The following is a 60897-nucleotide window of genomic DNA, read 5'->3' on the forward strand; positions in this document are numbered from 1 at the left end:
CTTCTGAAGATGAAATCAACTTCCACGATTTTAATATTATTCGCCAAGATGGGGATGATCATTATGGTGGCGTTCTTTTGGGGATCAAAAGGTACTACTCCTTCTACAGAATTCCCATTCCGACTGTTAATGGCCTAGAGATCGTCGCTTGCCAAATAAATGTAAAGAATAAAAGATCTTTGCATAAGCTTCCAGTGTACATTCCTCCAAATGCCTCTCTATTAATTCGTCGACATTTTTGGAGCGCAGTCTCCTCCTATCATCTCCAGTATTGATATTGGGTGATATGAACGCACATGGTATTGGATGGGGCGAAACGTATGACGATTATAGAGCGCCTATTTTCTATGATTTGTGTGACGATTTCAATTTGAATATTTTGAACACTGGTGAAGTAACTCGAATAGGACCAAATGGTCAACAAAGCCGTATTGATCTGTCTTTATGTTCAAATTCACTATCATTAGATAGCACGTGGAAGGTAATTCAAGATCCCCATGGTAGTGACCATATGCCGATAGTCACCACAATTAAGAGTGGCTATCAACAATCTGAGCCAGTTAATGTTCCTTTCGATCTCACGAAGAACATTGACTGGCAAAAAATTCTGCATCGGCGGTAAATATTGGTATTGAATCAACTGATACTCTTCCCCCTTTGGATGAATATCGATTCCTTACTGAGTTGATTCAAAAAGCGCACTAGAAGCTCAGAAACGACGCGTTCCCGTACATCTGTCATCGAAGACCAGCCACTCCTGGATGGGATGATGAATGTACTAAGTTGTATTGAGAAATCTGATGCCTTCAAGGCCTTCCGTAAACACGGAAGGTCAGAGCTTTTGAAGAGTATTTGAGGCTCGAACGAAAACTCAAAAATCTTCTCAAGGCAAAAAACGTAGCTACTGGCGACGTTTTGTCGAGGACTATCACGAGAAACCTCAATGACAACACTTTGGAAAACGGCTCGCAACATGCGGAACCGCATTTCCACCAATGAGAGTGAAGAATACTCCAATCGATGGATATTCAACTTCGCAAAAGAAGGTCTGCCAGATTCCGTACCAGCAGAAACCGCTATTTCGAGAATCAGTCATTGATCCCGGTTCTTTGGGTGGACCATTCACAATGCTGGAACTCTCATGTCTCTTCTCTCATCGAATAACTCTGCTCCGGGATGCGATAACATCAAATTCAATCTTCTTAAAAACCTCCCAGATATCGCAAAAGACGATTACTTGACCTGTACAACTGTTTCATGGGTACAACATTGTACCACCTGAATGGCGACAGGTCAAAGTAATAGCTATTCAAAAAGCCTGGGAAACCAGCGTCTAATCACAATTCATACCGACCGATTTGCCATGCTATCATGCATGAGAAAATTATTGGAGAAAATGATCCTTTCAAGAGTCGACCATTGGGTCGAAGAAAATGCATTGCTTTCAAATACTCAGTTTTATTTAGAAAAGGAAAGGAACAAACGATTGTCTAGCGTTGCTTTCTTCAGATATACAACTGGCCTTTTGCGCACAAGGAGCAATTGGCTTCAGTATTCTTGGACATTAAGGGCGCTTTTGATTCAGTTTCCATAGAAGTACTGTCAGACAATCTGCACAGTAATGGATTACCCGTTATTTTGAATAATTTCTTGTACAATTTGTTGTCAGAAAAACAAATGAACTTCACACTCGGCACTCTGACAACTTCCAGAACTAGTTACATGGGCCTTCCCCAAGGTTCATGTTTAAGTCCCTTGCTTTAATTTCTATCCAAAAGATATTGACAATTGTTTGGAAGGACAATGCACGCTCAGACAACTTGCAGATGATGCCGTGGTCTCTCTAAGAGGTCCATGTGCAGCTGTCTTGGTACAGGACCATTGCAAAAGGGCCTGGATAATCTGACTGTTTGGGCCAGACATTTGGGGATCGAGTTTTCACCCGCAAAACTCAGTTGGTTGTGTTTACTAAGAAGCGGTATCCTGCTCAACTGGAAACTCAAGCTGTTGAATGATGACATCAACCAATCTTTATCTTCTAAATACCTTGGGGTCGTGTTTGATTCCAAATGTACCTGGAAACTCCATTGAGTATTTGATACAAAAATGTTGCAGAAGGATCAATTTCTACGTTCCCATCTCCGGAACACAGGGTGCTCACCCGGAAGACCTCATCAAACTCTATAGAACGACTATTCTCTCTGTTTTAGAGTATGGCTCCTTCTTGCTTCCTCTCAGCAGCTGATCCCACCTGATCAAATTGGAACGAATTCAGTATCGTTGTTTGCGTATTGCCCTTGACTGCATGCATTCAACGCATAACATGAGCCTGGAGGTGCTTGCTGGAGTCACTCCTTTAAAGCACCGTTACTGTGAGTTTCATAGAATACTCATCAAATGTGGAACAAATAACTCACTTGTCTTAGAAAACTTCGATAATATGCTTGAACTGATTCGTCGGTCAAAATTCTTAAGAGTTTATCTCAACTATATTTCTACAGATCTTTGTCTTCCGTGTTATAATCTACCTCGAGTGCACTTCACCAATGACAGGTCCCCAATTGGATACGATCTGTTCATGAACCATGCTCTTCAAAGGATACCAGATCATCTTTGCCAAATATCTTTTCCCTCCATTTTTTTCTGAAAAATTTGAACATGTCGTTTGCAACAACAGATACTTCACTGATGGTTCTCGCATCAACGGATCCACTGGCTTCAGTGTTTTCAATGTAACTAACCACCTTCCGAAAACTTCAGGAACCGTAATCGGTTTATGTGCTGAGCTGGCAGCAATGCTTCGCTTTGGGATAATTTCCAATCAGCCCGTAGACCATTATTTCATCTTCTCGGATAGTCTTAGTTCTATCGAGGCACTCCGGTCGATGAAACCTATTAAGCACGCATCTTAGTTTCTTACAAACATAGAGAGCAGATGCGTGTTTTGAATCGAAAAGATCATTCAAAGATTACCTTTGTTTGGGTCCCATCTCAATTGCTCAATCTACGGCAATGAGAAGGCAGACTCGCTGGCAAAGGTGGGCGCACAGGAAGGTGGAGGTTTATGATAGACAACTCTCGAGTAACGAGAGTTTTTCCCATTAGTCCGTCAGAGTACTCTTCAAAGTTGGCAAAGGAATTGGACACACAATGAACTCGGACGGTGGCTATTTTTAGTTCCAAAAGTTTCTGGGCGAGCGTGGTTCCAGAGGTGAGGACTTAAGTCGAGGCTTCATTCGCGTGATGTCGAGGACTTATGTCCAATCACTATTCACTAAACGCACATCTGCAAATAGAATAAACCTTGTCGATAGCAACTTATGTAGGTGCGGAGCCGGTTATGATGACATCGATCACGTAGTTTAGTTCTGCTCGAAAATGACGCCTCCAGAGAGCGACTATTGGATACCCTAGTGGCCCGAGGTAAACAACCCTTCAGGGAAATTCGAGGTGTTTGGGGGATCGTGATGCGGTCTATATGCGGGCCATTTTATAGTTTCATTTGTGATTCTGACATCAAAAATCTAATTTTTTTCTTCTGTCAAAGTTTTTTTGGTACTGTCTCTGTCTCTATGTTCCGTAGATCCTCGTTACTCAGGCCATCCGGAAGACGCTCCCAGTAGAACCAATCCTCGAGCACGACGACACGCCACATCGTCCCTTACGCCAAATACCCGGATGAGCAGCCGAAATTCCTTGATTCCGAATCCTAAGCCTCGTCCATCCTTTAATATTGTAAACTAACCATGAGTCACCACAGGTACGCTGGGTCCTATCCCTCTCTTACTAACTGAAAAAATGACATTGATTGCATATATCACAAAGAAATATGGCTCCGTAAAGTGTTATACACGCCTGAGCCTACCAAATAAAAGAACTTGAAAAAAAAAAAAAAATTATTTGGAACTTTCTCCAGGAATTCTTTCCGAATTTCCTATAGGAATTCCTTCGGACATTCCTCCGGAAATTCCTTTAGCATCTCTTCCAGAAATACCTGCAGAATGTAGATCTTCGATAATTTCCTTTAAGAATTCTTTCGGGAATATCTTCTGAAATTCTTTTGAGAAATCTTCGGAAATTTCGTTTATAAATTCCTTATTTTTCAATCCATTGTTTAAGTGTTTTTTGATTGAAAATAAGTTTAACACTCAAAAACCTTTTTTTTCGAAAATTCCTTTAAAAATATCTTCAATTCAGAATTCATTCCGGGCTTATTCCTGTAGGAATTTTGAATGGTTCACTGAAAAAAAAATCATAAGAAAGTTCTATAGGAAAAATTAATAAAAGGGCTTTCCGGAGGGTTTTGTGAAGGAATCTTTGGATGAATGTCCAAATTAATTCCTGATGGCTTTTTCAAAGAGGTTTCAAAGAAATTCCTGGAGGGATCTCTGACTCATTTCTTGAAAGAATAACAAAAAAACCGAAAAAAAATTTCGAACAGAATTTTAAAATGATTTTCTGAAGGAATATCCTAAGTAATTCTGAATGAAACTTAAAAAGGAATTTTTAATGGATTTTCCAAACAAGTAGCTATTAGAATATAAATAAAAATTTCTATATTTCTCCAAGAATTTCTCAGAAAATCCGGACAGCAGTAAAACAAACTCAATTTTGACTCTAGAATCAAGGCTACATGCCAAGAAAAACTCCCAAAATATAGAAATTGCGGATATAAACGTGCTGATAATTATAATTACACTAAGAAAAAATCCCCAATTGAAATACCGTTTGTTATTCCATAAAAATGTCGATACCTCCTAAAAATTACATCCTGATGTAATGTATAAGTTCCGATTTTTTTGCTTAAAATTTCGAAAAACCACAAAAAATATTTCGAAAAATGAATAATTATCATTAGTAAGGATATCGCTTCAGAATCAGACGATTTTCACGTGCGGTTTATCTTGGGGTTTCATCTGAACACTAATGACACAGACCACATTGCTCCAAAAACTAAAAAAATGTTGCATTGGTGAAAACGAGAGCTCGGAATAATTTTTAATGTAATTTAGGGCTAAAAAATTTGAAATTGTTCTAATTCTCGTCCGATACCAATTATTCAAATTTTAATATCTATAATGCTTGTTAAATGAGTATAAAAACCAGATAGAATGGATTAAGTAGTAATATTGATGAACATTTTTAAGTAATAAGTAAGAAAAACACGTAGTGCAAAATCCTCGAAACATTGCGAAAGAATAATTATAGAACTTATAGAGTTTAGAACATTCTGGAAAACTCGATGCTGTATGAAATTAAATAGAATGTTAGGCTATATGTAACCATAAAACAGTAAATTATTTGAAATTTTTTTGAATCATTCAATAAACAAAAAGTATTTATAATTATCGGAACGGTCTATATTTGGATTTTCTGCATGAGTTCCTTTGAAAATTTCAAAGGATTTTTTTTTCGGAAATGCCTCAAATAATTCCCTAGGAAAGATATTTAGGAATTATTTCGGTAAGTCATCAAGAAACTCATTCTAGTAAACCTTTAAAAATTCCGTCAGAAATTCGATCGAGAATTACTCGTCCTTAAAAAACTTCCACAAATGAAACTAGGTTTTTCTTTGAAATTTCCCTCGGGAATTGCTTCAGAACTTGTTAGGACCCTAGGAAATTTCTTGAAGAATTCTTCTGGAAATTCCTTCAAAATTTCTTCTAAGATTAATTCTGACAAATCCATCAGGACTTTCTTCAGAAATTCTTTTTGAAACATTTTTAAAATATTCTACCCATGTAGATGGGTACACTTCCCCTCAATTGTAATGGCTTTTACGCGCCCTTCCTTAAAGAAGCCATCTCTCGGAAAGCTCAAAAAGGATTGCGAATCTATTTACTAGTCTGTTGGATTACACTGTTGAAAGGAGATTCTCTGTATCCCGCGGGCTTCGCGTAAGTGTCTCTGCTTACGGGTCTGCCACTTCCGATTTCGCCCTTCATACAGCAGTGCATTGAAAGCAGAATGGTGATTAAACTCGACTGTACTATTTAGTAGAACCGTATGCAGAGCAAGACTCATGTCAGGATGGTGGATAACTGCATAAATACATGGGTAATTGTACCAGTTTTGGCCATGTTCCTAATTTGCCCAATTTCTCCCATAACTTCGAAAATAAAACAGCTTTTCAGGGATTTTTCAAGGTTGCCCAAATTAGGCACTAAGGTGGCCAAAACCGGTACACTTGCCCTACATACTTTTAAAAATGCCTACATTTCAACAATTTCACTGGAACTTTTCCATGTATTCCATAAGATATTCCATTCCCTCGGAAATTTATCTAGTAACTCCTTCAAAATTTCCTCCGCCATTTCCTTCCAAAATTCTAGGACGAATGTAGATATCAGATATAATTTCCTCCAAAAGGAATTACCGATATTCTTAAATTTCTTAAATAATTTCTTTGAATATTCCTCCAAGAATTTCTTCGGAATTTTCTTCAGGGGTTCCGTCAGAAAATCCTCCAGAAATTACAAAGGAGATAGATCCAGAAATTTTCAATACCCTAAGAATTTTTTTTATATGTTTCTGCAGAACTTCCTCCAGGACTTCCTTTGTAAAATATTTCAAGAAAACAAAGAAAATTTATATGGGAATTGTTTATCAAAATAAAGTATTTCATTAGTCTATTGGATTACACTGTTGAAAGGAGCTTACCTCTATCCCGCGGGCTTCGCGTAAGTGTCTCTGCTCTGCCTTGGAAATTCATCTAGTAATTCCTTCGGAACTTTCTCCGCCATTTCCTTTCAAAATTCTAAGACGCATTTTAGGATATCTCGAATTGCTAGAGCCATTTCCAAAGGCACTCCTAAAGAAATTACCGACATTTTATAATTTCTTTGCTCATTCTTCCAAGAATTCCTTCAAAATTTTCTCAAGGGATTCCTTCAGAAAATCCTCCTGAAATACGGGGATAAATCCAGAAAGTCCTAAAGACTAAGAATTTTCTTCATGTATTTCTTCAGAACTTCCTCCAGGACTTACTTCGGAAATTATTTCAGGAAAACCAAGAAATTTCTTTGAAACTTTTTTAGCAATATAAATCGAAAACAGGTTTTTTTTTTCAAAACATTTATGGCAATTTAAGTACAAGGAGGAGTGAAGGAAATGTTCAATTTGGTGGGTCACATGCCCCATCGTGCTGTAGCTTAATGATACTCCATGCCCAGGGAAATTTGGAAAAAATCTACCAGACTGGGAATCCAAATCCAACATTCATAGTGTTGACTTGTAGCCACGAATATAAGCACTAGACCAATTAAGATATGTTAAATTCAAACCTTCAAAAAGATTATGAACCACCCAATGCGACCAGAATGCGGTTGTTCCACATGAAGTTACATATGAGATTAGAAGTTCATCGCTACGCTTGTTGATTTGTAGGTTTGTAGCCAATAAGATGACCTTAGATGACCTAACATTTAACATGACAATGCAGGTAAAAGTGACAGAGATAGTGAACAAATCTGCTAAAGTTATAATAGCTATTTAATTAATGCCTGATAGGTAGCCTTGATTTTGCAGATGCAAAAGAACTGCATATTGTGATTTTTGTGTTGGCCAATTATCGGCGTGAAATACGAAATTCGGCGGCGTGGTGGCAACCGGCGTATGGCGCGCCGCCGACACCTTAACCGGCGTCGGCGTATGCCAAAATGTGTCGGCGGCGTGGCGCGGCGGCGCACAGGTCTATTTGCGATTCAGTCTTAATTTCCACAACAAAAATTTGGAAAGGAAAAATGGGACAATATAAAAAAAATTCCGTCGCGCCACGCCACACAGAGGAACGAATCCCTAGAAAGGGGGTCAAAAGGTCATTTTTCAAAATGATGTATTTTATTTTAAAAATATTTTTCTCGCATTATTCAGGTACTAAAACAATAAAACATAGGGGCCCTCCTTGGCCGTGCGGTAAGACGCGCGGCTACAAAGCAAGACCATGCTGAGGGTGGCTGGGTTCGATTCCCGGTGCCGGTCTAGGCAATTTTCGGATTGAAAATTGTCTCGACTTCCCTGGGCATAAAAGTATCATCGTGTTAGCCTCATGATATACGAATGCAAAAATGGTAACCTGGCTTAGAAACCTCGCAGTTAATAACTGTGGAAGTGCTTAATGAACACTAAGCTGCGAGGCGGCTCTGTCCCAGTGTGGAAATGTAATGCCAACAACAAGAAGAAGAAGAAACATGGTAAATTACTTTGGTTGAGTCAATTTGACGATATTGTGCCAATTGGGGTACCTTCGAAGTTGGCATGAAAACTGTTTTTACTTCATTGATAATATATAATTTTGAAGTATGATATCTTTGCAATATCCTTCAAATTTGTTATTGAATCATTTCAAACTCAATACATCTTCAAAGATAACATAATCAACTATCAATTGCATACATTGTATCACAATTTCATGAAATGTTCACCCTTGGCTTGTGGAGTTAGGGTTTATTTCGATATTTACTCATTTCGTGGGGTTTTCATATGGTTCGAAAACAATTTACGCACCTTTACCCAGCGCTGAAAATCGCATGGCTACTAGTTTACATTATATATTTTCAAACTTAACCAAAATAAGGGCCCGCTAGGTCCCGTAGGTTTTCTGAGGCATTTGGAAATGCCGTGAAATGTATGAAAATGGTGCGTCAAAGTATGTATATGTACTGAATGCTACTATCGCAACAATCGTTATGGAAGTAGTTAAAAATGGTAATATTTCATCATGATTATACGCTAGGGTGGCTCAAATTAGTATGGGAAAAACTTTTTTCAATTTTTTTGATGGGCCGCCCTCTTATTCGATTCTAATTGATGCTAAACTCGTTGGATGTTTATATGCAAAAAATGTATGCAGAAACATCCAGAATAAGTGAATTGCAATTGGACGGCACAATTTACGATCAAGAACCATGATACTCATTCAGTTCTTGTAGAATTTAATACAGAATGTTATGCAGAAAACCGCGAGAAGATTAGAGTTTGCTTGGCTAAGTAATTAGCATTTCTCTGAAGTGGGGTTTGAGCAAATTTCGTTTCTTTTACCTTTGAAAAGAAATAAATTCACCCCTCCTACAACACTCCAGTAAAATACTAATATCTTTGCCTTATAAACTCCAATCTTCTCGTGGTTTTCAGCATAACATTCTGTATTTCATTCTATAAGAACTGAATGAGTATCATGGTTCTTGATCGTAAATTGTGCCGTCCAACTGCAAATCACTGTTTTTGGATGTTTCTGCATACATTTTTCCATATAAACATCTAACGAGTTTAGCACCGCCCAAATGTTGACCGATTTGGCTGAAATTTTGTCCAGAGCATCAGGGCATCAAATAGAACCGAATAAGAGGGCGGCCCATCAAAAAATTTGAAAAAGTGTTTTTGAGCCACCCTATTATACGCTGTATCCAAGATTGCCTACTACTCCAGAATCTGGTAAAAAAGTTCGAGGAATGGTGTTCTACACATTTCCTAACACTGAGTGTACACAAGTGTAATGTTATTACCTTCCACCACAAAAAAGACCCCAATACTCTACCAATACGTGATGCACGATACAAATCTGCAGCGTACCAGCAGTGTACGTGACCTGGGTATAATTCTGGATTCCAGTTTGTCCTTCAAGCAGCATTATGTAGATATCGTCGCAAGAGCCAACAGACAACTTGGTTTTATTTTTAAAATTGCTGACGAGTTTCATGATCCTCTTTGCCTTAAGGCTCTATATTGCTCACTTGTTCGATCAATATTAGAATTCGGCTCGGTAATCTGGTGTCCATACCATTCTTTCTGGGTTACAAGATTAGAGGCCGTTCAAAGAAGATTTGTTCGGTACGCCTTATGCAATCTTCCATGGAATGATCCAACAAACCTCCCCTCCCGGTCTAGAGACCCTCGAACAAAGGCGATCAATCACTCAGGCGGTGTTCGTTGCAAAAAATTTAACCGACGAGACCGACTGCCCTGAAATCCTGAATCAACTGAACTTCTATGCCCTGGAGCGGACACTCCGGTCCAGGAACATACTCCAGCTAGAAGGTCGATCAAACAATTATGGCATGCACGGCCCCATACGGTTTATCTCAGCACGTTTCAACGAGTTCTACGCACTGTTCGATTTCAACGGCATCTCGTCCACCATGTTCCGGAATAGAATTAGAAGAGAGTTATTAGTCCAACTTCGTAACAATCATCGTCAGTAATAAGTTTTTGTTGTTAGTAGAGAAATAATTGTTTCAGAATGCTATGTTTTATTTAGAATGTGTTGTTTGTATATTTGTGCACTGCATGTTAAATTCGTTCAAGAAAAGATATGAGGTTTTTACGCCAATTTGAGCATGGCCAACAATATCAACTCAAACTGGCTTTTTCGCTCATCAATTCATTAAGGCTTCAAGCCAGATGGAAAAAATACCAATAAATAAATAAATAAATAAATAAATAAATCATAGTAAGTATAATATATATTTGTTCTCATTTTAAACCGTATTTGTACTTTTGACCGTCTTTTTTGAATCCGTCCCACTGTGCGCCACCGCCACCGATGGTTTTTGGTATCACACCGCCGACACTTTTGCATCAGCGAACAGCAGCTTTTACAATAATCCAAGAAAAAAACTTCAAAAGAATTTCTCACAAATTTTCTGTAAAAACTTTGACATTACTTCATTCAATCCTGATAAAGTGCTGGCATTTCGAATGATTTTTGAACAATTCTCTCTGAGAAACTTTGCTTGGAAATTTTTCTACAAATTGTTAATGAAAAAAAACAAAACATCTCCAGTGTACCTAAATTCGGATAAAAATTCCTTAAAACTCCGATAAAATTTCCATGTGAATTCTGTCTGTAAATTCAAAGCAGTCTTGTGAGAAATACATATAATTTTCGGTGGAAAAAAATGTTCCTATTTTCATATATTTTTTACATTCTTATGGATTTCTTCGACAAGTTCTTCCGAATCTTCACCAGAAATTGTTCTTCATTTCCAAAAGAAGGTTTTCGAACATTTTAAGGAGTACACTTCAAAATGTTCTGTCTCCAGTTAGCCTGGGGGCAGCAGGGACCATGTCCAAGGGCTTGACGACCCCTCCCCAGCTGTCTGCGAGTCAGGGAGAACTGCCTAGGGCGTGGTGGGATTTAGCAGTGAGCTCTGCTAAAATCCCTCCCAAAAAACCACAAGTGCACGTAAGCAGACTCTATCAAAGCGACTGTGTGCCGCTTCAAAAGCACAAGCTCAGGGAGTCCAGACGATGGAAGTGATTACGGACGTATCGGACGTAATCATGTCCTTCCTGGACAATCGAGTAAACTATAGTAAGGACTTGAAGCAGGCCGACCCTCTGCGCTCTAGTCGTGGAGGCGAAGTCGGAGTGAAAGTCCTTGCTGGAAGCCAGTATGGAGGCGGAGCACAAGATCCGTCTTCTTACTGAGGAGAAAGAGTTGGCGGTTAGTCAAGCAGTGAAGGCCTCGAAGGAGGCTGAATCGAAGATTCGGCTCCTTACAGAGGGGAAGCAGCTGGCGGAGAGCCAGACTGCAGAGCTTCAACGGCGTATGGCAATCAGCAACTCCTAACTAAGTAACTCCTAAGCTAAGTAAGGTCACGCAAGTGGCGGACCTGAAAGCAGCTAATAAAGCCTCGGCACGGACCGTAGAGAAGGTCCGAGTGGATAAGACCGAGAGGAAAGTGGTACCTCCACCTAGGAAGATACCAGAGGATCGCCGGGAGGAAGACCTACCATAGACAGAGGTCGTGAATCCAAAAAAGGCGAAAAGAATCCGTCAGCAGGTCGCAAGGAGTGCCACCAAGGGTACGGAACCGGTTACCGCTAAGAAGGGTAGAGCCCGTGCGAAAAGGGCGCGCTTTCCAATGGCAGCGACAAGCGGAAGGACAGAGGCGAATCGATCATTGTCAAGGCTGACGATAAAAGCTATGCCGAAGTCCTAAAGACTATGAGAGGCACCGAGAAGCTCTCTAGTCTAGGAGGGGATGTCAACTGCATCCGAAGAACGCGCAAAGGCGAGATGACTCTCGTCTTGAAGCGGGATGCTACTCGGAAGTGTTCCGAGTATAAAAAGTTGACGGAAGAGGTACTGGGTGACGGGGTTCAGGTTAGAGCCCTGCGCCCAGTCCTGAACATCCAGTGCAAGGGCATGGATGAAATAACCGAAGCCGGAGACCTGGTAGACGCACTGAAGGAACAGTGCAATGTCGAGATCCAGGAATCTGCGATTCGGTTACGCAAAGGCTTTGCGTGAATGCAGGTTGCCTCATTCCAAGTACCTATGGCTGAGGCCAAGAAGGTGCTGGATAAGGTAAAACTGAAGGTGGGTTGGTCGGTGTGCTCGCTGAGCACAAGCCAACCCAATCAGGCCTATTACAGGTGCCTTGGCCACGGTCATAAGTCCTATGACTGTAAGGGACCTGACCGTAGTAAGCTGTGCCGTAGGTGCGGAGCCGAAAACCACCAGGCTCGCACCTGCCAGGCTGCACCGAGATGTCTGATCTGTCCTCCGGGGGCAGACAACATGCATCTCACCGGTGCTCAGGCCTGTCCGACCTCTAGAAGGGTCCAGACAAGCAAGTAACACAGCTAAACTTGAACCACTGCGAGGCGGCCCAGCTGCTGCTACAACAGTCGGTTATCGAGTGTAAAGCTGATGTTGCCTTGCTGTCCGACCCATACCGCATCCCTGCCGGGAACGGCAGCTGGATTGCGGACAAGTCCGGTATGATGGGAATCTGGACTTGTGGGCGATACCCTATCCAGAAGATAATATCTTCTCCCGACGATGAGGGTTTCGTCATAGCAAAGGTAAACGGTGTTTACTTTTGTAGCTGCTACTGTCCTCCTAGATGGAGTATAGAGCAGTACACTAGGGTAGTGGATATTCTTGCGGTGAAACTAACTGGCCTTAAACCAGTAGTTGTAGCAGGTGACTTTAATGCGTGGGCAGTGGACTGGGCTTCCCGGTTTACTAACGCTAGAGGTTATATCCTGCTAGAGTCACTAGCGGTATTGAACGTAGTTCTGGTGAACGAAAGTCAAGTGCCAACGTTTAGAGGACCGAGCGGTGATTCATGTATCGACGTCACCTTCTGCAGCGCAGGACGGACTGAAGAACCAGGACGGATGGTCCACGAGGGTCATACTTCTAGCGACCATCAGGAAGTACGTTTTATGGTCGAGTATACCCGGAAAACTACGACGAGAAGAGGTGGTGCAACTGATCCCGGGTGGAAGACCCAGCCCCCAGGAAATCGACAACCAGTGTACAACCAGTTCAGGAGCTGCCTCCAGAGATGCATGGATGAAGGAAACTTCCCAGATCGATGGAAAGGGCAGAAATTGTTACTAGTCGAGTCAAGTACGAGACACTGAAGACGGCCTTACTGTTGAGGTCGAAATACGTATCTGTCAAGATACAATTAAATGGTGGAATTCAATGGGATGGTATAAACTCGTCTTAGGACAAGTGAAGACACTCCACTAAAAAGCTCAAAATAATTTTCTTATTGTTACTATTACCGAAGCCTGGCAAAGATCCGGGGGATCCTTCGGCATACAGACCAATTTGCCTACTCGACACAGCTGGAAAGCTGCTAGAGAGGGTCATTCTGAATAGATTGTCGGCTTATACAGAGTGTGCTGGTGGCATATCCAGCAACCAGTATGGCTTCCGTAAGGGCCGTTCTACCATCGAAGCAATTTGAGCGGTAACGGATACGGCCAAGATAGCGAGAAGTTTAAACAGAAGAGGTATTAGGTACTGCGCGTTGATTACACTTGATGTAAAGGGCAGCAATTGCTGGCTCCCTGCACCGATTAAGAGTTCCGGATTACCTGTGCAGGATACTGCCCAGACAACCACACATCGCATAAGAATGTACGAATAAAATCGTTTACCGATCCAAATTTCATCAAAATCGCATTGTGGTGCGAAGCTCATCAATTTATTTATAAACTTTCCCGCACAGTAGGCTATTTTGCGAGTTTATTCCAGCTTCATATGTTGACATAGCATATTCCTGCAAACAAACTCAAATGAAATCGGATTATCTGTCAAACAGAGTTTGTTATCACAAACTACATCGCAATGTATAACGAATAAACTCGCATAAAAATCGTGCATATCGCATACACTGTCGTTCAACGTCGGATAAAAAATACACATATATCACCTCCACTTTTGTACGCAAAAAGCGTTTTCGCGACTGGTAAGCGATGAAATTTGTGTGCATAGGCATCGCATAACAGAAAAAACAATTCTATTATGCATGCATTCTGGTTGTCTGGGTGAAAAGTTATTTTCAGAGCAGGGTGCTGTTATACGGCACTGATGCTGGTCAAAAGTCGATCGTAGTGTCTGCGGGTGTTCCACAGAGATCGATCCTCGGACCGGTTCTGTGGAATATTATGTACGACGGAGTATTACGCTTAAGTCTCCCAGGCGGTGTGAAGATAGAAGGCTTCGCGGATGACGTAACGCTAGAAGTAGCAGGTGACACTCTCGACGAAGTTAGACTGAAGGCTTCATACGCGATTGGCAGAGTGGAAGAATGGCTCAACTCGAGACGGTTGTCCCTTGCATACCACAAGACGGAAGTCGTGGTAGTGCATAACCGCCATGGGTTGCAGCAAGCGAGGATAAGAGTAGGGACCTGCACAGTTAACTCCGTGAGGTCGCTCAAGCATCTGGGCGTGATGATCGATGATAAGCTCAATTTTACGAGCCACGTCGATTATGCATGTCAGCGGGCTTCATTGGCGATAAAATCTTTATCACGAATGATGTCCAACAGATCGGCGGTGCATAGTCAAGTGCGGAGGCTGATAGCTGGCGTAGCATTGTCTATCATCCGTTATGGCGTGCCAGCATGGGCCGTAGCACTAAAAGCCAAGTACAATGTAAAAAAGTGTCGCGAGCACATATCGCACCATATCATATGAGGGACTCGGTGCAAGTGCGACGTGTCAAGAGAGCAGCTTCGTTGCTTAAATGGCAAAGAGCATGGGACACCGCAGCCAAAGGTCGTTGGACCCACAGACTAATTCCGGATGTGTCCAACTGGGTTGATAGGAAGCATGGTCAAGTCAACTTCCACCTCACACAGGTGTTGTCTGAACATGGTTGCTTTAGAAAATTCCTAAACAGATTTATCTTCGCAGATTCTGCGGAGTGTCCTGAATGTGTAGGTGAGGTAGAATCGGCAGAGCATGTGATGTTCGCATGCCCGCGATTCGAGGTAGAACGCAATGCCATGCTGCGCAGAAAAAAAAAGTCTCCAGTTACCCTTGCGAGCAAAGGCGTAGGATTGCCAATCCGGAGATGGCGAGTTCGGTTCTCGTTCCTGTCTACGATGTTTTCGGGTGGAAAACATTCTCGACACCCTAGGTATAGTGTATCCATCGTATGTACTTGCTACACAAGATACATATATAATCGTGCAATGGCTGGCATATTAAAGCATTCAATTTATAACTGAGGAAATGTTAATAGAATATACTAAGTAGAAAAGTAGACCAACTTCCAGTTGGAATGTAGAGCCATAGAAGAAGAAGAAGACTTCTAAATTTTTCAAGAAAAAATATTCTGAATTTCCAAAAGATATTAAACAGTCAAACATGAAACACTTTTATATTTCCGTTGATTTTTTGTTTTTGGATATTTTTTTTTAATTTGGAATTTTGAAATGAAAATTTTCCGGAATACTTTTTTACGCTCTTTGTGAAATCTATCACATTTTTTAAAATTTTCCAAGTATTTTTTCTTTCGAGGCATTATTTAGAATTTCCACGGAAGAGTCTATGGATTATCTTCAAAAAATTCTTTGGATTTTCAAAGAATAAATAATTAGAGTTCTCAAGGTTTATGTTTTTCGAATTTGCACTACAAATTCTTCCAATATTTCATCGGGATGAGATGAAATATCAATAAGGAGAAATTAAAAAAAAACATTTAAAAAATACTAAAAAGCAATCAAATTGATAAAATTTTCCATGTACTTCAAACGCTTTTAAAGAAGGGGTAATCTATGGAAAAATGTTCAATTTTATTGCTTTTTATATTTTTTAATGGAATATTTCCTTTTTTTCAATGCTCTTTATTATTTTTTCGTGGTAAGGTTTTAATTTTTGGTAAAAATATTTATTTTGTGGATTATTTATTTCTAATATTGATTTATTTATGGAATGTTTGTATTTTTTCCGTCGAACATTTTGATTTCTTTATGGAAAATACTTCTTTTATGTTTGCAATTTTGGTTTTAAAAGTGTTAATTTATTTTTGTTTTGTTTTGAAAATTTTACATCATTTGTAGAAAATTTAATATTTTTTATTGCTCATACCATGATTTCTTTATTGGAAATTTCCTAATTGTTATTTTTTTTAATTTTTTAGGCTGAGTTTTTATTTTAGTCGTATCTTAGAACATCGACTCATGGAAGGTCTATTGTAGCTTGAGAAAGTAATAAATGAAATCGCATCGGCTCAATGGAACTGCTTGGATGCTTAGCGATGCACGGATACATCGTCCAGGACTTGGTTGATCGGGTCGTTTCAAAACTCCGTAATATAATGTCTTAGGACATTTTGTTTCTTGATATGATTTTTAATACTTTCGAGGATATGTACTTCAGAGCAGTTTGGCCTATGCCACTCGAAAAAAGTACGACTTTTCAGTTCTTTCTATACTAGTTTTGGTAAGATCGAGGAAAACCCTAAGTATCGTCCTGAAAGGGTTAAATACCAAAATATAACAATAAATTCTAGAATACCAAAGGAACCCAAAGGTATTAAAGACTGTAGATTTAAAATGAAAACTTTTCCCCTATGTGACAATCAAGAATAGATTTCTTTTTTAGATTTTGTTTTATTCATAGTTCATTTTAGGGGTTTTGTTTTTTCGCGATAAATTTGTTTTCATGGCTTGTTATGATCGGGAGGATGGACGGAAGCTTATGCTGCCGTAATCTGAGAAAGTGACGTAAGCGCCAAATTACAGCATGCAACAACATGCTAGTTTTCCTTTTTTCTTTTAAAGAGCTCGATGAGTACTACTCGATAACACATTTTTTTGAAAACAGCCTATACATCACTTTTTCAGATTACGGCAGTATGCTTCTCGTTTATCGTCGTTATATATTATCGTTGAAAGTGAATTCTGGAATCCTTATTATGCAGGGTTAGTCGTGGTACGGCCGATCTTTGGGGCCCATTTTTAGCATGTGACGGGGAAAAAATGTGGCTTGTAATTGTACATTGACTCTAAAAACATCCTAGATCAGACCAAGAATTGAACTCGCCATCACTAGATTGGGAAGCATATTCCTTTGCTCGCAAGCAGTTAGCCTCGTTCATTACTAATAGTTAAAACCATCTGTTGAAATATCATAGGTATATGCTCCCATCTCCATCTCAGCCCCTATATTCATCTCATTCTGCATACGGTAAACTTCATTGGAATGAAAAAAAACGATATGCGCACTAATTCAAATCAGAAATTAATGAAGCACATTCTTTTGGAACTAATTTATATAATGTTTCCAAAAGTTACAGCAATAAATATGAAATAAAGTTAAATTTTAATGAAACACAGAGCACTTACTTGAATAAGATGGAATTTTCACTTTATACGCTTCATTTGCTCATCCGTACAAATCGTTCATCACCCACCGGCACTATTTTTTCCATTTGAATTGGAGAACATACACTATATATAACACAATAAATCACTACACAACACATTCTTAGAACTAAGGATTAAATTATCCAATGATTATTGTTAAATAATTAACTTCAGAAAGCCGGAAAATAGGATGAATTTTTCTTACAACACAAATATACTTTAACATATTTCAATCGTAATTTATCACTATCGTAGAAATACAGGATTGCCTGCCAGATAGCATGAAATTGTTAGGATGATGTTCATAAATTATACGAAGTAATTCGCTACTTCTGAAAGCCAAACGATGATGGATATATTTCTGCTCCATCACATAATATTAGAAACAATAAAAGATTAAAAATACAGATTTAAATTTATGTTCTAATAATGAATTTGATGAAGATCACAAATCATCTACTGCGCTGCTCCAAATTCCACGAATTTGGCATCACAGCACGCATGTTTCCATCGTTTCCACAGCACCACGATGCGCATGCGCTAGCTGGCAAAGATGCTGTACATTTTGACGAATAGACAAATCTATACATTACGTCACAAAGCGTGTTGATATCGATTATTCATTAAACAAAAGAAAAACATCTACATCGGAGCTGTCATCTTCAATGCAACGAGCATATCTGTGTCGTAGCTATAAAGAAATCTATGCCGGGCGGGCATACTTGCGGTGGTGTGAGATGCAATTTTGAGTGAGTAAAAAATGAGCTGGATATCGGGGCATGCAATAAGATGAAAATTTTACAATGAGATGGATATCGGTACAATTCGGTGGAATCTTAATCAATTGATATGGTTAACTATTGAAATGAAATGCGATATTTAATGCGATTAGGATAATTTATGAATGTGAGCAAGCAGGATTTTTATATTTATTTCAGGATCGAATGCATTTTCTTTGAGTTATTGATGTTTAAAACATTCACGCTCGCTTAATGAGATGGATATAGGGACAGATACCCTATATCATATTTTCTGCATATAATCGGAATATGACATCCTTAGCAGCAGTGGATCCACAATGGCATTGAAATCTGACCCTCGCAATCTCGCATGTGGTTTCCCTCCTACGGGTTTCACAAACATACCATTCTTATTCATTAGGTAGATTGTCGTCTTGACGAGCCACTTGTTAAGGATGGCTATTTATTATCGGTAAATTTGAAATGGCTTGTCTCCGGTATGTTACTCGGTCAACATGTATTACACATGTCACATTCCATTAGAAACGCGTGCTGGCGGAATGCATCGTTTTCAGTCCGAGATTCGTCTGTACTTCTGCGGCACGTACATGCTTTTCAGCAGTTATTTTTCAAACTTGTGAAGTGTCGATTACCAACCATTATGATTGGTAAACCCGTGCATGGAGGAAAAGTGCATCCTTTCACCGTCTTTTAGAAATTCAGACTTTATGGTGTGGTTGCCGGATTGGACGACGACATAAACTAACGTTTTCAGTTTTGGCATTGGGACAATCAATTGATTGATATAGTGTTTCAAGGTCAATAATTGAATACTTCTCCAGATGTGTGAGATCCACACTTTTTACATTACTGGGGCTTTCATTTGATAAAATAATGCACAGAAATCTATTTTAACGCGATATCAATTAAAAAAAATAAACGAATGAACATAAAATGAAAAAGGAATACTTTAGAAAATAGAAGGAAATGTATTATGTAAATGAAAAAATACTTGATTCAGTACTGTGTTATGAAGCCTCATGGGTTTTAATTTACTATAGTCTATTCAGATTACAAGCTTCATCATTCAAATGGAGATAGAAAATTAAACGTCAAAGCATCACGTTAAACTCTATCATAAGCCATAAGACGAGTTTGTACTATTTCATTTAACTCCACTACTTTATTGTACCTTTGACAGATACGTACTTCGACCTCAACAGTAAGGCCGTCTACAGTGTCTCATACTTAATTCGACTAAGAGCTTAACATATTTTTTTATAAATATATTTATCAGAAGGTAAAATGCATAATGCATGTTAAACAACTACCGCATTGATAACTATGCTCAAAATAATTATGACGAGTAGGTAAACCAACCTTTTATTTGTCTCTATCATAATCACTGATAATTCAAATGCATCTACCTTTGATAAGCTCTAATCTGATAAAACAAACGAGCAAATACCTTAACTCTTTATCCATCTCGGCAACCAATACACCTTTCTAATTCAGTATCGGGCAGGTCAACTGAACCGCGAAATTCAAATCATACACGTTGATCAAATGAGTATTGCTTGGTACTGATAAAGTATAAGCTGGACCGATAGCCGACAATGAGCCATAAAACAATTAATATTTGACCATCTGGCCAGTTGGAAAACTGTGCCAAACCAATGCACTGAATTCATATCTCATATCATTAGGAATTAATCGGCGCTTATAGCGCAAAGCTATGAAAAAACACGGGAAGTTTGAGCGGTGACGAACTGGTTGCGGTCCCGTCACGAGCGTGTTACCCTACCACACCGAGGAAGGCTCGACTACGGAACTGCAGGCCACAGGTATACTGGTAGAACGAGTAAATTGCAGTCTCCAGGGCTAGAAAAAGACTACAAAGGTCACGCTCGGCGGTAGTGAAGAAAGAACGTATCGAGATATTGAAAGCGGCGAGGCTGGCCCTAAACAAGTCCAAGGCCATCAAAGAGTGCGATACAGACTGCTTCGATAGACTAACCCATGAAGAGACGCCTATCGAGTGGTGATGACCAAAACAAGGGGAGCACTAGCTCCTCCCGAGGGATGTCCAACAAGACTGTAGACGATAATTGAAGTACTTTTCCCGCACCACGGCCACCCATTGACCGCCAGCAGCGAGGGTAGAAGCAGGCGACGAAAACATGGCGATGGTGATGGTAGAGGAGCTAATGGCGGTGGCAAAGTCCCTCGACCCAAGTAAAGCACCTGTTCCTGACGGGATTCAGAATGATGGCGATGAAGGTAACCATAATGACAAATCCTGACATGTTCAGGTCAGCTTGGTGCCATTAAATCGGTGGTTAAACTGTAGAAGTGGCCATCGAATGCAAGCGGCTCGGTATCCGTTACTGCGCAGTAATAACACTCGACATGCGGAATGCATTCAACAGTGCGTGGAAATCGCGAACTCGTTGCTCTGGCTAGGACTATCGGTAGAGCTCAGTGATGAACTACTTAGATGTTAAGAAAAATCACTTAAATAAAGATTTAAAGAAAAACATATCGGTAGAGCTCAGTGATGAACTACTTAGATGTTAAGAAAAATCACTTAAATAAAGATTTAAAGAAAAACATATCGGTAGAGCTGTACAAGATTATGGAAATGTACTGCCATCACGGCAGGAGACCCGCAGGGATCAATCCTGGGTTCTTTGCTGTGGGACGTGATGTACGATGACGTGCTGAGGTTGAAGTTCCCGCCGGGAGTCGAGTTAGTTTTGTTTAGGAATGGATGCGCAGCAAGAAGCTACAGTTGGCGCATCATAAAATGGAGATGATAGTCGTCAACAACTGGAGATCGGTGCAGGAGGCGAAAATTCGAGTCAGCGGGTGTGACATCACCTCATTGGGAATGGAGTGATGCTCGACAATAAGTTGAGCTTCAAAAGTCATGTTGACTCCGTCAGCAAGCGTGGCGATTTCAATACTGCGATACAGAGGTCCAGTCTGGGTGTCTAATTGTTTTATTTAATTAATTGCATATTCTTCGGCAACTCGGCTGTACGAAAATATTTTTTTGTTAAATATCTTGGATGTGCATATGCACAGCACATGTTTCGAAATGGACAAATTGATATAAAATTTGCAAAAAAGAATCTATGTGTCTTGGAGGGACTCAAACCCTCAACCTCCTACTCTCTAGATAGGCGTGATAGCCCCTACACAACAAGATCACTTAAAGGTCCCGTTTACGGAAAAGCCATCAGAATCAGAGTACCAACCTCCTCCGCGAAAATGTCTGTACCTAGGGAAATCTATCGAAAAATATTGGCTATTGAATCGTATAATATTGAATCGTGAGCTTTGATTGCGAAGGTAAATCGCGTGAAGAGTTTGTATTTAGTGTTTGGTGAAGCATGAATTATAGGCAACTCATTGAAGTATTTAGAGCTCACGAGGGACTTCAGGTAGATCGTGTTGAGAAAACTTTGGAATATATCTGCCAAAGCTTCGCTGTGAATAAACAAAAAAAGAGTCAACTCCGATATACTGCATTTGAAATTTGAAAAAAAAAAATGGCAAGCCGCATCCAGATTCAAAACTTACTTTGACTCATATAATTAGGAATGGCTTGACACAGAATTTGAATTAGAAGAATTTTATCATGCTGAGCCGGAGCCAAAGATAATAAAAGAAGTGTACCTGAAAAGAAGACAACTTATACAGAAAAGGCTTTATGATAGATTTGGTGTGAGGGTAGTGTGGTGTGAGGTGGATAATTTACATTACGTTTACATTCGTGCTATGAACTCGTTGGATCCTTTGATAAGCTCCCTCAACTTAGGTAACCGACTTCAAAATAAATCTAATCAGGAATATCCAGAAGATGTTCAATGTTTTCTACTGACTGAAAGTTCTTGCAGTACAACAAATTCAAGTACAGAGAAATATGCCCTAACCATAGTACTGCTAGTTTTCGTGACTGTCATGTGAAAGCGAAAACAGTTGCATTTTCATTTTCAAGAGACCAAATGAAAATGTAGCCGTCTCCCGGTCACCTGTCACATTACAAGCAGTCATGATGGGAATGTGCCTTGTTTTGAAATCTAAATTTCTGAATAGTTTTAAAAGATCTGTGCAAATAACGATGACTAATCGATACATTTGTGTTGTTTTTGATTTTCGAGTTAGAAGTAACATTATTGAAGAAGAAACAGCTTGTTTACACTAGTTTGATGCGCTTTCATGAAATAAAAATCTGTGAAAATTTGGCAGAATTCCTTTCATTGTTTATGTTTTCTATGAAAGCGGAAGAGAATAAAGTGTAAATATCGCGAGATCTCTCTCAATGAAAATGAAAATTTCAGTACTGCCTAACAGATATTTTAATCGATCTACAAGAAATAAATGATGATTTTTTTAGGATTTTCATGTACATAATGATAAAATGAGGATGTTCATGTACATAATGATAAATAAATATTGTTGCAGTTTACTTGTACATCTTGAAGCTTTTATTACATGGAGCTCGTAGGGGTAACGGCTCAAACCTTGGCCCATTATGCTACGGTTGAGCACATTTATCGTTATAAATCTTCATGTATTGCATTTCCAACCAGAATTATTCCACCAGCCGGCTTGCTTACATTTGGTTTTGACGTCAAATAGCAAAAAACGACGATGAATGTCCGCAATATCTCATTTAAGGTGATTATAGAATGAAGCCAGAAATCGGCCATTTTGTAAACCACGTGCTTTTCAAATATTTTTTTCAAGAGCACGAGATGAAAGAACCATAACGCGTATGGGGCTGAAATAATGGTAGATCGTTTGCTTAGTTATGCTGAACAATCATAATTTGATTTTCGGCACTGTACGAAAACTATTACGCCAGATTTGGGCTTTTGGAAATGTATGTAGATAAACGTGTGGTGAATTTGAAATTCACCACGGGCTTCATTCTATAATCACCTTAAAACCAGCGAAAGTCTCGAGAGAAATGGACAAAACGTCGGCATCCTTGTCCCTATCAGGTGGATAATTTTTCAGCCCACTTGGGACGAGTGATTGTTGATTTCGAACATACGAGAGATAAAGATGGGTTGCTGTTTATAGTACCAGTCATTTTGCTTGCGTTGAATAAAGGCAGCATGCAAACAAACAGAGAAAATCAAATCATATTATTGAGCGTGAATTCTAATTGGTTGCATGTAAAATACTACCACACTGATTGTGAGAGTGCGTTTCAGATTCCCCCAATAGCACGCTTACCAAGGACATGCTAACGAAAATACTATTATATGAATCATTTATTTCCCAAATATTTACCATATTTGCAAGTGAAGAAGGATAGAAAAATGAAAACTGTATTAAAAACTGCAATTGCAAAAAGGCCACATGTTCTAGCCCTCATGTTGTGCCTTCAAACAAATTGCATACGTTAATTATTGGCTGCCGCATAATTTTGAGATTTACTGCTAGTTGAAACCATGGCAGTTGTGTTGCTTTCGCTCTCGCGATACTCTCAAAGAAACTTTTTTCCTAAACGTAAACAATGCTTTAGGTGGGGATGATGCATAACGCACTACTGAAGAAAGCCAATTGTAAAACTTATTCTAGGCAATTCCTTGCTTTGTACTGTACATAAACAGTTATAACTGTGCCAACTACCTGATATTATTACACAATTATTCATAAATACAATTATTGGATGCTTGTTTTTAACTCTGCCTGCATTGAAGTTTCATGATTGGTACGTGCGTTTGATTCCACTCCTCTCTATATCGATCAGCTGTTGTGAATCCTCTCAAAACTCTCACGTGGTCACGTGTTTCAACTTCCCGAGTTGAGAGAATACTTTTTCGGTATCATTTTACAGATCAAAATACTTTTAGCAAGCAATAATAAATCTAAATTATGATGAAGGTATTTGTCAAGTAATTTGACTTGAAATTATTTCCATGAAATGACGTTGAAAGTTTATCTAATGAAACATACGATCCATTGTATCTTTCCATTATTAAATGAGAAATGGATTCGTGCGAAAGATGATAAAACTAAATATTCCTACACTAATTGAATCATTTATTTGCGAAATTATGAAGAAAATGGTGTATCGAACCACGAAAGGTTGATGCTTGTATCGCTTTTGCTTGAATCGTGTTTGAAAGCCGTAAGGTAGGCAATTATTTTTGGTATGTTCTGCGAATGAAAGCTATTATATCGTGATTCCAGAAAAGCATCATGAGGGCCCATTTACGAACTACAAGACGTTTTAGGTTGTGGGAAGGTAGGCTTGTCTGAGCGTTAAGGACTTTATAAATTTCAGAAACCTACCATACATGAAGCATTACTAGAGGCTTGGTGTGGGTTGAGTTTAGCGAAGGGTTAGGGTTGTTATTTGCGAATGAAACTTAACCGCTGAGTGGATTAACCTGTTTTTACAAAAAATCTTAGCAAACTAATCGCACCCATCGGATATTCCATCTGCAGCTTTCGGTTATTTTCTCCAGTACGGGTTATTGGTGAGAATGTTTTGATTTTAGAGTTTCACCTATACTAACGTAGTGCTATAAATCGAAAGCGCATGCCACCATTTGGCTACGGGTGCCCCCAGTATTGTCCAAAAATGTTTTGGTTAATTATGTCGCTATACTAATGGAAATTGTGAAATAAAAATGATAGCTGACATAGTGTGGTTGTTATCCATTCATCTGATGTGCGAAAGCAGGTATGTTCATTCATAAAACTCTTTTATTGGGCAAAAGAAAAACTCTAGCACAGCCAGCCTGAATAAGTCAACGAAACATGGCTGCTAAAAAAACCGAGTCAAAGTGATTTTAAACGCAAGATAATTGCTTTTAATAGTTTAAGAAGTGTATAAATCTGGAGTTATGAAGCAGATATATGTTTGATACACTTTTCTAAAGAAGCAGTGGTTAATATCTCCCTACAAATCGACGTATTATCGCTGAAATATTGAATTATTTGCGTGATGAGCCAATGTTACATCCAGCGCCAACATTACCACCGGTTACCCTATAACTTTTTTATATTTTATTCCCTTTACTTGTTTTGAGGGTTAATAGTCAGAACTATAGATAGTGGAATATATAGATGAGCGAAGATAAATCCTCTGTCTCCAAACGAACTGTCAAACGCTCGGTCAAACGTGCCTCCAAACGAGCATGACGTCACGATTTCAATGGAAACGTTAAGGGCTGTGACGTCATACGCGCGTGTGCACGGGCAAAAAAATTGACTCAGCCATGCTTTCGCTCATCTATAGATTCTACTATCTATAGTCAGAACCAATTTGAAAAATCCTGCAAAGACAACATGTTGCGCTTGTAGATACAAAGGCCTGTATTCCGCGGAGTCCTTGGGCAACTTAGAACATCTGTAAAACTCGATACACACAAAAACATAATACAATTTTATAGTTTAAACTCTACAGGTTTGTGCTTCAATAAAATACATATCTATAGACTGCTGTGTACATGTTCGTAGATAAAAGGGATATATTCCATGGAGATTAAAAAGCTGTATTCCAGGAAGTTTGGAGACCTTAAAAGCAATAATGACCTGCAAAACAACTATTTCACATATTTTAAACATTAATCCACGATATAAGTGTGAAATATTGCTGAAATGAAACAAAACTGTTTTCGGCCACCTACTTGCATGGAGCCGCCCCATAGTGCCCCGGTACGCTTGTAAAGCTGTGTCGTCAAATTTGTAAATCCGTCATCCTGAAGTTAAATTTGCTGGTTCAGCCAAAACAATAATCCTACTATTTCATGGACTAATAAATTGTACAATACAAACCCATACCTTGTAATGGTGTAGACCAGATGCTTGTACTGAACGACGAAACATGCTTCCACATAGAATGGAATTGATAAAATAAATATCAACCACCGGGAGCGGGGATGAAGTAAGTGTGCAATAAAAAAAATCGACAATCTACGACAAAAATACAACTGCCAATAAGCTACAGCTCCGGTGAGCGCATTCGCGAATTTAATTCACTTGTGTTGCGCATCTGTTCGCGGTCAGGTCATTGCCATTGACTTTTTTTCTCTTCTCCATCCTCGTCTATCTGGGTGGAGTCGTGTACCGGGCAAAGTGATTAGGCTCCAGAAAGGCAGTGATTTTGAAAATGCCTCGAAAAACACTTACTGAAATATTGCTCATAGACTACCGGTGGATAGTTGTTGTGTTTTTCCTGTTACCGGCATCCTTTCTCTACAACTTGTTCTACAGTGTTAGAAGCAAGATAATCTTCAAGCTGCATTCGGCGCCCAAGCAACATGATGCAAAGGTGGCAGGTATCCAGAAACAGGTAAGAACGAATTAATTGATAATATGACAATGATAAAAATGACCTTGGAAGGTTAATCGCAACTGCTACGCAAGGTAAATTTCTGCACTCCTTAAATTTAGTGTTTACTATAGTCGGATGGAATAGAAAGTTATTAGCCTTACGATGCGCAGAATGATTGATAGCACCAAGTAAGTCTACACTAGACGCCTGGATAATTTTTATATATAAGCCTCTAGTCTACACTTCCCTTTTCCTCCTTTTTCCCATTAAATATTTCGATTCGCGTATGATACCCGCATCGCGTCGCGTGATGCATCCGTATTTTTACGAAATGGTTACGAAACTCCAGAAGTTCCAAAACATCCCGAGTAGGAAAAAATAACTCAATAATGCCTAAATCTGTTATTGAAATCTTACTCTGCTGTAAACTTGCCTTGCATTTGCGTAAAAGGTAAAATACCAAAGGAATAGTAATTAATATGCAAAATACTTCATTTATCAATAATTCAGCGATAATACATCGTTTTGAGAGAGATATTAATGCTTCATTTAGAAAAAGTTTATCAGGCATATTTTAGTTTTATTTACGCTACAGTCATGTACCTACTTCTTCAACTAATAAACGTAATAAGCTTGCATAAAAAATCATTTCGACTCGGTTTTTTAGCAGCCTCGCAAACAGTCCGTCCAAGAATTATTTGATTTGCCCAATGAACACAACGACACAATTGAACCGGTTTTTTTTTGAGAAACTGCATATGTAACATTTTCGGCCAAAATTCAAAATTCTTTTATATATTATTCGTGCAGTTGCCGAGTCACCATGAGAAAAACTCATACGCTTCTCTGACAACAGATTATAGAAATAATTGTTTAAAATTGGTCAAAATCCACACGCGTGGAGTTTGTCAGATAAGACATCGACGCAAACTGAATCAAATTCTTATGTCCAAAAACACTGAGCCCATTTGCTCTTTTTTAGCGAAAGTTAGTTGAATTTCCGAAGAAAGTATTGCCTGATTTTCTCAAAATTGCACGCGGCGAACCCTTCATGAAAGGTACCGCCGCGCTTTCTGCACCCCGTTTACTTGATTCTTATGGGTGAATATCATTGCGGTGTATCGTTTGGCGCGGCCGTACCTTTCGACAGTCATTCGCCGCGTGAAGTTTTGTGCAAGTAGGTACCCATATGGGAACATTACAAACAACGCACAGTGAATCATATCCAGAAAATCTGACAATAACGCAAGACAGTCGTTCGTTCCCTTGCCCCTGCGGAAAACAAATTGTGTATCTGACAAAAAATCATTCAGTTCAACCCGTATGTCTAGCCGGAAGAGAATCATCTTCTCCAATAGCTTCCGAAGATATGATAGCATCGCGATTAGACGATACGAATTCTAATCCGACGCGGGTTTTCCGGACTTCTGGATGGCTATCACCCTCACTTGCCTCCAATCATCCGGAACAATGTTGCACTCCAGTAACTGACTGAACAAGCTCAATAAGCGCCTCTTCGCGACGTCAGGGAGGCTTTTGAGCTAATTGAACCTGACTCTATCCATCCCTGGAGCGGAATTGTTACATGAAAGGAGGGCAAGCGAGATTTCAATAATCGAAAAGGGCCGATCCATCTCATCCCTGTCAGCAAAAGTGTCACGTGACTCTTGCTTCACTGATACCGAATCTGGACATACTTTCTTTGAGAAGTCGAGTATCCACCTCGACGAGCTTTCACGATCTTCGTTTACGGACGACGCGTTGCGCATTCTTCTCCTGACGGTCCACAGAGTTTTCATTGAGGTCTCGCGCGTTAAACCGTCAACAAAAGTGCGCCAATATTCGCGTTTCTTCACAACTTTGCCAACAACCAACCTTCTTGAACTGGATCTCGAGCGCGATGTACCGTTTGTGAAGTACGATCGAACCGTGTTTCCGAAATTCTTTAAACGCGGCGGATTTCTCGCGATAAAGTTATTCGTCTTCTTCTTCTTATTGGCATTACATCCCCACACTAGGACATAGCCGCCTCGCAGCTTAGTGTTCATTAAGCCCTTCCACAGTTATTTACTGCGAGGTTTCTAAGCCAGGTTACCATTTTTGCATTCGTGTATCATGAGGCTAGCACAATGATACTTTTATGCCCAGGGAAGTCGAGACAATTTTCAATCCGAAAATTGCCTAGACCGGCGACGGGAATCGAACCCAGCCACCCGCAGCATGGTCTTGCTTTGTAGCCGCGCGTCTTACCGAACGACTAAGGAGTGCCTCGCGATAAAGTTATGTACACTCAGCATCCCACAACGGATTGTGTGGTTTCCTACGAATCGAAGCCTGGCCCTGGCCGGCGTTGTGCCTGAAGAGCGCTGTCAAGGATCAACTGGGATTTAAACTCGTACTCTTCTTGCGGTGAAAGTGCTTCTATCGACGGTGCGCCATAAATGATGGCTTCCGCACAATTTTCCCCATTCAATGTTTTTTGTGAGGTCATATGAGAGGTCGATAGAAACAGATTAATTACGTCCATTGGAAATCGAGACTTCAATCGGCAAATGATCACTACCATGGGGATCTTGGACCACCTTCCAAGTAAAGTCCAACGATAATGAGCTCGAACAAATGGTAAGATCTAGACGGCTATCTCTTGCTGGAGGAGCCACTCGTGTAACTTTTCCTGTATTCGAAATTGACATTTGACGCAGAGGTCATATAGCATTGATGAACGGTTGTCGTCGTACAGTTCCCCCCAGCCTGTTCCGTGGGAGTTAAAATCTCCCAAGAGCAACCGTGACTCAGGCATAACCGAGCAGATGTCCGAGAGATCTCTATGAGATATCGCGGTGTTTGCAGGAAGATATATCGAGGCAATACTGAGGTCTTTTCCTCGAATAGTCTCGCCAGCGCAAGATCGACTCTATAGAAGGAGTGCTGTTTTTCAATCCCTAAAAACACCCCTCCATATCGATTTGCCCGATCTCGGCGGATTATGTTGAAATCAGGAAAATCAATCCAACATGGTGTTTGCCATGTTTCACATAAAGCAAAAGCATCACATTGTAATTGTTATGCTTACAAACGAAACACGCGGATACCGAAGAACGTAACTTTATTAATGCTCTCCCATTCCGTTACCGTGTTGCCAAATACATTCAAAGTTAGTCAATCACAACATATCTCTCTTTCTATATTGAAGTTACAAACATTTGTTCAAAGACGAATATGGAAGTCCAAACGAATATTCTCTTAGCTATGGATAAAAGTCCTCCAGATGTTTAGGACGTCGTATTTCTCTGCGAGGCCTCTGGAGGGTTTCTGATCCCTTGGGTGGAATCCAAGCGCTCATCGGATTAGCAGCATAATCACTATTCTACCTTATTACTTAATGTTCTGCGTCTGATGGACGATCCAATGATTTAACGTGGGAAGTATTACGTCTGTAGACCTGCCCATTTCCTGTTTCTACTGTAAGGTTATTTCCGCAGCGTTGAATCACTTTAGCTGCAGTTGGTAAAAAATTCGATGACAACTTATTTTGTGGTGTCATATTTTTCAGTAGCACTTCATCTCCTATGTCAAAAGTCGATTCTCTAGCTCCAACCTTGGTACTCCTTGGTGTTGTGCTTTATAATACTATCGCGATCGCGCATTTTTTCGTCATCGCAAAATTCCAGTTGCAGATGTGGGATCAAATCTCGGAATCTACGACCGAACATAAGTTGTGCAGGCGGAACCCCTGTTCCGAGTGTGGAGTGACCGAATACATATAGAGGTACTCTTACAATGCCTCTTTCCAGTTTGTCCCTTGCTGTCTTACAATCTTCAATACCTTGAGGATTGATCGATTTTGACGCTCGACCTCTCCATTTGCACTAGGGTGGTATGGTGTAGTATGGATTAGTTTTATTCCCTTATCTACACAGTAGTCCTTGCGTTCCTGGCTTGAGAAATTTCTTGCATTGTCGAAAGTCAAAACGCAAGGTAAACCCATTCGAGTGAAGCTTTCCTTCAAGAACCTGATGACTTCCCCTGTTGTTGTCTGCCTCATTGGTTCGGCTAATACGAAACGACTATACAGGTCAATAAGGACAAAACGATAACATCCGACTGGGAGTGGACCCAAAAAGTCACCCGAAAGATGAATCCACGATGCACTCGGTAAATCTCTAATGCGCAACGGCTCCGGTTTTTCAAACGGGACTACCAGTTGACAGTTGAAACATTCCTTGCACTTCGTCACCAAACCGCTACTCTCATTCTCCTTTTCATTTTTTCGCGTCCGGGGTGTCCGATATGGGCTAGAGTCAAGTCGGCCGCTCGAAGATTTTGTGGAACGACGATTCTAATTTTACGTAATAAAATATCGTTTATGAAGCACAGTTCGCTTTTAAATGGTGTGTATTGCCTAATATCATCCCACTTTCCGCTGTGCAAAGCAGATTTTACTTTTTGCAGTTCATCATCGTTCTGGGAACTTTGGATGATATCGTTCATCGTTATTGCGGCTGGTTTATTTACTTCCACAATTGCAAACAGGTCTGCCTTTGAGCTTCTGTCAAAAGATTTATCACCGAGGACTTCGGAAAGTCGTGACAGAGGATCAGCTATATTTATCTTTCCAGGTACGAAGTCGATCTTGTAGCGGTATGCTTGCATTTTTAGAACCCACCGTTCCTGTCGCTGATTTGGAATAGATGTTTGGCTGAAGATAGCGACTAATGGTTTATGATCAGTCTTTATGGTAAAATCTAGTCCAGTAAAGTACATTCGAAAACGCTCCGTTGCCCACGCAATCGCCGATGCTTCTTTGTCCAATGTTGAGTACTTCTTCTCCGTCTTAGTCAAACTTTTGCTGGCGTAGCTTATAACTCTCGGTTCGCCTTGTGTCTACTGTAACAAAACTGCTCCTAGACCGTTAGCACTTGCATCCGTTATCAAAGCGGTCGGATTCTTTGGACTGAAATAACCCAAATGTTCCGGTTTAACCAAAGCAGATTTGATTACTTCGAACGCACGTTTCCCTTCCTTCGTCCAGTTAAATGGTACACCTTTTATTGTCATCTGTCGCAATGGAGCGGATAGGCTGGATAAACTCGGAATGAACTTACCAACGTAGTTCACCAATCCGAGAAAACTCCACATTTCGGTAGTATTTAGTGGCCTTCGAAAAGTCTAGATGCCGCTGACTTTATCGTTCATCGGAGAAATACCACGGGCTGATAGGGTGTGACCCATAAAGTCAACGGCAGTCTTCCCGATCTCACTTTTGACCATGTTTACGGTTAATCCAAATTTCTCTAGTCGGCACAGAACGGCTTGAACTCGTCGATCATGCTCTTCTTGCGTTTTTGCGTATACCAGAATGTCGTCGATAAACACCTTTGTTCCTTTCAGTCCCCTCAGAATCCTTTCGATCTCCCTTTGGAAGATTTCTGCCGCACAATTCATGCCGAACATGAGCCCTTTGTATCGATAATAAGCATTCGGCGTGACACACGTGGTGATCTCCCTTGATGATGGTGCCAGCTCGATCTGGTGGAAGGCCTTTACAAAATCTCTTTTACTGAAAAACTTGCAGAAGTCCAGGTGCGGCATAATTTCATCAAAGGTAGGTAACGGATATCGATCCGGAATGATGGCCTCATTTGCACGCCTCATGTCGACACACAGACGTATACTTCTGCCACTATCCTTTGGTGTCACCACCAAAGGGGAGGCCCAGGTAACTTTTAGTGGTGCTGGCTCAATGATGTCCTGTTTTAGTAAATCTTGCAACTTTGATTCCACGAGCTCTTGTAACGGTATCGAAAGGCGTCGAGCAGGCTGCTGAACTGGAACTACTTTTTGGTCGATTTTCACTCCTACCTGTAAATGTTTCACTTTTCCCACTTTTTCTTCTTTTGCAGTAACGTTGAAAACCTCTCCTTCAATCTTCAAGATATCGAGCTCCATCGATGTTTGTTTACAAAGGAGGTTGGCCCCTTTCTCACTATCGACGACATACTATATTTTATGCACCTTTAGTTTACCATTTCCGTAGACGCGCAGAAATTTTGGACCTTCGTGATTGCAGCTAATCTTACATCCTTCTCGCTTCAATTTACGCCAGGTTTCGCGACTGACGACGTTCACATGGGCTCCTGAATCAACGATCCAATTCTGTTTGACTCCGCCGACGTAACAAGTTACCATTTTGTGCTTCGTATCTGTCGCGTAAATTTGTTGCACATCACTATCGCTGTCACTTCTTCTTGCTTCGTCACCGCTGGCATCCGTTTGATCGTCATCACTTCCTGGCTCTCGAACATGCAACACACGATGTTTTTTCTTCATTGCACTTTGCTTACTATCTAGCTTCGTCTTACACATTTTCCGAAAGTGGCCAGTAATATTGCACTTATCGTAAACCTTATTTCTGGCTGGACACGCTCTGTCATTGGCAAAATGACCAGTATTGCCATACCGAAAACACACATCTTTCTTTTTAGTATATTTTGCCTGATATACTCGCGGCTCCTCTACGGAAGTTGATAGTTTCTTCATCTCTTCTTTATTTCGTCGTACGGTTTCCAGGATTGGGGCTTCTTCTATAATAGCAGCTACCGTTAGCCGCTTCTTCTTTAGAATTATTCCTCGAAGTTCATCAGAACGGCAATTGTCAAACACTTGCTCTGTAATTCGCATATCAAGAGCTTCTCCATAATCACAGAGCCGACCTTGTTCTCGCAGTCGCACAACAAATTTTTCCACTGATTCTTCTTCACCTTGTTTCAAGCTTCTGAATACGTATCTGTCGTATGGAATGCTCGCCAATGGGGCGAAATGGGCGTCCAACAATCGGATAGCTTCTTTATATACATCAGAGCCAGCAGGTGGTGCTGCATCATGACCAACGATTTCGTAGAAATTGTCCTGAATTTCGGGCAAGGCAAAATGCAACAAGTATGACTTTTTTCTCGAAGCAAGCGCAATGCAGTTTACCTCCAAGAATAATTCAAGTGATCGCTTCCACTTTCTCCAGCGAGTTCCTATGGACGACATGTCGGAGGTATCGAAGGGGGGGGGGGTACAGCGACGGTTTGTTTTCCATGTTTGTCTTTCTTTTCGCAGCTATGGCGCACTCACTTTTTTTCTTCTTTTTTTTACCTCACCCACATTCTTTTCGCAAAATAGCAGCAGCTCGATTATTACAGGTTATGTTCACTTTCTGACTGGTCATCGCATGACTTTTCCAAGTTGATTTCCTTCCTTGATATCGCTTTTTTTCGCCGTAACAGCACAGTTTTCTGACTGGAAAAATTTATTCTTTTCGAATTCAATCGCGTTCTCCGCGAATTTAATCTAAGACCCAGCTCGCGTCGCCAAATTGTTATGCTTACAAATAAAACACGCGGGTACCGAAGAACGTAACTCTATTAATGTGTCAGAAACGACTGGAGAAGCGGCCTTCCTCAACATTTCGGCGTAACTTCGCCGAGAACGCTACGGGAGAGACCGCTTCTGGTGGATTCGCTGAGCACTGTATGTACGTTGGGCAAGCTTCAAGAGCATCTGGAGGGCTTTCGTTACAATAGATACACTTCGGTGCCGTCTTGCATGCGCCTTCCACATGCTTCTATCCGCATGATGCACAGCGAGGTTTATTACAGCAGTACTGAGCGGTGTGACCCAGCTGCTTGCAATTAACACAATTATTCATTACCTTCGGTACATACAGCCGAACAGGTAGACGAAGTTTACCAATCACTACGTAGTCAGGCAGCGCGGACCCGGAGAAGATGATGTAGAAAGAATCAGACGGGGAATAAAGGCTCCCCCAGACCTAAGCGACAACGAGTCGCCACGATTCTATCGTTGGGTCGCGGCAGGCAATGTTCTATTTACGCATCCATACCAACGGCGACAGAATCGCTGTCGCCAAGCGATAGAATCGCGTCGCGACTGTCGCGTCGCGTGTGTTTGGGGGAACCTTAAATTCGCTTCTTTTCCTCCTGCGACACCGAATACATTAGTTTCCAATCTAGTATCACAACAAAAGGCAAAGAAACGTTCTTGAAACGACCGAAACCTTGTTTCAAATTGTCGCATGTCATACTTCCCTCCATCAACACCCCCGTGATATCACACACTGCTGACGGTAAACAAACCTTATATTCGAGAGTGAAAAGCTCACAGGTGGCAATATTTGCTATCATTGACCGTGACGTGAAGCCTACTGGACCCAACCATGTCAATGGTCGTAACTGACGAAAATCGTTTTTTTCAGATCTTTGCTGATTTGGCTGATATTCAAGCGTTTGCCTTTGGGTCGAAAGAAAATAACGTACGGCCCACAAGAGTCAGGAGGTAGGCTTTGTGGCGGGGGTTTGCGTTGCTAGTGTCCATTCTGTTTTTACTCGGTACATCAGATTGCAACGAAACATCTAACAAGGGTTTCGAAATTCCCCCGCCATCTTCGTCTTCGTGCATTCTTCTTTTTCTTCTTCAATGACTCTACATTCCAACTGGAACTCGGCCTGCTTTCCAACATAGTATTCTATTACATTTCCTCAGTTATTAATTGAAAGCTTTCTATGCCCGCCATTGCATGAGTATGAGTATGAGTATCTTGGGTGGCAAATACAATTGATACACTATGCCCAGGGAGTCGAGAATGTTTCCAACCCGAAAACATCCTAGACCGGACCTAGAATAGAACTCGCCATGTCCGGATTGGCAATCCTACTCCTTTGCTCGCAAGGCTACTGGAGACCCATGTCTTCATGCATTACGGACACGAAATGCGCCGCTGCAGCGAGGCAAAATAAATTCTAAAACTAGACACTTATCACGGGGACAAAATAAAAAAATGAAAAAAAAATAAAAAATAATGAAAAAAAGTAAAGGGTTGTATCAAAGATACGACCGCAAATCGAACGTAGAATTACGTATAGTGCGATAATTGATACGAAAAAAAATCATCAACATTTTATGCATGTTCGTTCATACAGGATGGCTGATAGCCGAAATATAGGCAATTTACTGTTAAAGTGCAATTTCAACATTGGCTGGCGAAATTGAAATTTTCAGTAGCTAAATCCATTATATCAGCTGTTCACAATAGTTGTAAATAATCTTAGAGAGTTTACTGATCGACTCATACTAAAATCTCCGGAATCCGTTCAAAAACGGCTGAGTTATTGATTCGTACTTCCTGACCTATTTTCGTGATGGTCCCAAATTTGAAACTTTGTGATGACCCTCTCCCTATCTTATCGAAGGACGTAATTCTAAGTAAAAAAACACTAAAATGGATACTTGCGTTCACACTGATGTATCGCCGGATAATGGTCCTGGCAGCACACACTGGACGGATGATCACTCGCCGATGGCGCGATCGAAGCCAAGCTCGTTGTTGTTGGTGTTCGCGCCGCACTCAACCCTGATACTGGGCGGAGGGTAGCGGAACGGCAGCGTGTGTTGGTGGAGATGATGGTGATGATCAGAGTCTATTATATAGAGTTGCGCAAAGAGGATCTTCTTACACTTATTCTGAACGAGCTTCTTGTTATTCTGTTTGCAACTTTCATTTTTGCTCAACCCTAAAAGTGACTTCACGGGAGTGTTCACTGCTAAAGCTTTCTAATTCGATAACCAAGACACCCACAGAGTGCAAACACGTTAGTTTCTTGTTGCTACTTTATTGGGGGGTGTATTGAAGTTTTTTCAAGCTGTTTCTAGAACAAATCTAATACATTTCAATTCATGCGTTTTAATTCGCCATAACAATCATTAGGCGATAACAATACTTCCGCCTTACCAACAATCATTTGTTTACTTTGCTCGATGGGTAGACGGTTTGACAGTTCAATAGGTAGATTTGGCTTCACTCTTTGCGTAACTCTATATATAATAGACTCTGGTGATGATGAGACTTTTGCGTGGACGAAGATGCCTGCGCCGGATAAGGATGGACGCCGATAAAGTTGCAAAACTAAGTGTTTTGCTTTTAGTTCGACGAAAACTCGAAGGGCTACCTAATTAATTAAGCACCACTTCCATTCAAGTACTTCGATTCGCAAAATATTTAGTAATAAACCCGAACTTGGGAAAAAACGAAAATGAAACCGACCGTACGCGGATGCTCGACGTGGAATGAAAATTTATTTAATATAATGTGTTAATAAATCTCGCTTAACTTTTCAAAAGGACCTAAGTAACATTTTTTTCATGAATTAATTTGAGTATTGCAATCAAAAGCTTTCATATTATTCTGATGTTTGCAATATTCAAATTAATTCATTAAAAAATGTTACTTAGGTCCTTTTGAAAAGTTAAGCGAGAAATGTGTTCAAACAGAGCATACACGGACAGATAAATCAACCCAAACTTTGAGTTCAATATACGCACTATTGAGAATATCGCAGAAAAAATTTACCCAAATTTGGGTAGTTTTCCCTTTCTTTCCCATGATTGCTATTAAAACTAGAGCAAGATGCAAACACCTCACCGAGGTTGCTCAGCCCAATAACCCAAATTTGAGTAAATTCAATATTCTCTATTTTGGGTTGATTAAGGTCCGCTTTGGATAAATTAAACTCAGCTTTGGGTAAATTGTTTACATGGGATTAAAGGCAAACTACCTAGTGCCAGAAAAGAGCCAACGGTTCAAACCAAAGGGGTTCAAATTAAAAACGGTCTTATGGCCGGGGGTCCTAGGTATATTCAATACGCAAAGAGATTTTGCACTCAGTATGATTTCTATGTACCTACAAAATACAAATACGATTGAGACATCTTTTTGAATCAATTCAAATTGCGTTGACCACAAACTTTTGAAGCCATTTTTGCTTTAATTTTGTATCTGTACCTTGAATAGCAAATGTTCATTTCAATAGATCACTAAGTTCAAAGATAAATAAATGTGTAACCAAAAAATAACTTCCATTTCTCATGCAGGTCAAAAAATGGAAAGAATCCGGATCGAAAACAAAAATGTGCACGGCACGACCTGGCTGGCAAACGATGAGCTTCCGAAAACCGATGTATAAAAAATCATCCTATCAAATCAACTGCAACTTAGTAGATGTTCTGGAAGTCGACACCACCCGTAAAGTAGTTCGCTGTGAACCGCTTGTTAACATGGGTGAGTCAGGGCAATGATTCTAGAGCATCTCAGTATATCAGTAGGACCAACATTGTATTTCAGGTCAACTGTCCGAAACGTTGGCTCCTCTAGAATGGACCATTCCGATTGTACCTGAGCTAGATGATTTGACTGTGGGAGGCTTGGTCATGGGAACCGGCGTCGAATCCAGCTCACACATCTACGGCCTTTTCCAGCACATTTGTCTGTCGTACGAATTGGTTCTAGCTGACGGAAGCGTTGTCAAGTGTTCTGCAACGGAAAATGCCGACCTTTTCTATGCTGTACCATGGTCATATGGAACCCTTGGATTGCTGACGGCCGTTGAGATCAAAATAATCCCAGCCACAACGTAAGTGAAAAACAACATGAGACTAGACGAAAGCAGAGAATTGTGACTTTCATTACAGGTACATTCGGTTGCACTACGAGCCAGTAGTTGGTCTACAAAACGTTGTCGACAGGTTCGAAAGCGCTTGCCGAGACTCGAAGAAGAATCATTACGTGGAAGGTTTGCTTTATACTCTCGATGAAGCCGTCATTATGACCGGAGAAATGGTCAAAGACAGTGAAGTCGAACCGGATAAGGTTAACGATATCAGCAAATGGTACAAGCCGTGGTTCTTCGTGCACGTTCGCGATATTTTAAAACGTCGTGAAAAGACATACGAATATATCCCATTGAGGGAGTACTACCACCGTCACTCCAGAGCGTTGTTCTGGGAAATTCAGGTAAGTTAATAAGAAGAAGCATCTTCGAGAATTGCTAGCCGTTGTGCAAAAGACGATAATCGACAATAACCTGCAATGTTGGTCTTACTAACAGCAGTCAACGAAGCGAATTCTGAAGCATCATATTGAGGTCGTGGTGAAACGTTAATTATTAGTTAGCGAATGATTTGTATATGGTAACGTATATTGCTATTGGTCTCAATATGGAGGAGTCGTAAATCGAAGAGGACAACGGGAACCTCCCAGATCTGCATACCGCACCAATTATTTTGTTAACACGAGAATGTTTCCTACCAAAAAATATTCTAAATCAGACCGAGAATCGAACGCGCCATCTGAGGATTGGCATTCCTACGCCTTTACTCACAAGGCTAACTAAAGACCCTCGTGTCTAGACTCCACAAGACGCTCCGATCGAATAGAGTTAGCCGCCGTACCAAACTGACTACAGTCAAACCTCCATGAGTCGATATCGAAGGGACCATCGACTCATGGAAATATCGAGATGTCGAACAAGAAATCTTTGAAAAGCTGTTTAAAGGGACCAACACAGTAGCCCAGAAAATATTTTTTAATATGACATAATTTCACTTGTCCTAAGACGAGTTTATACCATCCCATTGAATTCCACCACTTAATTGTATCTTGACAGATACGTATTTCGACCTCAACAGTAAGACGGCCTTCACTGTTGAGGTCGAAATACGTATTCGAGTCAAGATACAATTATGGTGGAATTCAATGGGATGGTATAAACTCGTCTTAGGACAAGTGAAGACATTCCACTAAAAATCTCAAAATAATTTTCTTATTATGACATAATTTGCTTCCATTAGTCGATATCTAGTCATAGAACATCGACTCATGGATGTTTGACTGTATCTACAAAACTAGGAAGGTGGATCGATCAGGTAGGTGGAAGACGATTGGCGGACCTTCTGCAGACTACGTGGTTATGGCGACGTTCCAATTAAGGACAAGCCTCCCGGAATTCATTTGCGTTTTCAGTCGTGTTTTCAATGGCACATCACTCAATTCGGAAGCAACATACAACTGTATTTTTTATTATTTGACGCATATGACGTAGCAATCTGAAATAATAAAAATGATAGTTGTGCTTTGCTTCCGCATTAAGTGGTGGCCCTTGAATAGTTGAGTTGATTTAAATTTGGATTCCAGGCGACCATCAGTTCGTACTTTACTTCCAATGGCCGATACAAATATTAAATTTATTTTACGTCCGACAGCTCTTGAAATGTACGAGGGGGGGAATAAAAAAAATAACAAGGAAACAGAAAAAAAAAGTCCAAAAATGCAATAATTCCATGGAAAATTTTAAATTTTAATGGTAAATGATAGCAAAGAATGTTAAGAAAAAGCAAAGAATATGAATATTTGTAACATATTTATCCAGTAGCAAAATTTAGGACAAAATTTATATAATTAGAAAAGTACTGGAACTTATTTTTGTAGAAATTTCTGTTTTTCTTTTTGGAAGAGCTGGTTTTGTTGATAAACTCTAAGTAAACTGTTGAATCCATAACACCAAAGTACTGCTAGAATTATAAGCTTTTGTTTAAGTCAAGAATGAAACTCAAACTGGTTGAATCAATAGGGGCAATGGTCAGATGTACTTCTGAAAACACAGCTGTGTTATTTGAACACAGTTGTTTCATGACGTTCTTGCATAGGCTCGGAATTGCAGACTTTCCGGAAATTGCAGTCTACTTTACGGAATACTTAGGTGACGTCTGAAGTAGAATCGCTGAAGCCATATCAGCATGTCCACGATCCTAAAGTTATTGGAATGCCATGATACTTGTTAGCAGCATATACACGACCTCGGATAAACCCGTAGAGAGGATGTAATGGCTCATGGATGACGATTGCTGCCTGGGCGCTTCCCGACCCCCACACGATCTGAGATGTCTTCTCAGGCGTATGATTGCAGATTTTCGTTTACCTTACTCCAAGCAAAGGTACGATACACTGAAAATAACCCTGCTTTTTGAGAGTTACAGTTCCAATTGATTTATGAAAAATAAAACATTCTTCCAAACAGTTTCAAAATAAATCTCTATTGCTTTGTAAAAATAGCTAAATAAATATAATACAATACATAGGCTATGTTGGTTTCCTTCTCAGCCCCATGTACATGTGGTATTTATAAAGTGGGACGGATTCCAGCGTTTGCTTGCAGATCTCGTCTCCGCTCTTACGTGGCAGGCCTACGTCACACTGTGGAGTTGCTGTTGGTATCGGATTTCGATGGCGTCGTCGATGGGACTTAAAATTCAGAATCCGTTGACTACGGTTGATGAATACTTGCAAATCTATGTGAACTCTGCTAATACGCACCAAGTATCACTGGCGTATAACATTACAGACTCCACGTTAGAGTTGAGTATTCGGGATTTGGTGCATTGCCTAGACCACCGCCAAACGTTGACTGGCTTTGGTTTTCGACCTTCTTCACTATTTGTCCGGCTACCGTGGAGTTGGAGTTGTTCACATCCAATGATTCGGCGTAGTTGATATTGATTTGATATTGAGCATTCAACCAGGTCATTCAGTTTACTCCACTGTTGGGTTAGTTCTGCAGTATCGTCATCTATGTCGAGGTAGTACGATTGCTTTATAGTGGTGGACTGCTAGAGCGGCCCATGATGTCGTCGATTACTATGAGCATCAGCAACAGGATTTGGTTTAGACCTCCCTAGCTTCTAGAGACGCCCCTCAGTTTTTCGTGATTCAGACGATCGAAGGATTTTCCGTGGTCAATCAGAACCAAATGGAGGGACTCTTCAAATACATTGACCTGCTCCAGGATGATGCAAAGCATGACAGTATGGTTCTCACATAATCATCCGGGCGGAATCTTGCCTGCTGCCATCGTAGAATTGTCAACCTTTCCCATATCTGAATTAGGATAAGTCGTCAAAACTCGAAGATAATGTTCTAAGTGGTTGAATGAACGTTTTACCTGATCAGTTGATGACTGACATGTCGCGTCTTTCCCTGGCACTTACGGATTTGTCCTTGCTCTAATCAGGCGGCGTGAAATATTGTAGAGTATGCGATTATTGCCGGTTGTTGACCGGGGAAACTGCAGCCAACAGCGTTTGATGACTTACTTCTCTAGAACCGCTTTTAGTTGTGAGGACTAGTATTTGGCTGTTTTGGAAATGGATCACCTGAAATTGAAGACGGTGCCTTCTTGAGTCCATCATCTTTTAAATGGGCAAGATCCGACCACACATTTCCCGAATTCAGCGGCAGGACAATTCACTCAGGTGTCGATTCACCATAGATCGACTAGAAGATCCAGCTGTGAAGACATCGTTCGTTGAAGAATATGGAACTCAAGTAGTGGATGTTCTGGAAGGTGGCAGTGTAGAATAGAAGTGGGCGGAGAAGAATACTTTTATCGAAACCGGCGACATCAACTTGAATGAGCTGCCACTCAGTGAATAGCTATTCTATAAATTATTATAAATGTAACCCGACTGGAGATTGAGAAGCGAATAGAATCAAAGGCTGAGCAACGGGAAGAATCAGATGAGTAAAGTACGAGTCCCGTCTACGGTAAGTATCTCTGTAAGTGAAAGTCGGGCGTTGCTGCAGACAGGACAGGCTGGCGTGGATGGACATCCTGGCCGATGATGTCCTCAACAACTCACTGACTTGGAAAGCTGAAATGCTGGTTCGATCACTTCGAACAGCTTCTTATAGTCTCAGCTGCGTTCTTCAAAAAGCAGCCATCCGATGCAGGAAATCTAAAGGGGCTCCAAGGTCGATCGGCAGTTGGCGAAGGTGACCCTATGCTGTCTGTTTTGTCTGTCTGAATCACAAAGACCTATTTGGCGCCCAGGGATGCAAGGGATTTTCTAATAGGGTCAGAGCTTTGTCTGACCTCATTCTGGTAGTCGTTGGATGGATTTCATCTGCTCTGTTACTATCTCAGCGTAATCGAAGAGATCTTGGTGGGTGTGATTGTCCGTGTATCATACCTTGAGCTGTTTTGGTTGTTATTGTTGTGGATATCTAGACGACTCTGATTTGGCTAATTAACACGAAACGCTATATTAGTATTGCGATGCTCTTTTGTGTGTGCTTAACGAGCTGACCGTATGTTTTTTTGCGGCGGGTCCACCATCAACGCCCGCAGAACCAGGTGGTTGAGTGTCAACGGAAAAAGCTCCTCAAACTTTGCAGTAGCCGGGCGATCGGAGGACTTCAATGTCTTGACAGTCTGATATCATCAGATGACGGAATTGGGATTGACATGGAACCATGAGTCAGAAAGGCTGGGGCCACCTTCGCAAGTTTTCGAAATATTTGGAGACCCAACCGGATTGATTCACGCACCAAAATTTGAATGTACTACTCTATCGTGAAGCGTGTTGTGATTAGGCAAAGACAACGCAGATGATGTCTAAAATTTATATGTAGTTCAAACGGACTTACAGTGCCGAGCCAAAAAGCCAACAAATATCGATAACAATAGATGTTCGAAAACGTGGATGGAAACGGGTCGACCATATATTGCAAGGTGCTTAGACGGAATCTGTAAGGATAGGATGTAGAATATTTATGCCGATAGAGATATATGTTCGTATTTTTTTATTTAAAACACTCTTGGGGACACATTAATGATCTTTATATTTATATTTCGTATCAAGATAAAACCAGTAATGCATAAAGTTCAAAAGTTAAAAAAAAATAAAAAATCAAAAAAAAATTATTTTTTTTCGCCTCATAAATTTTTTGGGAAAGTTGAAGGGGGGGGTGACAAAATAAATTTAATATTTGTATCGGCCCAAGAAAAAAAAAAAAATAAGGGAACAATGAAGCTGCACCTCACAATTTACACATTCGGCGTTTTGGCAAGCGACAATGTTGGTTGCTTTTTGCATTGAACAAAGGAAAATTTAAAGCGCCAAAAGATTTTGATCTCGCCAAACACAGAAACAAACCGCCAATGTGGTTTTGACATCACATCACAGAATCATGTCAAAGTGACCCAGATTCGGCAAAACCGTGGTTACTCTAATTTGGGTTCGGGTACCTAAACTCAAATCTGGGTAACCGAACAAGCGAAAAAATCTGGGTAACCGATACCCAGCTATTTTCGCTCCAGAAAATTATTATTGTGTAAAAAATGTTAGGGAAAACAATTTCCCCAAACGCATATCACTTGCCGGCTGTGCCGACAATGCTCCGCCGCCATTAATTTGACCATGCTTGGACTATGTCCAAGGGCTTGACGATCCCTCCCCAGGCCATCTACGAATTGTGGCGCCTGCCTAGGATGTGGTGGGGTTTGACAGTCGGCTCCGTGGAACTTCTATAAAAAGCTGCATATATCCGCAAGCAAACTCCGCCAAAGCGACCGTGTGCCGCTCAAAGCACACAAGCCCAAGTCCTGGTGTTAGGTTGGACGGTCCACCGACGAGACAGGAGGTTTGCGCAGGCCCAATAAGCCGCCTTTAAAAAACAACTATTACGAACGACATAGAAGATAATACGACTCGATACAATCGGCAACGACCTAGGCGACGAATAAAGGATCACGATTGGAAGCTTGGAACATGGAACTGCAAGTCGCTAGGCTTCGCAGGTTGTGACAGGATAATCTACGATGAATTACATCTCCGCAACTTCGACGTCGTAGCGTTGCAGGAAATCTGCTGGACAGGACAGAAAGTGTGGAAAAGCGGACATCGAGCGACTACCTTTGTTGATCCCGCCACGTCCAGTGATCCGACGAGCCCCATCGTGCCCACTCCTGTGAACGCGATCGTATAAACGTATCCACACCCAAACCGCAGAAAGAGGATTGTCTGCCACACGAAAGGTCAGAAGACGAGTCTGCGGTCAGCGCATTGTATTTCATCGTAAGCAAAATAGCCTTTGTTGACAAACTGAACTACGTCCAAGGAATTATTTTCTAAATTTAAGAACAAAATATCTCACAAAATTGTTAAAAATCTAGTTATTGCTATCCCAACTGCAGGTAAAAGCTAATTGAACTCGCAAACTATCATTGTAGTTAGTAAAATTAATGCTGGGATCTGTTGATCTATATATATTTTACAGTGAATTCTAACGCTTATTCGGAATTAGAAAACACAGCTAACTTGCATTCCCAGGCTGTTCTTAACACAAGGTGAGGACATTCAATTTCCTATCATCCAGTATACTAAAACGACTATAATTAGCTGGTGTATAGTTAAGCCCGTGGGACAAAATTTGAATCCATCCACCTATTAGAGTTGAAAGACCAGCGGTGAGATCCTTTTACCATTTACATCTTAAGTTGTATAAAAGAAAGCTCCTTCAATATCAGTAGGTAACTAATAACGAGAAATCTCTCGACACGAATTGTTAAAACGGTTGCGAATTCGAATCACCAAAAGTGAGTTGTAGTATATTTGTGTTAAATTGAATCACCATTAACCTTATTTATAATTCCGCAGGAATTTTGTAACTCCCTTTTATTGGAATAAAGTTAACGAAATCTACTGGTTCGTTTATCGCTCAACAACCTTCTACCAAATCTGTGACACCACCAATGAGCTGGGAACCGGCTTCATAGTGCTGGGAAAGCTGCGCCAATGCGTGATTGGGTGGCAGCCAATCAACGCAAGGATGTGCAAGCTGAAGATTAAAGGCCGTTTCTTAAACTATAGCATCATCAACGTGCACTGGCCACACGAAGGGAGACCCGACGACGAGAAACAAGCGTTCTATGCACAGTTGGAGCAGACATACGATGGATGCCCACTGCGGGACGTCAAAATCGTCATCGGTGACATGAACGCTCAGGTAGGAAGGGAGGAAATGTATAGACCGGTCATCGGACCGGATAGTCTGCATACCGTATCGAACGACAACGGCCAACGATGCATACATTTTGCAGCCTCCCGCGGAATGGTAGTCCGAAGCACTTTCTTCCCCCGCAAGAATATCCACAAGGCCACATCGAAATCACCTAATCAAGTAACGGAAAACCAAATCGACCACGTTCTAATCGACGGTAAATTCTTCTCCCTTGAATCCGACCACTAGCTCGTTGCAGTATGTCTGCGCTCAAAACTCGACGGTGTACAACACGCATCGGAGTCGTCCGCGACGGCTAAACATTGGGCGGCTACAAGACGGTAGACTAGCCCAAGACTACGCGCAGCAGCTGGAAGTGGCACTCCCAACGGAAGAGCAGCTAGGCGCAGCATCTCTTAAAGATGGCTGGAGAGATATGCGATCCGCCATTGGAAGCACTGCAAGCACTATACTAGGCACGGTGGCTCCGGATCAGAGAAACTACTGGTATGACGACGAATGTAAGCAGTTAGTTGAGGAGAAGAATGCAGCATGGCCGAGATTGCTGCAACACCGCACGAGGGCCAACGAGGCACGATACAAATGGGCGCGGAACAGACAAAACTCGATTTTCCGGAGGAATAAGCGCCAGCAGGAAGATCGAGACCGTGAAGAGACGGAGGAACTGTAAGGCGCTAATAACACACGAAAGTTCTATGAGAAGTTGAACCGTTCACGTAAGGGTCACGTGCCATACAGCCCGATATGTGTAAGGACAAAAACGGGAACCTTCTTACAAACGAGCGTGAGCTGATCCAAAGGTGGCGGCAGCACTACGAAGAGCACCTGAATGGCGATATGGCAGACAACGCTGGCGGTATGGTAATGAACATAGGAGCACGCGCGCAGGACATGCGACTTACGGCTCCGAATCTCCAGGAAATCCAGGAGGAGATCGGCCGGTTGAAAACAACAAAGCCCCTGGAGTTGATCAACTACCAGGAGAGCTGTTTAAACTCGGTGGTGAGGCACTGGCTAGAGCGCTGCACTGGGTGATTACCAAGGTTTGGGAGAATGAGGTTCTGCTGCAGGAGTGGATGGAAGGTGTCGTGTGTCCCATCTACAAAAAGGGCGATAAGCTGGATTGTAGCAACTACCATGCAATCTCATTGCTGAACGCCGTCTACAAGGTACTTTCCCAAATTTTATGCCGCCGACTACCACCAATTGCAAGAGAGTTCGTGGGGCAGTACCAGGCGGGATTTATGGGTGAACGCTCCACCACAGACCAGGTGTTCGCCATACGTCATGTATTGCAGAAATGCCGCGAATACAACGTGCCCGCACATCATCTATTTATCGACTTCAAACCCGCATATGATACAATCGATCGGGACCAGCTATGGCAGCTAATGCACGAAAACGGATTTCCGGATAAACTGATACGGTTGATCAAGGCGTCGATGGATCGGGTGATGTGCGTAGTTCGAGTTTCAGGGGCATTCTCGAGTCCCTTCGAAACGCGTAGAGGGTTACGGCAAGGTGATGGTCTTTCGTGTCTGCTATTCAACATCGCTTTGGAGGGAGTAATACGAAGGGCAGGGATTGACACGAGTGGTACGATTTTCACGAAATCCGTCGACATTGATATCATGGCACGTAACTTTGAGAGGATGGAGGAAGCCTACATCAGACTGAAAAGCGAAGGTAAACGGATTGGACGGCGAAGTACATGATAGGCTCAAGAGAGGTCAATGTAAGCCACCCATCACGTGACGAAATCGAGGTGGTTGAAGAATTCGTGTACTTGGGCTCACTGGTGACCGCCGATAACGATACCAGCAGAGAAATTCGGAGACGCATCATGACAGAAAATCGTACGTACTTTGGACTCCGCAAAACGCTCCGAACGAATAGAGTTCGCCGCCGTTTTTTCGCCGCCGGAGTTTTCGACAGGAAAGTGCTGCGTACCATCTATGGTGGGGTGCAGATGGCGGACGGTACGTGGAGGAGGCGAATGAACCACAAGTTGCAACAGCTGTTGGGAGAACCATCAATCGTTCACACCGCGAAAATCGGAAGACTGCGGTGGGCCGGGCACGTAGCCAGAATGTCGGACAGTAATCCGGTGAAAATGGTTCTCGACAACGATCCGACGGGAACAATTAGGCGAGGTGCACAGCGGGCAAGGTGGATCGATCAGGTGGAGGACGATTTGCGGACCCTCCGCGGACTGCGTGGTTGGCGAAGTGCAGCCATGGACCCAGCTGAATGGAGAAGACTTTTATGTATTGCACAGGCCACTCCGGCCTTAGTCTGGCAATAAATAAAAAATAAATTACTTTATTGGTGCAGAACCAGCTATTCCAATATCTAAATGTTGGGTGAAGCTTTTGATTAACTCTTGGGTTGTCACACAGCACACATGGCATTGGAGTAGTCTGGATTTATGTCATCAAACAAAATTGTAGCCAGCTATTTAGTTAATCGATCTAAACAGAATTGCAGTGTCTTAGTCAAGGCCTTGAAGGGTTACTGCCGACCGAACTATCACACGACAAATATTCAACGCTATAAGCTCTTGTACGCTTATGCGTTGTATGCCCTTTTCAAGGACCCTTTTCCAAACTTTCCCTTTGTTCTCCCATCCACATTCCTTTTGTTGACTTCCTATTCCGTCAGGTGTGCGTTGAAAAAGGCTGTGAAGGCGATGGCACCAATTGAGGTGAACGTGCCCCTAGAGCCGACGATCTGAAACCTGATACTTGGGGTGGCATTGTGGGGAAGGGTCTTCGATGGGTTGTTGAGTTTGTGGTCTATTACTTTATTCACTGCTTATCACAAATATCGGTTCACTTTGTTGTTCGGTCTCGTTGATTACGGTGCGTAATCTGATCGCTAGCTGGTTGACTGTGGACAACTACTTTATTAGGCTTTTAATTTGTACGTCCGATTGCCCTGGCCAGAAAAACTTGACTCCGAGAGAAATATTTGTCATTATTAAATGGAAACGTTTCTATAACAAATTAACTATTTTCTATTACTCACAGGACATCGTGCCATTCGGGAACAATATCATCTTCCGTTACCTGTTCGGCTGGTTGCTGCCAGTGAAGGTTTCCCTGCTGAAGCTCACTCAAACGGAAACGGTAAAGAAGCTGTACGAAAACAATCACATAATTCAGGATCTTCTGGTTCCGACCAGCACCTTGAAGAAATGCTGCGAAGAATTCGACCGTCTGGTGAACGTCTATCCGGTGTGGCTGTGTCCGTTCCTTTTGCCCAACAACCCGGGAATGCTCCAACCGGCCAAGGGAATGAAGAGCGATCTGTACGTGGATATTGGAGTGTACGGCGTTCCAAAGAACCGTCCATTCCACCCGGTGGAAACGACCCGTGCGATTGAAGATTTGGTCGAGAAGAGCAAGGGCTTCCAGATGTTATACGCCGATACGTACCGCAGCCGCGCGGAGTTCCGCCGTATGTTCGACCACGGCCTGTATGACAAGATGCGCCAGAGGTATAAATGCGAGGAGGCCTTCCCGGAGGTGTACGGCAAGGTTAACAAGAATGTTCGGGATTAAATTAAAGCTACTATTGGCACCAATATATTGTTTAATATGCATTTATTCGTAGTGTGTAGAATAGAATACGCCATCTTGTATCTGATTGATATATGCATTGCAGTTTTTTGTTTTGTTGGTATGCAAAAATATTTCTGTTCATTTCGAAGAATCGGAACATGGTATTCTTAAAATTACGAGCTATTATTGTATCTATATTTAATTAACATATTTCAATCTGGTACGAATGCATTCTAGTGATGATCTATCAATCAAATGTATATTGCATACCAAGAAATTCAGCTCTAGGTTCAATTATGTTTGAACATGCAGGTGAATCGAACCTAGACCCGAATAGAGAGAAATCAAGTAGTGTCAATAAAATGCTTCCCACAAGATCAATGAAGTCTTTCATTCTTTTCAATCGAGTAGCTATGCCTACGAATTCGATCACTTTTAGTCTTTTGTTTTTCTTTTCTCACAGCTTTGCTTATCCGCTTACTATTTGCTTTATTTGTGCTCATTCTACAAAATGTATGGTTCCTTGACGTTGTTGTTATCTCTGAGTTTGTTCATGTTTTGGGCAGTTTAGTTTACTTAATGGACTTTTGTCAGTTTTTCACTATTGGTTTTAGTTGAGTTTCTTTCTTCTTGTTAACTAATATGCAAAACATAGGATAAACTTAAACATCCTTGTTTTGCACAATAGTAAACTTCTGAACATCCAATTAATATTTGTTTCTTCTAATTAAATAAAAATGTATGAGGTTACGCACTATATTCCGTTAGTATTAACTTCACTTACCAAAAGGCAATTTTTGAACAGTTGATTTCTTTTTCAACAGCGACTTTTTTACAACTTTTGTGATTGTTGGGCAACAAATAAAAAAAACGGATTGAAAGCTAGTTGAAAACATTATAGGCTATTCGAGCGATACACAATTTAATGCGTACCTATCCATAGGTACTTTAGAAAGAATGATTTATACAGAGTGTAATAGTTGAAGTTTATAAAATTGACATTTAACTTAGACGTTTAAGAGAACCTAGTCTAGCGTAAAACAAAGGAATATCAATACAGGAAATACATACGTGAAACATCCGAATCAATAAACAGCCAATTTCTCAGTCAAATCCACCAGTCTAGAACGTGAACGAAGTGCACAGGCTCAGGTGATTTGGAAGTGTTACTTAATTTTGAATTTCAACGGTGCCTACGCTGAGGTGTCATGCTCAAAGCAGATTCAAAGAAGCGATCACGCGCAACATTATTACTTGTCGGTGAAACGCAACAGCCTCGTGAGCATGGTGGTCACGCACGGGATCTGCTTCTGCTGATGCATCATAGGAATATCCGGCGTGTTGGACTCGAAGTCGTACGCCACACGTTGAGCAACGAACGTCAGCAGTGTCAGCAGGTCGTACTTTTGCCATGCTGATTCATCTCCTGACAAAGAGACTGCATGAACCAAGAGCCCTTCTGCGTGTTGCGCCACGAGTAGAATCCGGGATGGTTGAATAGGCGATCAGGAAATCGGCATGGGCTGGTATTTTGTAGCTCATGGAGCCGGCGCTGTCCGTCTCAGTGCGTTCGGCTAGGGTGACGCCTGCGTCTAGTTGATCTCCCTGGCAAGCTTGGATGAAGAACACTTTCGGCTTGCCGGCCAGCGTTGGGCAGCGATTTGCGGTAAAGTAAGACCAAATTATGTCCAACTTATACTGGCAGTCCTTTGCGTACAGATAGCCCAACTCACCGTGGGAAAGGATAGTGATGGAGACACAATCGTGATCAGAGTGATCCATCATGGCAACTGAAAGGACAAACAACCTTTCTTTTTAAAACGTTTTTTTAGGGATTTTCAGAATTCCATTCATGTATAATGAATTTTATATTATTTCAACTGGCGTTTCCCTAACCTCAATCAAATCAATACTGTTACTGAAATATTGTTACCAATTCCACTAACCTTTCTCCACCTCCTTCTGCACTTCCCGCAATTTCAAATCCTTGTACACGCGAACATCAAAGTCCAGATACTTGAGCGTGGCTGCCAGATTCTCGCAATCCACGTTGGTTCCGGTTCGAGCCTTCAGTTGAGGGATTTCAAAGTGTTCATGATTAAAAATCAGCGCCAGCCCGCGCTTTGGATGATTCATGTTATATTCCGACGCATAGCGATCCACCGGCATGCGAATTTTGTACCGATTCCCAGAATTATTCCTGAAACGGTAAAAGAATCACTCATCGTTGTACTATATAGACCGGCAGAAAGATGAAAGTTTGTTCTATTGTCCACACACTATTTTTTCCTATTGTAATTGTAATTTATTAACTATACGTGGACCTGCTAGTTAGCTTTACATCAGGTCAAGTTCAATGGGAAGAAATAGAACAAAACAACCTTCAAATTTTTTTTATAGAATAATGTGTTTTAATATTAGTGTTTCTTCCTTGACCTAAAATATGGGGTAACCTATAGGATTCCGTTATGATAATATATTATGTATAATTACAATTCCAAAATCTTACAAATTCTATGGGTTGCGACTAATCCGTTGACAGCCACTGGTGCATATCGTTATGCTTTTTGTCTTGATGTTTTTTTCTTTGTTTTCCATCGTCATTCCATATTCCCATCTTCGAAGGATACCCAAAGGTAACAAGAAAAACTACATCTTTCGCATGGTTCAGGTAGAAAATCACATCACGAAAAGGACGACCAACGAAATAAAAGATAGAACAAAAAACTTACAGGCCATTTCCGTGCCCCAAAGCGTCGGCAACATCCGTGCATTTGCTGATTTTGTTCGAATCCTGCAATTCCACTTGCTGTGGCTCAACCTCAACCAAACCCACTTCACTCATTTTCGTTAGTTTTATTTCACCCCTTGTCACCAACAATTTCACGATACTTATGAACAATTTCACAGAATATTGTAAATCCCAGTAGATTTTTTTAAATTCCTTCAAAGACGATACGTGTTTACTCGAATACAAAACAGAGAAGAATGATGCGCTTTTCTGATCTGATGCATCAGAAAACGTTGCAAGGCGTTATGTTCTGGCCGATGCAACCCGCAAACCCCGCAACGCAAAAGTCATGCACATTCCCAATGAAAATTAGATGCGAATTATAGATAGTGGAATCCAAGATGAATACACCACTAGGTGTTCCAATCTGCCAAATTCACGATTCAGCCATCTTGGATTTTAGTGGGAGAGCCAGCCGGTTTGTTTATGTTTTGCACCGAAAATGAACTTTTCACCCCCGCCTTCTTCTCGCCCATTAATTGGGCAGATTGCAACACCTAGCTGAGCGATTCCAAGCAACAGCATCAAAATTTAAGAAAATTTTTAATTCATGATTTTCTATTGAGTTGAAACTTTGCACAGTTTTTCAATTTCATCTAAATCGTCATTTTTCGATATCAAATCTTCATATATGGTTTCACAGTGTGACGTCACACGTATGTAGCCACGGCTGCGTCCTGGTGAATTTCTTCCATATTTGACAGGTATCGGTGGTTTGTATATAAACAAAGGTTCATCCGCTTGCTGCGGGAGATAGGATGAACATCATGAACCTACCACCGATAAATGTCAAATTGAGTTCATTCGATTGAGTTTTTGAGGTTATGTTTATTTGATGTAAAACCTTATAGACTAACGCAAAATGAACTCCCCCAAGAAATTATGACGTTTGAGCGGGTCGCATAATGAACGCAAAATGAACTTTTGTTCGAGAAGACGACCCGCTCAAATGTCAAAATCCATCGGGTGAGTGAATTCGATGAACCGCTGCACAGGTCTATTGAATCACGACTAACTTTTCAAAAGGGTGTATGTGAAAATGGTTCAAAAATATTTAAAAAGCTGCACAGCAAAAACGGAATGTTCGATAGTTATGATTTTTTCAGCAAAATTAGACAACTAATACTAATGACACACTGGTGGTACAAGTACCATGGTACAAGAATCTTGAAATGAGTACCATACCAATTATTGTCTTTATTAAAGATAGTCTTGGAATAATTTTCTTGTTCTCTTGTACCATGGTACAAGTACCACAGGTGTGTCCTTAGTATAAATGGTGATTCTTAAGAAAATGTGCACAGTAAAAAAAAATTTTTTTTTGCCTTTAAAAATATCATTTTTGTCACAAAAACTCAAATATCTCAAAACCCTATCTTTTTTCGAACGTAATTTTTTTAGGGAAAACGGTCCATTATATTAGCTATCTACCATAAAAATTTGGTGATGGTTAACTAATAAACAAAAAAGTTATGACATTTCAAACATTTCACAATTTTCACATATAGTAAACAAAAAAAAATTTCCGTGTATTTTTTTTTTTTTTCAAGAATCGCAGTTTGATGCTGATTTTATTGTTAAGGGCCTTGCGTGAGTTAAACAAGTTGTTTGTATGATATTCCATATTTATGTATTCATCGATATTATGTATATTATATGTATAAATAAATAAAAATGAATTAATATTATCCTAAGTATTAAATTAAATGTGCCAGTTACACAATGTTGTTATAGAAACTCTAAGAGTTTTGGGTTTGAATTTTGGTATGGGTTATGATATCATGAAAACAGTTTATTAATACTTATTTTTTATTTTTTTTCAAATTTTTAAAATATCGAACACTTTTGAATTATTATCAGCACAGTTTGAGTATAGTTTTGCTTTAATTTTATTTTCCGACAATGGAATGAAACAGTGAAATTTTTGGGTTCCTTGGATCGTTTTCGCGTTATTAAATTGCTCGCTGAGCTCTGAAGCCTTTATTTCGTACTCTTCAGTAGTAGTAAAACAAAATGATAATTTGGTTAAATCTTTTCTTTTCTACGATTTGCCCAATCAAAAGTTCTTTCGCAGTTTTAATTGGATGCTCACGTTCTTTGGCTAAACTTGCTCTTGTGGCCATGCGCTTTATTGTTCCTCCAATAGCATCACAAGGACCTTTGCCATGTGATGTAGCAAAAAATGCCATACTGCATCAATTACGTACATTGATTTAAATTGACATAGGCTCGAAAATTCTTACGATTTTTGTACTGCGACGCTGCTCCATCAGACATGAAATATATCTTTTGACTTCTTTATGCTTATCAACGCGTAAAAAGTTAATCATTTTTCAATGAACAAGTTTACGGATACTGAATCGTGTCTTAAATCTTCGGAAATTATAATAAAACTTAAGTGTTCAATTTGCGTACTTCCATTAAAATAAATAACGAATGGATGAATTGTAGCTTGTTGTACGTTCCAGTGATGGGACTGCACTTCATCTTGCAATACAAAGCTGTAATTTTCAGAAAATCACAAATGACTAAAAATTCACCATTTTGTAATGTATTTTCGTATTTTTAAAAAGCTGGATTGTTCTGTTTTAATGAAATCGTGAGGGATTAAACTTTCTAATTTCAAGCAAAAATATGACACAAACTCATCTACAGGTTTTACAATAGTTTCTATGTCACACCTATCCGTGGTCACCCATTGCTCAAATGATAACTGATCAATATATTTTTCTTCAAACTCAGCGAATAAAGTATTTTCCAATGATGAAGAATCTGGACAATCCGAACAAGATCGTAGATAGCAATTTGATGTTGTATTTTCACACAAAAGACTACCAGTTAACATTTTAATATCCTTTGTTAAACTGATTCTTTTCAAACTATGTAAAATAAGATTAATATTCTCATGGGTTGTGCACACACACACATTATGTGTTCCCTCGTGTGTTCCTGAATTGGAAAGAAGCTTACATTGCCTTGGCCGAAGGCTTGCAAATGAGGAAAAACTTATTTTAATATTATCGTGAATTTCCTTGAAGCGTGTGTACGCTTCTTTCATAGTCGTCATCATTAATCGTTTTTGGATTGCTTGACGCTTTCCATCTTTTTTTACTGATACATAATCTTTTTGACCAGGCATAGCTCGACTTACTTCATCATCTTCAAAATATTGAACTACTATTTCTTTTGTCTCATCTGTTAATGCAGTACTAGACCTAGTATTTTTGGTTGAAAGACAGTTATTCTTCAATTGTTTTGCCTCTTTTACTGTATTTCTATTGGTTTTGAACTCATCAATGGCATCCTGAATAGACCACGAACTTGGCAGCATCGACAAAATCAATAATTTTTCTTTCCTTGTCGTGGCTGCATTCGAGAACCTTTCCTTCATATTTATAATTACCTCATCGTAGTCTGTATTTTCCACATCATCAGGTCCTAATTTGAAGAGGTTTCTTCGTACAGCTTCGTTTATTTCACGGTATTTTCTCCGGGTAATAAACGTAGTCCATCTTACTCCATTTAATCGAGTCACTTTTATCCCAGCTATGCCCTCGTTAAAGCGTTCGATGTTGACCTTTTGGATACACTCATCTTCCGATTGATTTGTTGAAACAGATTTCGCTGATGGTACGGTGGCAAGGCTCTCAGCACTTAATACTTCTGGTAATTCCTCAGTTGTTGTCGATACATCTGGCAATTCCTCAGTTGCTGTCGTTTTCGAACTTCCTGCGCTCTGCTCAACCGATGATATACAGATTGCTCTTTTGTCAACGTTTAGACGGCAGGACGTGCAAATGCGTAAATTTGTATTCAATGTGGACATTGGAGCATAACCAGTCGCTTTCAGTTTATCTATGGTGCTTTCGGTGAGATTTCGTAACTCTTTTGAACACTTTTTTCCATCAAACGGCCTACAACAGTTGAGAAAGCGGCTACTCATGTTGTTCGTAATATTTCAATAAACAAAATCACTTTTAAGTTTTTACTGACTAGTTTGGTGTCATTTGCTTGACTGAAGAAAAAAATTACTATAAGATTGAAACTAGCTACCTCATAGGGTATGGGACTCGTCAGGGTCGTTAGTCTCCAACTTACCTTAAACTCGCATCAATCCGTCTTCTACTGGGTTTATTGGCCAGCCAGGAGGCACGTGTATCAATCACCGGTCCACTAGAGGACCCAGAGTAGTGAGAAAGCACGAGCAAAGTCTCTACCACCCTAAATTAACTCAAAAGCCGTAAAAAATTTCATTTAGGGACAACCACCGGAGGACAAGGCTTGGTGGCTCCTTTGCGAGCCCGAACAAAGCGGAAATAGCAAACAGAAAGTGAAAGCTTTTTTTATCCAGGGATGCGCAATTTGAATAAGTGCTACCTGATTTAGCTTAACATCATATTGGTTTATTTGCCCTAGGGCGGTAATTTAGGTACAAACGTCACACATTTTTAGGGTACTTGCGTGCAAGGGCCTATGGCTGCCCTGAGTGTTGGTCGATGGTCTCTGCTCTGCATGAAAGGGGGCCGCTAGCAGCCAGCGAAGGTGTTCGAAGCGGGCTTGGTGGCGTGGTGGCTGCGAAATGGCGATGTTGGTACCCGATACTGGTCGGCGGCTTGCCGGACGAAGGTGCTTGAAACGGGTTTGATGGCGTGGGGGCAGCAAACGAGGCGGTGTTGTTGCTCGAAACTGATCGGCGGCTTGCCGGACGAAAGGTGCCTGAAGCGGGTTTGACGACGTGGTGGCCGCGAACTGGGCGATGTGGGTAGTCGAAACGGGTCGGCGGCTTGCCGGACGAAAAGTGATGTTGCGGTCGCTCGGTTCGATTCGATGGCTTGCAATCCGGGGTAGCTTGAGATGACGGTTACGCGGCTGGTCGGCCTCGCCGATCGAAAGTTCTCCACCAATTCCACGTGATACGTCGCTACGGAATATCTTCCCGACCTGGCCGATACCCGAATCCAAAATGGCTGCACACACACGACACTCAGGACACTGGCGCACTTGATGATGGCTTGAATTGACTGCTCACAGTCGCGGAACGGAATCACGGCTTCCGGGCTGATGGGCTGATGGTCTTTCCGGTCGAACCTCTAGCACGAGGGAAATTTGGCTGATGGTAGTGCACTGCTGGGGGCCACCCTGGTGACCGCCACGATCTCCTGCGGAAGGGTTCCAAACCTGTTCCAAAGGAACAAAAGAAAAAAGGCCCACTATCGGACCTGCCGCATGGCGTTAGTACCCTATTGTGTGACGTTGCATGTGGTTTTTCGGGGCTCCATTTGCAATCATCCCTAATTACCTTTTTTCTGCAGTTTTTTCACGGGATCACCCAGCACCTTAGGTATTTTTCTTGCGATACCTAATAAGGAGACTTAACAAACTGGCACAATTAGAATAAAAAAACACTTTCACTAAGGTTTTTTTCTAACCTTTTAATTAAATTTTTAAGACACACGTCGCGCACTACTACTCCCTACGAGGGTTTGCGACCGAAAAGAAATTTTTTGGTAATGGGCTGAGGTTTTAACAGCGGGTAGTAAACGGGAGATCAAACTTCGTGTGAAGCACGAAGTTTGACAGTATTTACTCCCACCTTGCGTTTGCTTTCTCTCTCTAGCTCATGGTGGTAACCTCTATTTATGTTTTTTTTTTGGAATCAGGTGTTGATTTTGGCAACCCACCTGTACCGCTGTCAATAAATTTCAGAATGAAATGATTGGATGAGGCGAGTCTACTGTGGGTGAGACAACTGTCAAACGCGCGTGAGAGCCTGACAGGGCCGACACTCACTAATGGGTGTGTGGAGCCAAACTAGGGTGTGACAAAATTAATTCAAAAAGCAAACAATTGCGGTGGAGCCAGCAACTAATTTGTAACAAACGGTTACAAGATCTTTAACAACCTTAGTAGTAGTAATTTTTTTGCTTTTTCGTGAGCATTGTCATGGAATGTACCTATCATGCATTTGTTGTTGTTGAAGATACCCGTTTCCTCCCGATCATAAAGTCTATTCTCTAAGAGGTATATTTTTTGCAGGTAAACTATAGACGTACACGTGTATATAAATCTTTGATTTTGCAGCTTTTGTCTTAAAAATAACATTTCTGATATGTTTCTATCAACGTTATTATCAACAGGTTTCAACACTATTAAAAGAATTTTTCGCCAGTCACGTGCAATGAAAATTATGACACTATCAATACTTTTGATCACAACACTGGATCGTGTCTAAGTTTCTTATAGATGCTATGAATAATTAAATCAAAATATCATGAAAACAACTTGTTTAAATCACGTCCCTTAACAATAAAATCTGCATCAAACTGCAATTCTCGAAATAAATTACACAGAAAAAAAATGTTTTTTACTAGATGTGAAAATTGTGAAATGTTTGAAATGTCATAACTTTTTTGTTTATTAGTTTACCATCACCAAATTTTATGGTAGATAGCTAATATAATGGACCGTTTTCCCTAAAAATTACGTTCGAAAAAGATAGGGTTTTGAGATATTTGAGTTTTGTGACAAAAATGATATTTTTAAAGGCAAAAAATTTTTTTTTACTGTGCACATTTTCTTAAGAATCACCATTTAGTTGTCTAACTTTGCTGAAAAAATCATAACAATCGAACATTCCGTTTTTGCTGTGCAGCTTTTTAAATATTTTTGAACCATTTTCACATACACCCTTTTGAAAAGTTAGTCGTGACTCAATATGAAGATTTGATATCGAAAAATGACGATTTAGATGAAATTGAAAAACTGTGCAGAGTTTCAAATATTTTCGAAATGGTCGCTCAGGATCGACTGACATGCCCCCGTGGAATTCCTCTATATCCCATTGAGGGAGTACTACCACCGTCACTCCAGAGCGTTGTTCTGGGAAATTCAGGTAGGTTGATTAAGAAGAAGCATCTTCGAAAAATTTTGCCCGTTGTGCAAAAGACGATGATCGACAATGACCTGAAACGTTGGTCTTATTATTGGCAGTCAACGAAGCGAATTTGAAAGCATCATATTGAAGTTTGCGAATGGTTTGGTATTAGTTCAAGAAACGTATATTGCTATTGGTCATAGTATGGAGAAGCCGCAAATCGTAGCAGATCTCCCAGATCTGCACACAACACCAATTATTCTGTTAACACGAGAATGTTTCCTACCCGAAAACATTCTAAATCAGGCCGAGAATCGAACGCGTCATCTCAGGATTGGCATTCCTACGGCTTTACTCGCAATGTTAACTAGAGACCCTAGTGTTAGACTCCGCAAGACGCTCCGATCGAATAGAGTTCGCCGCCGTACCAAACTGACTGTCAACAAAATTAGGAAGGTGAATCGATCAGGTGGGAAACGATTGGCGGACCCTCTGCAGACTGCGTGGTTGACGACGTGCAGCCATGGACCGAGGTGAATGGAGAAGACTTTTATGCACTGCACAAAAATAATAGACAGTGTTTCCGGATCTCGATGAGGGACATGCCTTTTTTACAAGGGAGAATGCATTTACGCACGACTCAGCACACGTGCTTAGTAGTTGCTAAGCTACCACACGGAAGTGTACTGGAGTGTCGGACTCGACCAGTGAAGGTAATACCGACTAAACTCCCTTGGGCTCCACCCATCGTTTTCCCCAGGAACCGCCTCCCAGCATTACTTCTGGGGATATGCAGTGCTTATTGCACTCGCTCTTTCACACTCGCACAGGCACTTATCCCGTATGAGGCTTACTTGCTTACTTGGATGCTCTCTCTAACACACCCTGACACTCGCTCTGACGCACTATATGAGTCGTACTGCTCACCATTAACATACCATGTGAGTCAAACTTGGGTGCCTAGCTCCATTAGCTTAGCTTAGCTTAGACTAGCTGTACATATCAATGGTTGCTACTCCGTGATTGATCAGAGGTGGTGCAAATTGCACTTCGATCCAAGTGAATAGTGATTCGAAGTGCACGTTTCAGCAGCTCGCACATGTTGATCAATAACGGCGCCGGCCAAGTCCTTACAGTCAGTTGGGAAAGGAAGGAAAAGTAGTGTGATAACTGTTGCTACTAGAGACCGAGAATACCTCTGCATCTCCACAATTACCACGGGAAGGAAGTTTTGTTAGTTGGGTAGGGTAATCAGAAACATAGATCGGGATGCACCATGGAAAGTGATATGACCTATGAAACTTCTATTCTACTTCTTTTGAATATTAGCATTTCCTTATCTTGTTTAATTGTTCATCCTTCGCGAGGATAAACAATCAATCGCTCAAAGTGAGCGATTGTGTATTTGAGTTTTCAATCGAGCGCCCACAACATAATAGTTTGTTCAACGCGAGGAAAGTATAAAAAGGACGGGCATGAATTTGAAAATAAGGAGAAAATCACGGCTTTTTAACAAATTGATAATTATCGGAAAGCCAATGTCAATCAGCAACCCTTATTGAATCTCAACTTGAGGTTAAATAAGAATGCACAGCTAGAAATGTTTTGACAATTTACGTTAATTTTGATGTTTATTTTACACTTCGTTTATTTACGTGTCGTTGTGTGTATGGGTTATGAGTTTCTATTTCGTTTTTTAAATTTCAGTTTTTAGTTTTTTAAACATACCAAATGAAAATCTAGCACAGGAGGAGATTTTTAAGTGAACTGAAACTCTTTCAAGTAATTAATAAATTTTCCTTATCAAATATCGTTGTGTGAATTTCAAAACAAATTATTTCAATTAATGCTTATTTTCGTTCTTTCCATAACTTTTACAAGTGTTCTGTTGCCTAACTCAAGAATTGCAAAAATATTTTTTTAGTGGAATGACAGTCCATGAGATAAAATGTTCAAATGTTGAATTACACGGGTTTTGTTCGTGTATTTATAACAAACAAAAAAAACCCAGATTAATCCACCCAGCAGTGATAATGCCTTTCTCGTGCATTATAAAATATATTGAAAAAATCACATTAGAAAGGTCAAAAAAGCTCTTTGGGGGAATAGATCACATTTTTTCGATCATTTTTAATATTTTTGCCTTGCCACCATTCAAAAAAAATGTTCTTTGAATTTTCAAGGGGACCTTTGGGGAAAAACAATGTTTTTTCAATAATTCCGAAAAGCAATGATCGGGCCCATTTCCAATAGCAAACAATTCCCCGTCGAATGCAACTTGTTGCGAGTAAATCGGATAATTC

The 60897-nt window shown here is 40.7% G+C and overlaps 1 protein-coding gene, 1 long non-coding RNA gene and 1 pseudogene across 2 annotated transcripts; 1 reads left to right on the forward strand and 2 right to left on the reverse strand.

Annotated features, from left to right (window-relative positions):
• The first annotated feature begins 26299 nt into the window (after positions 1-26299).
• Positions 26300-48941, forward strand: LOC134204116 (delta(24)-sterol reductase-like). Its single transcript, XM_062678940.1, has 5 exons — positions 26300-26687; positions 37605-37791; positions 37855-38143; positions 38202-38523; positions 48396-48941. Exons 1-5 carry the CDS (start codon positions 26505-26507, stop codon positions 48927-48929), a joined length of 1515 nt encoding a protein of 504 aa, XP_062534924.1. The 5' UTR covers positions 26300-26504; the 3' UTR covers positions 48930-48941.
• Positions 48942-48954: 13 nt separating this feature from the next.
• Positions 48955-51916, reverse strand: LOC134204117 (caspase-like; annotated as a pseudogene).
• A 4185-nt stretch (positions 51917-56101) lies between these two features.
• On the reverse strand, positions 56102-57602 carry LOC134204115 (uncharacterized). Its single transcript, XR_009977781.1, has 2 exons — positions 57020-57602; positions 56102-56939 (listed from the first exon to the last, which is right to left on the reverse strand). It is a non-coding gene; the product is annotated as an uncharacterized LOC134204115 (long non-coding RNA).
• Between the last annotated feature and the right edge of the window lie 3295 nt (positions 57603-60897).

Source organism: Armigeres subalbatus, unplaced genomic scaffold (genome assembly GCF_024139115.2).
Source record: "Armigeres subalbatus isolate Guangzhou_Male unplaced genomic scaffold, GZ_Asu_2 Contig405, whole genome shotgun sequence".
Lineage (NCBI taxonomy): Eukaryota > Metazoa > Arthropoda > Insecta > Diptera > Culicidae > Armigeres > Armigeres subalbatus.

Bases quoted from the DNA above. Each gene is read 5' to 3' on its own strand.
- LOC134204116 (XM_062678940.1), top strand. From the start codon at position 26,505: ATGCCTCGAAAAACACTTACTGAAATATTGCTCATAGACTACCGGTGG. The intron at 38,144-38,201 runs GTAAGTGAAAAA...CTTTCATTACAG, and splicing joins AAAATAATCCCAGCCACAAC to GTACATTCGGTTGCACTACG. The intron at 38,524-48,395 runs GTAAGTTAATAA...TATTACTCACAG, and splicing joins CGTTGTTCTGGGAAATTCAG to GACATCGTGCCATTCGGGAA.